Source organism: Onychostruthus taczanowskii, unplaced genomic scaffold (genome assembly GCF_017590055.1).
Source record: "Onychostruthus taczanowskii isolate IOZ18803 unplaced genomic scaffold, ASM1759005v1 scaffold14, whole genome shotgun sequence".
Lineage (NCBI taxonomy): Eukaryota > Metazoa > Chordata > Aves > Passeriformes > Passeridae > Onychostruthus > Onychostruthus taczanowskii.
The window spans coordinates 6,765,193-6,834,923 of NW_024498573.1; the positions used below are offsets into that span (position 1 = coordinate 6,765,193).

The 69,731-nt window shown below is 47.9% G+C and overlaps 3 protein-coding genes and 1 pseudogene across 6 annotated transcripts; 1 reads left to right on the forward strand and 3 right to left on the reverse strand.

Annotated features, from left to right (window-relative positions):
* The first annotated feature begins 747 nt into the window (after window positions 1–747).
* Window positions 748–20,678, forward strand: CSF1R (colony stimulating factor 1 receptor). Of its 2 annotated transcripts, none has more exons than XM_041397565.1 (21): window positions 748–918; window positions 5,430–5,675; window positions 6,436–6,720; window positions 7,458–7,594; window positions 8,279–8,438; window positions 9,296–9,485; window positions 10,466–10,581; window positions 10,919–11,039; window positions 11,739–11,929; window positions 12,521–12,633; window positions 14,163–14,289; window positions 14,772–14,876; window positions 15,204–15,314; window positions 15,480–15,642; window positions 16,297–16,403; window positions 16,546–16,661; window positions 17,420–17,542; window positions 17,662–17,773; window positions 18,064–18,163; window positions 18,718–18,823; window positions 19,296–20,678. In XM_041397565.1, exons 1-21 carry the CDS (start codon window positions 870–872, stop codon window positions 19,425–19,427), a joined length of 2,910 nt encoding a protein of 969 aa, XP_041253499.1. In that variant the 5' UTR covers window positions 748–869; the 3' UTR covers window positions 19,428–20,678. The 2 variants fall into 2 exon arrangements, with proteins under 2 accessions (XP_041253499.1, XP_041253502.1); XM_041397568.1 differs by having other exon boundaries at window positions 5,430–5,483.
* A 385-nt stretch (window positions 20,679–21,063) lies between these two features.
* On the reverse strand, window positions 21,064–40,412 carry HMGXB3 (HMG-box containing 3). 3 transcript variants are annotated; one of them, XM_041397564.1, is made up of 20 exons: window positions 40,293–40,412; window positions 39,410–39,557; window positions 38,808–38,982; window positions 37,799–38,362; window positions 37,042–37,140; window positions 35,409–35,540; window positions 33,213–33,628; window positions 32,690–32,859; window positions 32,294–32,391; window positions 31,978–32,076; window positions 31,308–31,457; window positions 29,382–29,683; window positions 27,900–28,027; window positions 27,227–27,358; window positions 26,774–26,958; window positions 25,970–26,189; window positions 24,744–24,877; window positions 24,241–24,357; window positions 23,697–23,906; window positions 21,064–22,996 (listed from the first exon to the last, which is right to left on the reverse strand). In XM_041397564.1, the coding sequence occupies exons 2-20, from the start codon at window positions 39,553–39,555 to the stop codon at window positions 22,526–22,528; spliced, it is 3,948 nt and encodes a 1,315-aa protein (XP_041253498.1). In that variant the 5' UTR covers window positions 39,556–39,557; window positions 40,293–40,412; the 3' UTR covers window positions 21,064–22,525. The 3 variants fall into 3 exon arrangements, with proteins under 3 accessions (XP_041253498.1, XP_041253497.1, XP_041253496.1); XM_041397563.1 differs by having other exon boundaries at window positions 29,382–29,680; window positions 32,684–32,859; XM_041397562.1 differs by having other exon boundaries at window positions 32,684–32,859.
* Window positions 40,413–49,370: 8,958 nt separating this feature from the next.
* On the reverse strand, window positions 49,371–51,603 carry LOC121332420 (annotated as a pseudogene).
* Window positions 51,604–58,324: 6,721 nt separating this feature from the next.
* LOC121332437 (neuropeptide Y receptor type 2-like) lies at window positions 58,325–59,500 on the reverse strand. The gene has a single exon (XM_041397890.1). The coding sequence runs from the start codon at window positions 59,486–59,488 to the stop codon at window positions 58,325–58,327; it is 1,164 nt and encodes a 387-aa protein (XP_041253824.1). The 5' UTR covers window positions 59,489–59,500.
* Window positions 59,501–69,731: the final 10,231 nt, after the last annotated feature.

A 69,731-nucleotide genomic window follows, 5' to 3' on the forward strand; every position in this document is an offset into this window, starting at 1 on the left:
GGGTTGGGCTCTGGGGGAGGAAGGGCCTGTGCTTGAGCCCTGTGGCTGCCTGCTGGTGACAGGGTCACTCTGGGCCCCAGGACTGGAGGTTACTGGGACAGGAGAGAGCAGGGGTCCCCTGTGCCCCCAGCCCAGCCAGGAGCCAGAAGGGGTCTGCATGCTGGACTCCAACACCCTCCCTGCCAGGGAGCTGGTGAAGCTGGCATGGGGCTTGGGGGTGATCCTCTGTGGCCTCAGGACCCCTCTACACTTTTGGTTACACAAAATAATTTGGCATCTTCACAGGCTTTTTCCCACCTGGGAGCTGCCCTAGGATGAATTGCCTTTGCGGGCCTGTTGTGAGGAGTCTGCCATGTCCTGTGAGGGTCCTCAGGTCCCAAAGCCAGCGTGAGCCACTGGGCCTGAGGTGAAACCTGTCCTGCTGAAATGGAATCCACTGCCTGCAAGTGTGGGGACATTGTGTGTCCCTACGCAGGGCAAAAGTCTATAAATGTCCCTGGGGACTGGAGTGGCAGAAGCCAGAGAACATCAGGATTATCCCAAACCCCAGCATGGTGCAGTGGGCCCTGCCAGTCTGGGGATGGACTCCTCTCTGAGACCTGAGGAGGACCCTGCAGCAGGGTGTGCACGCGGGGCTTGTCACTGGTGACGTGACAAAGCACGGCCTGGTTTTTTTCCCCCTGTTTCAAAAACAAACAAAATAGGGAATTTGTAACTTGTGGTCTGCTCAGAAAGGAGAAGCTCCTGAGAAGGGAGCGCTGGCTACGGTGCCCACGAGAAGAGGCACCCACAGCTTGAGAGGATCCTCCAGCAGCATTGGCTCCACGCTGGGGACACCACGGTGCTGGGGACACCACGGTGCTGGGGACATGGGCCCTGCTCTCCTCCTGCTGCTCACTGCAGCTGGCTTCTGGCATGGTGAGTACTCCCAAAGGCCCACGTCACTCCAGGGGAGCTGTGGGATGTGGTGAGGCTTTCCTGGGTGTCTGGTGTGAGTGCTCCATTCCTTCTCTGGCGATGGCCTTGGTGGGGACGGGGCTGTGCTGGAGCTGCACTGCCAGACTCGCAGCTCCTGGAGGTGGAGGGTGAAGCTGGGCTCCCAGCCATGTGTCCCAAAAGGCTGCTGTGGGCTGGGATTGGTCCCTGTTTGCTGCTGCATGCAGTGGACACTGCTGTGAGCAGGTTGAAGGATCCTTGGCGTGGGTAGGCAGAAGGTGAAGATGTAGGGAAGAGACACCAATGCTGGAATTCAGTGCAGACTTGGCTGTAGCAGCTTTCTGAAGGTCATCCAGGGCCGGCTGGAATTAGAGAGGGAGGGCAGTGGTGGAAAGAGGGAAAGGTGGGAAGAGGGTGTGTTGCTGCTCTGTTGGTTCTGGAGCCTGGCTTGCCCTTGGCTGCTTGCAGCCCTGCCAGGGTAAGGCCAAGGAGGATGGAGAGGTGCATGTAGCATAGGAGAGCCCTGGCTCTGGGGAGATAGGAAAGGGAGACTTCCCCCTCTTTGGATCTGGACAGGGTTTAAGATGAAGGAATGGTTCAGCAGCAACTGTGTCCTGAGGGAAGCTCTTTCCAAAGTAAAACTTTGCTCAAACGGGGAAGGAGCTGGAGGTGTTTGGTCTGCAGGTGAAGGAGTCAGGAAAATCATCTGCACTGGTACCTTCCAAAGCACCTCGTGCCCAGCTGGAATGTCTGAGGATTGCTGGTTTGTGATGGTGCTGGCACACACAGCAGGGCTTTAGAGCGAGGGTGTGATGGAAACAACTCAGCCAGCCAAGAAGGGAAAGGTGAACATGCCTGTTTTTTGAGGCTGCAGAGATGGCCAAGAAGTGATAACCCACCAAGCTCAAAAAAGAGTCACTAATCTTGTTTTGATGTTTACAAACCAAGAGTTGGAAACCAGCATTACTAATCTTGCATTTTGAAGTGCTGGGAACCTCTCAGGTCCTGTGTGGCACTCACCTTGATATTCGTTTTGAGCATGCTTGGGACACAGTGAGACTGTGGTGTGAAGTCCTCCTTGGAAGGGGACAGCCTGTGGGGAAAGCATTTAGCATGTGACAGGCAGTGAATCCTTCTTGGGCCACTGCAGTGCTCATCTTTACAGCCCAAGACATTTGCATCCCTCTCACTTGTTGTTTCACTTCAAATGACATTTGCAACATGTTGAGCATAATTGTCTAGATCTGCTGTGCTGCGAACTGGGTTGTGAAGGCCTCAGGATTTTTAATTTCTTGTGGTTTTTTACGATAATAAGGACTAGAAGGTCTAATGCAGATCTGTGAGAGATCATAACTATAGCTTTTAGGATCTCTCCAAAGGTTCCTTGAGCCCCTGGCCAGTGCCAAATCACCAGCTGTGACATCTTCACGAGGCACTGTCTGTCATGCCAGGCTGTAGGACACACATTTGTTTCGGTACCAGCACTGCTGGCCATCTGCAGCACAAAGCTGCACCATGCCAAGGGTTTACAAAGCAATATCCTCCAGCTGGAGTCAGAGCCTGGCTTCCTTCTCCTGCCTCTTGGATTGCAAGGGCACCTTCTGTGAGTGCCCAGGGCTGAGTAATGTGAATGTTGTGATCTGGGCTCTTGCTGGGGGAGGGTAAGGGGCTCAGATCAAGCAGAGGAAATGTTTTAAGCTTGATCATCTTGTATCTGTGTTCTTGGCCACCTTGAGATGTATTCCTGGGGGTTTTGTTTCCCTATTGTGGGTAACCTAAACCTCTGAGGCAGAAGCCCCAAGCAGAGCTGTGATGAGCACACTTTTCTCCATCCCTGGTTCCCCAGATACTGTAGGTGACTCTGGGGTCCTCAGAAATCAAACTTTTCCTTGCTATCTCTGAGGGTGGGACAAAGGGAGCTCAGGTCTGGTATGGGCCCCTCTCAGGGCTGGACCTTAGCCAGTTACTCCCCAGAACTGACTCAAAATCCTGGTGGCTGGCTTCTGTGATAAGGACCCTGGACACTTCTGTCATACCAGCCTTCACTTCTCCTTCCTCACCAAATGCTCAGCAGAGGAAAGCAATGTTTTGGCTGGCACAGGAGAGGCAGGGAGAGTCTGCAGCTGTAAGGAGAGGTCATGGTTACACAACCCAAGTGTGGTAAAACCTCTGGCCAGCAGTTACTGGCAGTGCTGCGGAAGCTGCTAGAGAGCAGAAGAGAGACATCCTCGGGCTTCGTGCAAGATTGCACAGTGGTCAGCAGGGAGAGAGCCTCCCCAGCAGCCCTGCTTCCCCATTCTGGAAAAGGACCCACTGCTCTGACTCATCCCCCAGCACACATGAAGGAGTGGGAGCTTAGTGACCTTCCCCTCGCCTTGTCCTGCACTTGGTGTCTCTGTCTGTCTGTCCTCGCTCCACTTGTCTGGTGCTTACAGAGTTGCTGTGAGTCTCTAGTGACAGCCTGAAGGCTTTTTCCCCACTGTTCTGGAGAGCACCTGCCCAGAGCCTTTTCTGGCCCCAGCACCTCAGTAGTACCTGTAAGCTGGTGACAGCAAAGATGCACAGTGAGATGACTCCTGTTCGTTTTGTTTTCTTTCCTTGTCCTCCTGCAAAAAGAGTCATTTTCCCCATGAAATGGTGCCAAAGCCCTGGATGTGGATGGATAGCCAAAGCAGAGAGTAGGTGAGGGAAAAGGATACAGTGGCAAAGAGTTAAAGCAACAGAAATATCAAGTCCCATTAGAAAGCACAGCTTAGCAAAAGGGGAGGAATGTTTTGCCTCAGATATGTGGAAAATGTAGCTTTGTAAATTATTCTGGGATGTGTTTTTCTCCACTCTGGGCTTCTCCTCTTTCCACAGAAAGATAAAAGTAATTAAAAAAAAAAAAAAAAAAAGGAACAGGGAGATAAAATGTCACATTTTCCATGCTCCAAAGATTCTTGTTCTCTGCTTCTCCCTACAGGGCTGGTGAGTTTAATCTGGGCCTTGTCTGGGCTTCCCCATGGCCACTGTGTCATTGACACACACCAGCAATGCTCTCCAGGGTCTTCTCAACCCTTGGTTCCATGCAGGGAGCCATCAGCCCATAATGGCTTAAATGCTGCTCTTTGGGCTCTGGTGTGTGGGCTCTGGATGGCACAGCCCTGAGCACAGCTGGTAGCCCAGGAGACACAGCTGTACCTTGGGCATTGCCTTCCTGCCCTAAAGATCTGTGATCAGGGGTGGATGAGGATGGGGCTGTGCTTCTGCTGGCTCTTACAGGGCCAGTGTCCGTGGCAGGAAGATCACTGCCTGCAGAGCAATGAACTGATAAATTGCACAGCTCCCTTTGTGGTTAGCATCATTTAAATGAGGGTGTGTGTCCCTTTAAGATGTAAGGCTGGGTTAGTGACTGGGAAGGAAAGCAGAAGTGGGAGAATAGCCCTGGACAGGGGCTGGAAGGGGGTGCAGAGCCCCCCAAGCACAGATAGCCATTTGCAATGTGTTTCCTGTCCTCCCTGAGGGCCTGGCGTGGGGTGGCTGCACCACTTCTTCCCCAGCCCTGTGGCACTGATTCATTCTGCACTTCCCCCCACCCTAAATATAGGAGGTGACTCAAAGAACTCGCTGACAGGGCAAAACAGGGAAAAAATATTTCCCTCTGACACTCAGGCTGGAGTAGGACCCTGGTTCCCCTTTATTCAGCCAGCAGAGCAGGCATCTTCAAAGCAGAGATGCATCAGAACTCTGGCTGGTTGTGATGCTGGTGTGTGCAGGACTGGTGTGTTGTATGAGTGACTACAGCTATGGGCTGTCATCAGCTCTTTAGCATTTCCATGCCTCAGTTTCCTCTCCCAAATAGGAATAATAATAATGCTGTGTCGTTTCATAATGTTTTGTTGGTGTCTGTGAGGAGAATGCAGTGTGTGATTCCATGATACCCATGAGGAAGTGTCCTTCAAAATCCAGTACTTGGCAACAAAAAGCCAGTTTCCCCAAATGATATGCACTGACCTCCTCCTCTGCAGGAGCCTTCCAGGTCTGTTCTAGCTCATCTCAGCACCAATGCAACAAAGAGCCCTTGCACCAAACTTGGCTTAAACACCACCAAATGATGCTATGTGCTAACCCAGTTCATAGAGCAGCTCCAGCTCTGCCACAAAAGGAAAACTGTTGTAAGAAGAGGCAAAAAATCAGCAGGAACAATTGCCAAACTGGCATTTGCCCTAATCAGCTCCAGATGATTGTTTTTCCTGTCCCAGTTGTCTAAATGTTCAAATGGCAGGGAATTGTGGAGGATGGTGTTTCTTCCCTGAAATTAATTCCTTGGAGTATCAGGCCATATGGGTCTGGTGGGACAGAGAATGGGTGGAGTGATGTGAGCCAAAAATCCAGACTGAATCCCAAGCTCAGCCTTTTCCTGATGCTGAGCTACTCCATTCTCAGCAGCGTGAACTCCAAAGGAGAATCTTTAAGGATCATTTTTGTATTCTCACTTTCTCTTTCCCTTGCAGGCTCAGCATCTCCAGTGATCAGCCCTGACCTCCCTGCTCTGGTTGTCAACACAGGTGATCCAGTCCTCTTGCACTGCTCAGGAGAGTCTGAAGTTGCATGGAATAGCAAAGAGGTTACATTCAGTAACCACACCACCAGCACCCTCAGTATTCCCAAGGCCACTTACAGGAACACAAGCACCTATAGCTGTGCTTATGCCAACAGCAGTGACAAGGGCATTGCAGCCATCCACCTGTTTGTGAGAGGTAACCCTGCTTCTCTCTTCCCACTGGCAGAGCAGCCTCCTTGCAGGGAGCACGGCACAGCTCCTTTCTGCTGTGCTGTGCTTGTGTGTGTGCCTGGGGAGCAGTGCAGGCTCCTGGTGGAGCCACAGCCATGTGAGCCCACACAAAATGGGGCCCGTGGTTAAAGTACAGAGCTACATCTCATATATATGTGGAACTCTTTCACATATATGTGAATTTCTCCCTCCTTCTGCTGTGGCTTCCCTTCTTGAAAAAACAGTCGGTTCAGTGTTGTAATGAGCAGTGAGATTTGCAAATCAGAGAACCCTATTGCCAGTACCTCAGATAAGGGAGAGAGTCACATGAATTACATCCTCACAACATGACCTGAACCCCAAATATTCTTTTATCCCAGAAGAAGCTCTGCTGTGGTAGCTCTACCACTTAACTTCACCCCTTCCCTTGTACCACAAGTGCTGCCCTGAGCAGGGAGGTCTCATAAGTAAATCTTACAAGTTTAATTAGAGGTATGCATATTTTCAGCCTCCCTTATCCATGGACATTTGTGAGCTGGTTGCTGTGATCCCCTCAAAGGCATTAGCTGGAGCTGGGTTTGTCATGTGAGTGTTTGGAGGCTGAGTCAGGCAGGCGCTGAGCAGGGCTGCCCCAGCCCCGAACTCCCACTGGGCAGCAGGGCTGGAGGCTTGCCCTTGCTGGAATGTGTCTCAGCTTCAGTGCATTTTCTGACCCCTCTCACAAGCCTGTCCTGTCTCCTCTGCAGATCCTGATAATGTGTGGTACATCCCCTCTTTCCGGGTCCGGGGAATTAAAGGCAGGAATGTTGATTTCCCCTGTCTCATCACGGCCCCCGAGTACGGATCCAGTGTGACTCTGATCATGGATAATGCCTCTACTCTCCCACCTGGGACCAACTACTCCTTCAGTGCTGAGAGAGGAGTAACACTGTACAATGTGCAAAACAAGCATAAAGGTTATTACCGATGCCAAGCACAGATAAATGGAAAAATAAAGAATTCATCAAGAATAAGACTGGTTGTGGAAGAAGGTAAAGAGCAGAGATTGTTGCTGTCCTAAGGGCCACAAATAGCTAAGCTGGCCGCAGTAGATAGTTAAGGAAAAGCTCCTTGCCAGAGGCAGGAAAGAGCTTCTGAACCTGCAGTTTCAAAAGGTTATTTAATGGAGGACAATTCCATCGGCCTCTGGCAAATTGTTTCCTTTGGGTGGGTTTGCATGGGTTCAGCAGTCTTTAAATCTTTGCAGCCACTGTCACAGACCAGAGAAAGTTGTTCACCAATCTGTCCAGTGTTCTGCAAGTCCTTGGGCCCCAATGCTCCATCTGTAACCATGGCAAAATCTTCTCCTTCCTTTTCTACCCACAGTCCTGACTGCTGTGCTCTCCCCCCCTGTACTGCTTCCCACAGACATGTGCTCAAAAGGGAGTGGGGTTCTCTAGGGAAGGGGAAGGCAGGAGGTAAAGAGGCTAAAGAGGATGGAAAGGAGGATGTAGAATCATAGAATAGAGTCATAAAATAGTTTGGGTGGGAAGAAACATTGAAAATCTCATTCCAAGCTCACTGCCACAGGTAGGGATGCTACCTGCTAGATCAGGTTGTTCAGGTCCCACCTAACCTGGCCCTGAACGCTTCAGGATGGGGCATCCACAACTTCTCTGGGCAACCTGTGCCACACCACCCAAGGCAGGCAGGTCCTGGGGAGTCTCCAGAGCACGTGGGATCACTGGAAAGGCTGACACTGGGTCTTTCCCTGCTTGCCTTTGAGCAGCACTGGAGAAGCCTGTGTCAGTGATGATGGACCCTGCAGAGCATGTGCGAATCGTGGGAGAGCCTTTCCAAGTCACCTGCAGAGTGATTGCTCCTTCCCACAAGTATGACATCAGATGGGAGACAGCAGCAAAGACAGTAAGCTGGAGTGTGGGGCTTTCCTGGAAAATGGGGAACACAGGGTGGTAAGAACTGCCCTGAGCCACAGCAAAACCTTGAACCACCCAACCAAAGCAGCTGGTCAAGCTGTAGAAATTTGAATATCCTTTTTTTGGGATGACACAGGATTAAGAAACACCTGCCTGTTGTCAGAACAGTTCTGCAATGGATGAGAATGTGTTGTTTCAGCTGAGTTTATTGGACAGGAGCCACAGTACCTATTAAAGCAACATTTCTCCACCCAGCCCTGCCAGGGCTTATAAAGCAGCAAACATTTTCAGGAGAGAGTTCTCCAGAGAAAAGAATGTCTGAAGAAAAGGAATACATTTCAAAATCTCTATGATGCCGACTTCTAACTGCTAGATGGTTAGATGGGGTTTGGTAGAAGTCCTTATTATAACTGATACCTTTATTAAGGAGATGAAACAACACACAAGGCATGTTTGGATCACACAGTGTAAGGCCAAGCAGCAGTCACAAGGCTGACAATAGCTACAACCTAACTGCTGTGGAATATCTACCCTGGATCCTTGGGGTTCAGTGCCTCTGGGTCTCCACACAGGTTGCTCTCAGGGATGATAGAGAGTTCTCTAGCCCAGGGCAGGCAAGATGTGTTTGTTCTGCTCTCCCAACATGTGCTATTCCCTGCTCTCTGCCTGACAGGTCATGAGAACTAAAAGGACTGACTTTGAAAATGGCAACTACTTCATCAATGACACCCTGTCCGTTGCAACTGTGACCATGGAAGACAGTGGGAAGTACATCTGTATAGCCAACAATTCAGTAGGATTCAGGAATGCCTCAACCATGCTTCAGGTAGTAGGTGAGTACTTCCCCAAAAGCCTAGTAGGGCTGAATCATGTGTAGCCTTGGGTATTTGCTGCTTCTGCCTCCATTCTCTTCCTAGATTTTTTGTTGGAAACATAATTCTCACTTGTGCTTGAGGGCTTACATGAGAACTATGGAGCTGCTAGGAAAGGAACTGGTATTCCCTTTGTATCTTGAGGGGCCACAGGACACGTTTTGGGCTCTGAATGAAAAATTGGAGTGCTCCTCTCAGTCTCTGTGCCTTTAAACAGTAAAAAGGGAGGGGGCAAGGTTGTGCTGGAAGATGAGGAAAGGCTGGTTAGAAGCAAGGGCAAGCCACATGAGCAGAGTACGGATCTGGTCTCTTCCAGCCACAGATCCACACAGGGGATTCTGGTCTATTACACACTTGTTTGTATCTCAAGATGGAAAATTCACCCTTACAGCCCACAGGCTGGACTTTGCTGATGATCCAAAGCTGCTGCATACCACAGCTCAGAAGGAAGGCTCAGTCTGAGTTATCTCCTAGTGAGAAGCCAGGATTTTAGCTAAAGGGCCTGTCTTTCCTAAACAATTAGGAGATACTATTTAGCCTCGTCACTTCTTAGGATACAGCATGTACAACTTCTTTCCTCAGAGACTTTACAAAGATTTTCTAGCTCTCCTCAGGCAGTGTAATCCATGGTGCCATGACAAAGAAATAATTTAAGAGTACTCCTTTGGGAACATAACCTGTGTGATGTTTCATTCCCTCCTGCAGTCTCCCAGCTGAGGCTGCTCTTTCCAATAATGATCCATTTATGGAGCTGGTGTAAGGTTATTCCAGGTCTCTGGACATGCCCGCTGACAGTCATGCTCTCCTCTACCCTGCAGAGAGAGGCTACGTGCACCTGACCCCAGGGCAAGCCACCAGCCTGGAGGTTGCTCTGGGAGAGAGTGTGGAGCTGCAGGTCCACATTAAGGCTTACCCAAAACTTCTCCACTGGGCCTGGGAACACAGGAATCCCTTGAAGCACTCTAAAACCACCATATTCAAGGGCGAAATGATCTCTGGAAACAACTGGTACGTGCTCTTTGTCTTCTACACTACTATGGCATGTTTCCAAGAGAGCTTTCCTTGAGACAGGCAGGCCCCATTCTGCAGAAAACCCTCTGGTTTTAAAGAGGGAAACTGTTCTGCATTTCTGTTTTCTCTTTCCAGTATTATTAGGAAACCACAGTATGATCAGATCAAGGAGGACACCACCCTTCTCTGAACTGGTGGCCTTCTCTTTAGAAAGCCTTGTGGAAGTCAGTATCACGTTTGTGATCTGATTGTTCAATTCTGCACTCTCCTTGCCAGAAGAAATTGCAGGAGTGGATAAATAATAAAAAAAAGCTTAATTCCCTCACTGGTCCTTGGACCCATCCCCTGCTCTGAGGCTGAGAGAGTGTGCACTGAGAGGCACTGAGAGCCCCATGTCACAAACATTGTTGTGTGAATATGATCTAACAGAGGGTACAGGTCTGCTCTTTCAAAGCCTACAGCCGACTGAGACCAAGGGGAGCTGGAAAGAAAACCATTTCATTTGTTGGGGGTTTGGGCAATTCCCCTTTCATTTCCTTAGAAACAGAAAACAATCCACAAGAGGAACTGTGCCACTTGGCAAAAATTATGGCTTTAGGGTAAACTCTTTCTTGCACTGGGAGCTGAGAAATGGGCTGGGGACAGAGGGGAGCAGGGCTTCATGGAGAAACTCATCCTGCCAGAGGCAGGAGGATCCATCCCCTGAGCCTTGAAAGGCAATGATTTAGATGTCAAATTATTTCTGAGTGTTCACCCACCTGTAGCCTTTCAGAAGTGCTGAAGTGCACTTGGTGGCAAAAGCTATTTCCCCTAGAGATGATCAGTCCCTCCCTACTTCCCCCAGGGAAGCAACTGGCAGGCTCCCTGGTGGGCTGGGATGAGTGCTGGAAGTGTTCACTGCTCCAGAGCACAGGAAGCAGCAGCACCGCACTGAGCAAGGCCTGTGTGCTCTTCACAGTGTTTCTCTCTGTGAGCAGGTACAGCAACACACTCTCCCTGAACCGCCTGAAGGAGGGAGAGGGAGGGCTCTACACGTTTTATGCCTTCCACAGTGTGACCAACGAATCAGTTACCTTCAGTATCTCTCTGAAATGTAAGTGCTTGTCCATCCTTTCACCCTGCTTGCCCCTGGGACTGCTTCCCAGCTGGAAAAAAATAGTTGGTTGGGGTACCAGCCTGCTTCCAGCCCAGCAGCCACGAGACGCCCAAACCTGCCTGTATGTAGCACAGGGATTCCTTCTGGTTTATTGTTGCATGCATGGAAAGGAATCAGCAGCCACGAGACGCACAGACCCAGCCCAAACCTGCCTGTGTGTAGCACAGGGATTCCTTCTGGTTTATTGTTGCATGCATGGAAAGGAAACCAGAGCATGGGAGATGTGCTTTTCCTCTGGTCACAGCATTCACTGTTTTTGTCACTTCCCCAACAGCTTCTCCAAGGGTCTGCAAAATCAAGGTGCCAGCCAATGACTCCAGCCTCCTGCAGTGCGTGGCCATCGGGTACCCTGCCCCACGCATCGAGTGGTACCAGTGCCCCGTCCACTCCGACAGGTGAGAGCTGCCCAGGGCACTGAGCACCTCCAAGCTGTGCCCTGCCCTTGCCTGGCATTCACTGAGCAGCACCACCTGGGCTCCTGGGCAGGCAATAAAGCACAGCCTGCCCAGTGACAAAAACAGGGATGTTGCTCTGCTGGAAAAAGAGGTTCTTGGGGTCTGCCTGAGAAGGGGGGCACTTTCTGTTCCTGAAGTCCTGAGCTTGAAGAGATTGTCCACCTGTGATTCATGTTCTCCCCATGCTTTTGCAAGGAACATATGGATCCTTTGGAGAGGTGCCCTGGTGTAGGTTGCTGGAGTGGTACATCCTGACTGGCCCTGTCATCTTTTTGGGACCTGCACAGGTCGGTGGCTCTGCAGAGCATGGGTTTACTGAGCCACAGAGCCACAGGAAGCAACTGCAGCTGCCTGGACAGGGCTGTTGTGTCTCAGGACCAGCCCCAGTGAAGGGACTGATGACAGAACACATGAAGTGTTAATTATGAGTGCTGAGCCTCATAAAGGCACTCGTGGCTCTGTCTATACAGGGCTGTGGTGTTCAGGGAGAGATCTTTAATTGGGCATAGAGTAACACATCTCACAGAGCTGCAAGCCTAATTCCCTGTGTCTCCTCTCTAGTCTGGCACAGGCCCCTCTCAGCTGTGAGCTGCTGTGCTGCAGAGCAGCACTCACTGTCCCCTCTTGCCATCCCTGCAGGTACAGCGAGGACTACAGACTGATGCACAATGACTCCAGACCCCAGGTGGTGAATGTGTTGCCCTTCCAAGAGGTGGAGGTGGAGAGCATCATCCCCTTCAAGGAGCTGGGTGACAATTTCACCTTCTGCTGCGTGGCCATTAACGGGGAAGGGAACACCTCTGACATGTTTCACTCATTCACCATCACCAGTAAGATCCCAACCATCAGCTTGGCAGAGTGGGGGAGGATGTGGGAGCTTTGAGATTACATCCCTTATGTATATCCCCATTGTCTTGCAAGACAGCTGAAGCAGGTTCCACAAGCCCTTTACCCTCACAGGTGTGAGGCTTTGGCATTTGCCAGTCCTGAGAGCTGTGTGGGAATTTCTGGCTGGGTTATAGCCTGGAGCCAAAGGCTGAGCCACACCATGAGCATCTTATAACTGCAGGACTCAGCTCCAGGGCATGGTGCATCCAGCAGCTTCTCAGCCCACAAAAAAACAAGGGCTGCATCTTTTGGTAGGGCTGTTCTTGCTGCACAGATCTTGGTCCCCAGTCAGTCTGACCTGCACCTGGTGCTGTTTGTGTGGAAAGAGGGGGCTATGAGGAGAACCATTGCAGCCTAAGAGTTTGGCATGAAGACCTTCCCCCAGCTCCCAGCAGTTCCCAGAAGGGTGTGCTGAGGGCAGTGATGGGTGTGTGGCATACAGAGAAATCCAAAGAGAATAGCTGGGCAAAATGCTCCCAGAGTTAGGATTAAAATAAGAGTGTTTACAAATTCTCCTTTTTTTCCTCTTCCAGGGAGTGTTGTGGCCCTTCCAAACAAGCTCTTCAGCCCTGTTCTCTCCACCTGCATAGGTGCATTGGTGCTGCTGCTCCTCCTGCTCCTCTTCCTGCTCTACAAGTACAACCAGGTCAGCTTCCCTGTCCAGGGCAAGGGCTGTGAGGGCTGCCCAGCCTCAGGGGCCACACAGCCTCTGCTGGCAGCCAGGCCAGGGACCCAGGGACCATTCAGCTTGGAGGTACCAGGCAAGCTGCCTCCTTCACCTCCCCTGCCTCCCACATTCCATCTGGAGTTTCCTGCTGCAGGGCAAAGCTCATGCACCCAACCCAGTGTATTAATACCTCCTCTGCCCTGGTCCTTCAGCCTTGTAGCCCACAGGTCAGTGTGGTTATTGTTTGGTGCCAGACACAGGTGCTCACTCTGTGCTGGCAGTTGCAGCTGGTTTTGCTCTGGTCCCCACAAATCCACAGGCTGAATTAAGGGAGAAAAAAAAAAAAAGGTGGTTTGCAGTTTGCATCTACTTTTTATTCTGCTCACTGCTTTATAAAAAAACTGTTTTTATGGGGAAACAGGATGGTGTTAGAAGAAGTTTGTTTCCAGGAAGACTTGGTCACTATTTTTATATAAGAACTTGCCCCATTTTCTCTGCAAGGCTCATTTCCAGCCTTTGGATTCCTTCTCTGTTTTTCCACAAACTGAACCAATCAGTAGCCACCTCTGCTTCATCAGTGGGTGAACATCTCCTGTTTTTCATCTCTCCCTTTTGGCACCCTTCCTTTGACAGCCTATCAAGGCTGAAGATTTTGCAGCAAAGTTCTGGTGCTGGTTGTCAGAAGATCCATCAGAGCCCTCTCTCAGACAAGCACCTACAGCTTAGCAGGCAGAGCTGCCCTTGGACAGTGGTCCAGAGACAGAGAAAAATGGATCAATGTGTAATCAATTTCACAGATCTGAAATAAATAGCTTTTTGGAAGGGCTTGCAAGCCCAAGAGAAGCAGGACATGTCTATAAATAATATGGTTACCTATCTCAGACAAGTACCAGCTTCTCTGCTCAAGGACTCCAGCTCTGCTTCTCTGCCTTGCCTGGTTACTTCTGCCATGACATTCTTGGAAAAGAGAAATTCTTACTTCTCTTTCTCCTTTTTTGTTTTACCCCTGTAAGGGAAGTGGGGGTGAGCCAGCTCCACTGTTCTGCTGTGCTCAGCAGCCAGGGGTCCAAGGAAGGAGACACAGTGGGGACATCTCCCTCCAGCACCAGCTGTCAGCCGCTGCTCTGGTGGGACACGCTGGATCTCCCAGCTCTGCCATCACAAATGATGGCAACAGGCTGCTTCCAGTGGCAATAGAGCCTCCCTCAGTCATAGCTGATGACTTGGGAGGACTTCATAACTGCAAAGAGTCCAGGCTTTCTCACTCAGTCCAGATTCAAAAGATATTTGATGGGCTGAAATCTGTATCTTCCCTCTGCACCTGCAGATCAAAGAGTCCAGGCTGTCCAGAAAAAGCCTCTCTCATTCAGTCCAGATTCAAAAGATATTTGATGGGCTGAAATCTGTATCTTCCCTCTGCACCTGCAGAGTGAGCCTGAGTGGATGTTGGGACTGGGGAACCCTCCCAGCTTGGGAAACACTGAGTAACTGGAGTCTCTTCCTTGCAGAAACCCAAGTATCAGGTGAGGTGGAAGATCATTGAGGCCTGTGAGGGCAATAATTACATCTTTATCGATCCCACTCAGCTGCCATACAATGAAAAATGGGAGTTTCCAAGGAACAACCTCCAGTTTGGTAAGAAACCTTCCCTGCTGCTTGCCTGGTGGCATGAAGCTCATCAGAGAGCTGAAATGCTTCAGGAGTCAGAGCCAAAGCTCTGGGTGATATCCAAAGCTGCAGCCAGACATTCCAGCAGCATCCTTAACCAGGCCTTGCTGCTCTCTCCCCCACAGGATGGGAAGCAAGTGGCAGGGTGTGGCCTCCCTCCTCCTTTGCTCCAAGGAAGGCTGCAGGGGTCATGTCCCTCCTCTTGCAGGTGGGGTCATTCCTAAGGCACAGCCTTGGTGAGGCAGAGTTTGGAGCTGGCCTCTTTCACACCACCTTTGCTCACAGTAGAGTTCCCCACAGATGTTTGCCAGCTCCTGACTAAGGGATGTGTCATCTTGTGTGAGCCCAGCAGGCATCCCCATCCAGCAGACATCCTCCTCAAGGCTGTGTGCAGGACAGCTCTCAATCTTTATCAAATGTCTTAAAAGTACACTTTTTTCTCTCTGCAGGAAAAACTCTTGGAGCAGGAGCCTTTGGAAAAGTGGTAGAAGCCACAGCTTTTGGGCTGGGCAAAGAAGATTCGGTGCTCAAAGTGGCTGTGAAGATGCTAAAGTGTGAGCACAGAGCAACTTGCAAGGGCTGAAGTCCTCCACGCTCCTCTGGGCAGGATGTAGTGTGTGTTCACCACATGTTGGTGATCACAGGCTGCAACAGCTACTTTTTAAAGTTGTTTCTGTGCCAAGTACCAGATGCTGGAATCACATTACTGCCTTTTTTGTGGACAGGGGAGGCCAGTGGCACAGTTAGAGGACATAGTTTTCACTCTAAGTGTGTTTCCTCCTTTTGTTCCATAACTCTGTCTACACCTTTTTTGGTCCTCTCCCTTAATCTCCCCTTGTCCCTCCCTCACTCCTTCACACAATCCTTCTCTCACCCCACAGCATCAGCAGACAGGGATGAGCAGGAGGCTCTCATGTCTGAGCTGAAGATCATGAGTCACTTGGGACACCACGAGAACATTGTGAACCTGCTGGGGGCGTGCACCTGTGGAGGTAGGATCCCCCAGCCCTGCTGCCCCCACAGACCCCTGGCAGAGCCCCTCCTCTAGGCACAATGTGAGCTGATGAGCTGGGTGGATTCTGCTGCTCTCCCAGGGAAAGCAATCCTCAGGGCAGGTCACAGCATTCCTTAATGAACCCTCTCTGCTGCTCTCCCAGGCCCAATCCTTGTCATCACCGAGTACTGTCGCTATGGAGATCTGCTGAACTTCCTGAGGAAGAAGACTGAATCCATAATTATCCAGGATTCTGCCCTGGACACCTCTTTAGACAGTGCTGCTGATTACAAAAACATTGAGCTAGAGAAAAAATACATCCGCAGGTAGGAGCAGAGCTGGGGTGGCTGCAGGGCTGAGCAATGCAGGGCTGAGCAATGCAGGGGTGGGCAATGCAGGGCTGAGCTATGCAGGGCTGAGAAATGCAGGACTGAGCCATGCAGGGCTAAGAAATGCAGGACTGAGCCATGCAGGGCCTGGGTGCTCACTGGGAGAAGTGTGAAGAGCACTGTACTGGGGAGAGATCAAGGTCAAAGGCCTGGGGACAGGCAGGATACCAGGATGTAAAAGCCACTGTGGTTGCATGTGTTCAGACCTGGTTATAATTCCAAGTTTTTGAAGGACTTTGACAGCAGCCATTGAATATCCCACAATAAATGTAGTTTTCAGCCCTCTCTGTCCTTCCACAATTCAGGAACAAAACTTTGGCTTCCTGCACTATTGGGCACATGCATTTGGTGGGATGGAGCTGACTGCTCCCCATTACCCTTAAAAAGAAGGAACAGTACAGCCCCATAACACAGAGGGCCCAGGTCCCCTTTCTGAATCAGCTTCTAGTTTGCCTTTGCCCTCAAGCCCCTGTCTAAGTCACCTTCTGCAGGCAGGCCTGTGGTTTCTCCTCTTGGTGGATATGGAGCAGGGCAGAAGGTACTGCTGGAGGGTTCTAACAGCCTGCCCCCTCTCTGTTGGTTCTTACCCAGTGACAGTGGCTTTTCAAGCCAGGGTTTGGAAACTTATGTTGAAATGAGGCCTGTGTCATCATCATCATCATCATCTTCAGCAGCATCAGATTCTGCGCAAGTCAGGGGTGAGTCAAAGGCTCATTTCTGTGATTTGTGATTTCTTCTTTTGGCCATCCTGTCTGGTTTAGCTCTGGGAACCACAACGTGCCAAAGTTTGTGTTTCTCACCGGCTTTGCAGCAAATCAAAATTTCTGCTTTGAATTTCAGGAAGAAGCTTGGAGGAAGATGAAGCCAGGGAGGATCTCCGTCCCCTCAATCTCTCTGACCTGCTGCAGTTCTCCAGCCAGGTGGCCCAGGGCATGGCATTCCTGGCATCAAAGAACGTGAGTGCCAAGAGGAACACTGCCCCCAGCACACCAGGTGGGCAACACCAGTCCAGCCAAGCAGGAGCCACCACCCTGGCTGCAGAAGGCCTGGGATGTCTTTGGATGGGGTCTCAAAGCTCAAGCAAGCTGCTGCTGGACATGGGCCTGTCTGCTCTGTCTGTTGGGTTCAGACAGGCTGGGCCCTGGTGTCTGGTGTTCCCTGCAGAGCCCTGCTCTCCCACGGCCATCATGGGAGGGCAGTGTTACAGGGGGAACCCAGGGCTGTGCATCATGCTGGTCTCAACATTTTCTCCCCTGTTTTTACACGAGGTCAGGAGCTTTGTTGTGAAGTATTTCTCGCTTTGGCAGTGTCCCTGCTACCCCAGGGACAAGGAACTGAAAGTGGCTGTTGAGCTGACTGCCAGAGCTGGCTCAGAGTGTGACAGTCACCCTGTGACTCTTTCAGGGATGAGGACAGTGTCAACAGCCCCTGGTTCTGACCCTCCCCTTGTGGGGAAGATGACAGCCCCATGAGTTATTAAAGAACAGAGCACAACATGTCACAGTGTCTTAACACTGCAAATGGAGTGCTTGAAAGAGAGCTACAAACACGGAGTTTGTACATGACATGGTGCCTCAGACAGGGGCTCTTCAAGCAGTACATGTTTCCCTTGCCCCTACAAGCATTGTTTTGGTGGCAGGCCTAGGCTGTAGGGAATTTTTTGGGACTGCTGGGGGCCAATGACTGGGTCTCAGTTGTGGTCTCTTCTCCCCAGTGCATCCACCGTGACCTAGCAGCCAGGAATGTGCTCATATCAGATGGACGGGTAGCCAAGATCTGTGACTTTGGCCTGGCCCGGGACATCATGAATGACTCCAACTATGTTGTAAAAGGCAATGTAAGTAATTAAAATGGGCACAAGAGAAGGCACAAGGGTAGGAGGGGCTGGAAGGGACAGACAGGGTGCAGCATAAGCTGCCAGCTTGTCCCAGTCTGCAGGACTCTCTGCTCTTCCAGGCCCGCCTGCCCGTGAAGTGGATGGCCCCAGAGAGCATCTTTGACTGCATTTACACAGTGCAGAGTGATGTGTGGTCTTACGGCATCCTGCTCTGGGAGATCTTCTCCCTTGGTAAGAAAGAAACGAGCTTGCAAACTTTTGTTTTCCGTGGCTCACTACTGCCCTAATGTAGCTGCAGAAAAATTTCCAAGAAAGGAGGAAGGCTGACAAAAATCTAGGTTTATCAGGGCTGTAAAACACTGTTATGTTTCCAGAGGGACCATTCAAAACAAAGAATCCCACATCATTTCTCTAACTCAGGCCTCCCTGCTGATGCTCCAGGCTGCCTGTTCCCACCCCTCAGGGCTGGAGTGTTGAACACTGTGGTCTGACAGCCACCTCTGCTCCTTTTACTGTCACAGGGAAGAGCCCTTACCCTGGCATGGTGGTGAACAGCAAGTTCTACAGCATGGTGAAGCAGGGATACCAGATGGCCAGGCCTGACTTCGCTCCCTTGGAAATGTGAGTGATGCACTGAGATTCACACAGCAGCAACAGGGGAGCTGGAGCTGCCTCATGGCACCAGGCAGGGACATGGCACAGGGACCTTGTCCACAGCTCTGCTTGCTGCTCCCAGGCTAAGGATGGATCCTACCAGGCTGCTCCTTGCTCCTGTAGGAAAACAAGGCCTGGGGCAGTCTATCCAGCATCTCCTGTTTAGGGACAGGAGGGTGAAAACACTCACGTTACATGTCTACATTCCTGAACTTGGTGGGGTTTTCTTCTTTTTTTAGTTAGCATCTTTTGACTCTAGGATTATGAGAAGACAAGCCTGAGTAGGCGACAGGAGGTAATGAGTGTAAGCCTGAAGTCTTGATGGCATGAAGCTTCTTGTTGATTAGTTTGCTCCATCCTCTCCAGTGCTCAGCATTCCCTGGAGCACTGCACTCACCATGGGTTTTTTGGAAGAAGGGACTGCTCAGCCCAGTGTCCCTGACACAGAGTGCTGCAGGGAGGAGCCTGGGCTTGCAGACCCCTGCAGCAGCACCATGCAACCTCCCTGTCTGCCCCTGCAGGTACAGCATCATGCAGGCGTGCTGGAGCCTGGAGCCCACACGCAGACCCACCTTCGACCAGATCAGCTGCTTCATCCAGAAAGAGCTGGAGGTGCATAAGGAGCAGGTGAGGACCTCTGGAGAGCAGAAGGGGGAGGATGTCTTTCCCCCTGTATGAACACAGCTTCTGGACACATGTTCTGTGATACCCCTTACCATGAGCTGATGGGAGCAGTGTAGTGTTGGTGGGAAGTGCAGAGAGGCATCCAGCTGTAGGGTTAAGTCACTCCCCACCACAGCCAAAGAGGGCTGGACAGGGAAACACAGAAACCTCAATGTGACAGGCAGTCATACACTACTACAAGCACTGCACCCTGCCCCATTCCCCTGGACTTGCTGTGCATTCTCTCAGGACTAGCTGTCCACAAAAGCTCAGGCACATGCCTGCCCTGCCTGTTAGCCATGCCCTGTGGGCACAGCAAAGGGTGGTACTGTGGAGTGAGCACAGCCCCAGCTGGTCACCCACACAGGAACAGGTGTCATACATCCAAGGGACCAAAACACACTCAGAGTGTTGTGTCTCTTCCTTTTCTTTCAAGGACTACACCAACCTCCCCTCCAGTGCTGAAGAAGACAGTGGCTGTGACACCTCTGGCTGCTGTGAGGAGTCCTGCGAGCAAGAGGAGAGTGGGCAGCCACTTCTCAAGGGCAACAACTACCAGTTCTGTTAGGTGGGACCTTCACCCTGGGGCTGATCCTGTGAGCTCCAGAGCTCACCCTAGGACACAGACACCTTCTGCTTGGCCTTCTCTGTGCTTTCTGAAGTGTGAGTGTTATGGACTCTCTCACCAAAAGGAGAGCAAAGAAGACACCTTGGGGTCCCAAAGTCTTATCTCACACATAGCATAGAGCTGTTAGGATGGTAACAGGCTCCATCTCTACAAGGTACACAGAGGTCCCCAGCAGCTGCCTTCCCACACCCCAGAGAAGGCTGTGGGAGTTTGGATTTTGTAGTTTTTTAAAAAATACTAGTCACAGCCAAGTAAGACATTTCCAAGTGTCACTCACATTACTGAACCCTTGAGTTTTATAAGCACATCTTGAAATATGTCTGGGCACTGGACCTACTCCACACACTCCCTTTTGTGATGGTTCTGCTCTCTTCCATTTGTCAGTCTGACCCTGGAAATTGCAGTGTGTTTAGAAATAGGTAAAGCTTCTACAGAGCATTAAATATGCATTAACCCCTACACTTCCTCATGCAATCCACCTCTGCAGCTGATGCTTCTGCAGGGGCTGTTTGGGTGAAGTGAGCCACAGAGCCAGCCCCAGGGTTATGTGAACTCGTGCCTCACTAACAGGACAGAAGGACAGTTCTTTCTCAGGTAAAATACAGCAGAAAAGAGTGCTCTTCCATGAGAGCACTGAACACAACCCCCATCCAGGAAAGAATGGCAGCTTAAAGAGGTCTAGAAATGATCATCATTACACATATCCTACAGAACTTCTGAGTTACTGAGCATGTAGCAATCACTGCCTTTGTCACTATTACAGACTTGTACTAAATTTCCTTAATGTACTTTTAATAGTACAGCTGAGGTGATTTTTTTTTTCATAAGCTAGGGCCTAATGCACTTCAACCTATTTCTCAGCTAGCTCTTGCTCAGGGTTACTACTGCCCTGGCCACCCAGTCCTCTGTACCTACCAGAAGTAGCTAAAGAACCTTCTCAGCTTCACCTGACTCAGTGGATAAAGGATCTCTATTCCAGGTACAGGCAAACTGCAACTGACAGGGCTCAGGGAAACTACAACTGCACTGCAGGTGGCCTTTGTCACACTCTGAACAATTTCACTGTGGGCCATTTCTGATTCTATTAAACCTGGGTTTATGCTAACACCAAGTGATTCATTCTTCCTTACTAAATGAAAAGCTAATGTAACTCTGTCAGCATTACAAAAAAATAAAGTATGTTTAACAAAATGAGTCTCTCCTAGAGCTCAAAGGACTGTTCTCAGAGGGGAACAGCTCAGAGCATGGGTGATGCACTGGCCTACCCACTCACCCTGCAACTCTGTTCCTCAGTACCAGTTCTCAAAACCACTCATTCTTGTGTAACACAAAAATGTATTAAAAGCAAAGTTTCAAAGCTCTGAAGTAGTCCCTGTGCATGGATATAATGGAATGTAATTTCAGTTCTGTTGATGGGACATGTGACAATTCACCATGTGGCACATGGCAGCAGTCTCTGGGGCAAGTGCAATTCCTAAAGCAGGGCAAATGCAGAAGAGATCCAGCAGTTTGTGCCTTTTCTCCTGGAGCCATCCAGGTCTTGTACACAAAAAAAAGCCAACCCAAGTCACTTGACCACAGTTTCACCCCCAAAACTGGAGATAATTTATTAAACTTTATCACTGACTGAAAAAAGTCACTAATATCTCTTATAATAAGTTAATGTTCTTAACAGAAAAACCCCAAGCCATGATTACTGCATTTGCTCAGACTTAATACATTTACTTTAACAGTACGGTACTCAATAGGTTCCCCTTCACAGAAGGGAGTTTTCAACCACACCGCAAGCCTCAGAATCTTCCCCACTGCTCACTCAGACAAAATAAACTCCCAAGATGGCAACTTAGCAGTCTGGCATCCTGCTTGTCTCCTCTGCGGGTCACAGCAAACACCAAACACCTTCACCACCAGCCATGGCCAAAGGGAGCTGCAGCAATGACAGCACAGCTTCGCACCCACAGCCCCAGGTGTTCCTCAGGTGTGCTGCAGAGGCAGAGGTCTCATCCTGACTCCTCTCACGGGGCTGACAAAGCAACCTGGGCAACAGGAGACTCCTCTAACCCCCAGAGTGCTGTGAGAACAGGGGCAGGGCAGGTGTGACACCTGACAAAGTGATGGGTGCAGCTCTCCCAGCACATCCATGAGGGTGGAATACAGAATGCTGCTTGCTCTGGTAACACTGCACTCATCATTCCTCCTTTTTCCCCACAGTCAGTGTCCCTCCCCTCTCCACAGCCACCCCTTGCATAGCACTTAAACCATCCTGCAACCCCTCAGCTGCCCTGGGGCTCAGCTCTTACCTTACCATACAGAACACTACTCTCACTGTACCTTTTGGCTTCTAAGTTATTAGTGCTCATGTGAAGGGACAAACAATTCCAGAAACTCCCTGCAGCCAAAGCCCCCACCATCCTGGGCCAGGAGTGCAGCCTCCAGGGAGGCTCCCCAGATACAGCATGTTAAAGCAGCACACCTCCTCCTCCTCAAGACTCCTTGCAGCCAATGCCTATGAGAGCTCTGCAAGTTTACCAAGCAGGAGTGAGTATCCTAAATTCACCTATTCAGAATGTTTTGGGGGAAATCGTTGCAGCCATCTACCGTTTATGCCTGGTCCCACACCCCCAGCCCTGCCACCAATAAGCACAAAGAAGTCAGCAAGCAAGGTTCAGAATTAAAAAAACCTGTGTGTGCTTGACCACGCACACTCCCTGCTACCAGCAACTCCTCTCCCCTCTCCAGCTGCAGGGAGGGCAACATCCCACAGCCCTGAACAGCAGATCCATCACATGCCTTGGAGGCAGTGCAGCCTTCTGCAAGGGGGTGACAGACCCATGCTCACAGCAGCTATCACGATGCTATGGAAGCACAGAGCTCTTTGGTCAGTAACAGCAGTCAAAGCCACCAGCATCACATCTCCAACCTGTGGAGGTTGATAACATAAAATAAAAAATAAACTCTCAAGCCAGACAGCTGCAAAAGCTGACTCAGCCCACCCATCCAGAGAGAGAAACCAGAGACGACCAGAGAGAGAAACCAACTCAGCAACCTCTATCCTCCTCCTGCTTCCCCTCTTCCTCCTCGTCCGTTTCTGTTTTGATCTGGGCCACGCCGAGCCGGTAGAGCGCGTCACGGATCACCACCTCCCCGGGCTGGCAGCTCTGCACGATCTCCTGGATCTGCCTGTTGACGATTTCCCTGCTGGTGAGGAAGTCCATGAGGCGGTTGTAGAGGTAATAGTGCGTGGGGTTCTCGAAGGTGATGGGCCGCTGGCGCGCGTTGCTGGTTTTGCTGTCGCTGATGGCGGCGGCGATGGCGCCGTAGGGCTCCAGCTCGCGGCACAGCGCGATGCAGCGGTGCCGAGCCGTGGGGTCCCAGGGGCCGCTCTGCTCCGAGCCCGTGTGCACGATGCGGCGCGCCGAGGACTTGGTGATGGGGTGCTGAAGGGAGTGCTCGGCCACCGTCACGTCTACGCTGTAGTGCTGGTCCAGCAGTTCAGGGCAGGACACGTACTGGGGGAGAGACACGCACACACACCAGGTGGAACAACAGGTAACTTCCCCACGGCTGAGAAGACAAAATGCTGGCTGGCCAAACTCCAACCAACACTATGACCCAGGACAGATGGAGGGCTAAATGATCCAGGCTTCCCCTACATGGTATGTATACTCCCTCCTCACTTGTATGCCCTCAGATAACCCCAAGGCACCAGGAACAATATTTCTCTCCCACTTCTCAAGGAATAGCAGTAGTCTGAAAGAAGTGAGCTGCTGTGTCAAAATAAGTGACATGCTCCAAAGTTCATGATCTGAACTGTTAGAATGCACTCCCAGCACAGCTCTTCCTGTTAAGGAGAATTAATCAAACACAATCCCCAGGCAACACCTAATACATTCTGCTATGCTTAGGAGTGATGCACAGGCAAAGCTTAAATCAGGAGATACGTTATCAGGTCAAATTCACCCTTGGCAGTGTTCAAGACCAGGTTGGATGGGGCTGTGAGCAACCTAGTGGCAGGTGAGCCTGCCTGTGGCAGGAGGGTGAACTGGATGAGCTTTAAGGGCCATTCCAACCCAAACCATTCTGTGATTCTATTAAATTATCTCGAGCCACAATGCAGGTTACATATGGTGGGGGGGATAATTTTCATCTCCCTTGCAGCTTTGCCATGCTGGACTGGCACACTTTGCAGAGAGCAAAGACATAACTCACCGTTGGAGGTTCCATGGGGTCAGAGAAGCAGCCCTGGTTCTTCCCCCACATCTGGGAAGTCAGGCCAGGCCAGCAGAGGTCTGCACACAGCGCCACTGAAGAGGCTGAATCAACAACATACACAGGAGGCCAGTGGCGTGAGGATACCAACAAGTCCACGTGATCCCGAGCATTTTCTCCTCTTACAATGTACTTAGATCCACACACAACCTAGAAAAATAAAAATGGATTAACGCCAGCAGTACAATAAAACAGAAAACTTACAGAAAAAAAATCTAGTCTTAAAAACATTCAGCTTCCTTCCAGGTATTCCAGACTATACAGTAACCAGACAGCTACTTTCTCTAAAGACACTCTACTTCCTCCTCAAACATATTCACCTTGTCTTGGGGAATTTTCCAAGCCCTGAGGAACATGTTTCATTCCCAAGGCTCAGAGAAGCCCATTCCATTGCTTCTATTCAATAAGGAAGTTCCATGGTGTTAAGTCAAATAATGAATAGACAAGGAAGAAAAAAAGAACTTGTGGCTTCAGTCTTCCCTACCTGATGTGGACACACTTTGTAGATTTTCCCTCCTGTGTGATGAGCAGAAGATGGTGTAATGCTTGTCCCATTCTGTACAAACTCATAGAGAGCCAGGAGGGAGTAGCAGAGCTCATCCTAGAAAAGACAGGCCCCAGAGAAAGTGACTAAAATTAACAGACCCCTGCAGAGAGGGAAAAGGCAGCACGCAAGGTCTCCCAAATCCTAATTTGCACTTCATCCAATAACTTCCTAATCCCACACTCAGCACTGTGAGGATGACAAGCAATTACACAATGCTGAGCCAGTGACAAGGTAATTACAGGCTTCCTTTCTTCTAGCCCACAAAGGTTCAATTTATTTCACCATGTGTAAATTATCCTATAACCTGCTGGCACCCATCCCTGCCCTTAGTGCAGTCAGATGAGAAATTAATTGTCTAGGATGGCAAGAGTGGATGAGGGAAAGACAGTGAAGAACAGCTCCACTCCTGCAGGCTTGCATGTGTGCAAACAAGCCATTACCTTTGTATGTGATGCCTCCCAGGGAATGCCACACTGTGTCAGGAAGCTCTGCAGCTCTTCCTCACTGTAAGAGTCTATCAGCTCAGGCCTGAAGATTTCTTCCTGAAGGAGCCTCACCAAGGCACTCCCATTACCTGCAAAGGCAGGAAACAGGTCTGAGCACTCATTCTCAGGAAGGGAACTTACCAAAATAATTTCCTAAGAAGACTACAGAAGCAGAGATTGCACAATCCACAGCCAGCAAGAGAGCTGTGAACAGTCCTACTTGCAAAGCACATCACAGACCACTTGTCTTGAGCCCTTCACTGCTGAGGTCACCAGACTGAGCCCAGCATGGCTGCAGACTCCATAAGCACTTATCTATCCTGTCATTTGTAACCTTCAAATGACTGATGTGAGGAACCTTTAAATCACTGATGTGAGGACAACCAAGTGAAGAAGAGCAGAGATAAATGTTACAGCAGCCTTCGGACTGAACAGCTCCAGGCTCAGCCTTCACTTCTCCCTGGTTATTTCTCTGGAACTCCACTTCCACAAAAGCCCACACAGCTCTTCTGCAGCCCAACTCTGAAGCAGCTGCAGCTCTGTCTGCAAAGCCAACTCACACACTTGCTAAGCTTGCAAAGCCAGTTTTCCTTCCTCTACACAACACCTAAATTCTTAAGGGAACCAGGTGCTAACTGATCTTAGCTCTCGGATCTGAGATTATTCCTCTCACTGTTTCTTGTTCCATGCACTCAATATGCACTGGATGTACTGAATGTTGACAACTCTGATTAGGACTAGCACACCACTTTCCTAGTTTTTTCTCAAGCTCTGCAAAAACTTATTCACCCTTTATTGAGATCGTACCACTGAGATACCAAGCACTATCAGTAACTTCCACACTCCAAGCATCAGTCTAACATGAAACAAACACTGACTGGCATTCAAGATGTGCATGCATCCCTCTGCAAAAATCAGACCTGGGGTGCAACGCTGCCATGTCCCCCATGTCTCACATGCATCAGAGCCCACCAGTGCAACCAAACTTCACAGGAAAAGCCAAGCCTCAAGCAGCAAAGAGCCTGAGAACAGCTGAAATCACCTCAATGTTCCTGTCTTTTCTCAGCACACATAACTTCTCAAGTGTCATGAAATCAGCTATTCTTAATATTAAACATCACCAAGACTGAAGTCACCAACACATCAAGCACTCCCTTAATAAGCACAACCTGAGCCATTACCTGGCACTGGCTGTGCATGTAGGTTCTTGTCCTTCTCTGTATTGATCACCACTGCTCCTCTCATCAGTGGAGGGAAGAAAGGAGCAACAATAGAGGCATCAAACTTTGTGATGGGGATGCTAGAAGGAAAAGCCACCTGCTCAATCACCTCTGTCTCCATCGTGGACCAAAAGTCTTCCACATTCACTTCACTTGACGGCAAGTATTCTGGCCAAGTAAACTATAGAGAGAAAGAAAGAGTGGTCAAATACAAAAACCACAGTCCATTTGACAGTTCTGTGTCACTCATGGCATGAGGACTATCCAGGATAGTGCTTAGCTCAAATATAACAAGATGATTTCAGTCTCCTAAAGCTTCCCACAAACACTTTGCATCATGTAAGACTCAAAATTTACATATTTGACATAAAAGCCAGACATGCTACATTCTCCTACTAGGGCTTTTCTCCCTGTTAGAGAAGACAGCATCTCAGGGAAACTTGAGGGAAAAAAGGAATGTGTTCATGTAAAAGGAAGAAGACCAAATTCAACAACTTCCATCCAAGGTTCCTGCTGTCCAAGGCTGCTAGACGAAAGCTGTGGTCCAGGGACAAAGGATCTTGTTTTCCCTGAACTACACATCAACACCTCTAAGAGGAAGCACAGGCATTGCTGCTCCAGCCACATCCTCTTGTCAGGCATCAGCAGAAAACCACTCACAAAGGTCTCATGTATTTATTGTGCATCATGAAGACCAGAGTCAGCAAAAAATCATTATGATCTGCTTTGAACACAAACAGGATGTGAGCTGTGGGAAAAACCTACCTCTATATTTTTCAGTGCTAGGACATTTTCCGTATTCCTCTGGGCTATTTCCACCTTGGGGGTTATGCCACAGATTCCACAGATCATATCATTGTAATCCCGGACTGTCAGGCATTCAAAAGCCCAATAGCCATTGCACAGCAGTTCCTGGAGCTGAGCCTGCTCATCAGGGCTCAGGCTTTTATCTGAAAAGAGAACATGCCACTGTTAAAAGTTTTCACATCCTGAAGCCACTGGAGAGGTAGTAAGGCTCTCCTACACAGGATAAAACCAAACCTGCCCTCCAGAGAATTGTTACAAAGAACTGGTCATAGAGGTACTATTTGGTTTAGGAAGTGATTTAACAGAAACATACACACTAAAAATAGGTGAGGTTTGCCTTTTTATAACCTAACAATCATCATCAGGTCACAGTTTAGTATGCTGTGGTAAAAAACAAGAAGGAAAACCCACCGGTTTGCTCCTGAACAGAGTCAAGGATATTGCCAACAGCCACTCTGGGATCCTCTCCAAGTTTAATATGGTTTCGGATTGCAAACAGAAGATCCAAGCTCACTAACAATTTGTTACCCACATTGAAAAGGCCTGCAGTTAAAACAAGACAGTTATTGTCTGTAAGGCTCCAGATCTTCCTCACAAAGAAATTTATTCCTTACTGATACACAACACACTCACAAGTACAGTTTAGAGGATAATGGAAACACAGAGTGCTTCTGCACCTCTGAAATGCAGAGTTCTCTGCTGAAAGATCAGCTCCTTTCACAGACTTGTCTGTTGATTTAAAAAGCTACAAGGAACAGCTATCAATCCATCTCACTAGCCAATGCCATGAAACAGCACTCTCCAGAGATGTCTCTGACTGTGATCTCAGGGGCTGCCTTGCAGAACTCAACATTCACACAGAGACCTACACCAGTGAATCAAGGCAAGGCCTTCCTCACCAGAACATTCATGTGTTTTCACTCACAAATGTAGATTTATTTGCAGACTAAGCAGAAGCAATTAAAAAATAATTCAAATTTAGTACAGCGGGGAAGGGAACAAGCTTTTCTCTGCCTGGACAATGCTCTGATACAATCCCAAGGCTTCAGACTACAGTCATGCTGTATGCTCACATTTCTCCTACCTGTGTAAATGTCAGTGAAGCTATGGAGGGCCAGACACTGCAGGTTCAAGCACACTTTGACCTGAGCTGTAACCACCTGTAATCTATTGGCTGTCAGCAGCCAGCACTCCTGAGGACCAGCAAGGGAACTGCAACACACAACAAAAAAAAAAAACCCAAAAAAGAAAAAACACTCTGAGTGAAGCCAATGGGTTACTGCAAACCCTGCAGTAACTTCAGACATTCTAGATGACATGAGTTCATTACTACATAAATCTAAGTCAGCTCACCACACTATATCACAGCAGAAAAGGTTACATTTTAAAAAGGTTTCCCAGGCAGAGTCAGGTCAGTACTCACATTCTTTTAAACAGCACTAGAGCATCCCTTCAGCTCCATACACTGGGCACCTACTATTGCAGAGGTGGAGGAACCCTATGGCCCAGCTGCCCTGGGAGAAGTGTCTGTAGCATTGCTGTGGTGATCAGTAACACATTCCACCCAACAGCCTGTCCTGCACACAGAGATTCAGAAAGTTCTGCTCCTCTACAATGCAACTGACAAGGGGGAAGTTCAGACAGGAGAGTGCCAGTGGCTGAAATACTGCTGTCCACCTGAGAAAACACTAATCAAAGCCAAAGTCACCTCCTTCCCACTGGCAGGGCTTCAATTAGAGCCTGTGCAGGCACATGGGAGAGTCCCACATGCAGAGCACAGCAAAGCAGCCAGGCACGGACAAGGATTTACAATGCACAGGTTGGTAAATCCTGTGGTGAGAGACAGGGTGGGAGATTGCTCTGTTCTGAAAAGAACACAGAGCATAAAAAGTAACTTCTGGAAAGAGCTCAATTAGTTCTAGCCTGACCAAAGCAATTATCCATCCTTCGTATCAAGTATTTTTTTGTGGAAGAAAGAAACACAACATTAAACTCCCTGACATTTTGCTGTAGGAAAAATCTTAGATCATATTTTCAGAAACAGGAGGATGTCTGGCAGACTCAGGGAAGAGATATCCTACAGGCTTCCAAGCAAATCTACTTAAGGCAATCTAGCTTATTTACTAAAAGTTCTGGACAATTTGGATATTTGTTCCAAAAAAGCATTCACTCAAGCACACACTGAGAAATGAAAGGAATGAAAATATCATAAGCAAAAAGACCCACACAGGAAATATTCAGACGAGGGAGAGAGAGAAAAAGGAAATCACACCATGTGCATCTGTAAACACAGAAGTTTTCCTCTCTCAGCCTCAAAGCATCAGAATGGAAAACCAAGAGGGGATGACTAATGAAAATACTCTGTTTCAATAAGAAAAAAGTTACATCTAGACTTTGCAGTCACTCTTTGATCCTGCTAAACCCTTTCCATACACATCTAGCTTACTCAGTGTCACTTTCACCAGCTTCACTACCAGGGGCCAAAGCAAATATTATTTCAGGCAGACTCAGAACAAAGAAAATCAGCATGAGTTTGAAAGAGTCAAAATCCAAAGCAGAATCTTACTTGTGTCCCCCTTTGAACAAGGGGCTGTTACAGAGGAGGCACTGCACACACGGAGACTCGTAGTAGTTGGACCAGGAGGTCTGCTCGATGGTCACTGTCTCCTCACTCACGTTGGACAGGATGAGCCTGGAGCTGTTGAGCTCGTGGATGAGGGTGAAGATCTCTGCCAGCTCCGACTCGTTCTCGGGGATCTGCATCACCTTGCGCAGCAGCTGCAGCGTGGACTGACGCTGGATTTCCCTCTGTGACGGCGTCAGGGGCTCGCTGGTGTTCAGCACGTCCGGCTGACCCGGACTGACCTCCTGGAAAGCAACATATCCAACTAGGCAAGCATGGGGATGAAATGTTAAGCCCAAAGAAGTCATAAAAGGCAGCAGAAATACAGCAGCCTTTGCACTCAGTAAACCTGACTTCAGCTCTACTGCTGAATCATTGACTCCACTTCAAGCTCAAATTACTTTAACAAAAATAGTTTATTACAGCCCAGCCCTTCAGGAACTCCTGCACTGCCAAACCACCACAGACTGGCCATTAAACTGTTAAGTTCAGGGACTGGGGACCCAGAAGGTGAGGATAACCACCAACAGGTATATAAACACTTCAATAACCCTCATCACTTGAACTCCCAATTATCACTATCTTTCTCCACAGGTTATCAGGCACAGGCTCAGGGCAGCCTGCACAGCTCTTCAGAAGGTGGAGGAACCAAGTACTAACAGAGAACTGGGGGCTGTGATACACAGAACACACTAATCAATAACAATTGATCAGCTACACTCTACCCTTCTCCAACACATATCATCACAACAAATGCACAAACACAGGAGAACCAAACTCCAGGCTGTGCCAGGAGAACAAAGAGAACCCAAACAGGCTGATCCGTTTAATCCCTGAAACTCTTCTGTCAACATTTCAACCTGGTTTTCTGACTAGTCCAGCAAAGAGATAAATGATCAGTCAAAAGCCCAGAGACAACGATGAACTGTGTGACAGAATGTTAAATAGATCAACAACCAGAAAAAAAGAAAAAACCTAAATGAGGAAGAGACAAGCCACATGCCTCTCAGAATGGAAGCTGAGCTAAGCACACTGCTGTTCCTTACACAGCTGTTTGTGTGAGTTTCACACAGGCCATCTCTGTTTGTTTGCGTTTTTAAAGAAAAAACAAAACAACTAAACAAAGTTATGTTCTTCAAAATAAAAAATAGGCAAGTGGATGAGTCATTACTATACAGACTAAAATTCTATCTATTTGCTGAGTAGGCATTCCAGCTAAGGGCAGGAAAGCTCCTTTTTTCTTATTGGTTTAAAAACATGACAATTCAGTATGAGAAAAGCTAACCTCTGAGACTGCAAAGGCAAATAAAATAACCCCAGAATTAATTAAATCCACACAGAACAGCAGACAACTGAAAATATATTTATATATCAGAAAAAAAACCCCTACATCCAGAAATAAATTCATGTTGGAAGTAAAATCGCTCCACAAACACTCAAAAACAGGAAGCTCTAATACAAGATGTACTAACTTGACTGACACTAGCCCCAAACTGCTCACAAAGCAGAGCATACTTGGGAGTTTCTTGATGAAGTCTGAAGTTCAACAAAGCTGACACAGCAATGTGGTGACTTCAGGTCGATTTTCCCAGCATGGACTGACACAACAGAAGCATTTTTAAGTCAAGGAGACACCCAGTGGTAGCACTGGGTGTGCTCAGACATTCTCAGCCTGAAGCACCACTGCTACAGGAATTTGACAAACATCATCACAGATATTTTAAATAGGAATAATTCTGTCAGAAAAGTTTAGCATGATGAAGAAAAAAAAAAAAAAAGCCCAAACCATGTTTCCATAGGGACTTGCAAACTAAACTTCTCTGCCCAGCTCATAACAGACATGATAAAACAAGCCAGCTTGAACCTTACCAGGGATTTTGCTGTTTTCTCAGTCCTGTCTTTGGCAAGGTTGTACCCACAGCTTGGACAGATGCGTGGCTTGTGCCTGTTTGTATACACATAACTGCAGGAGGGGTTCTTGCATTTCCCTCTGCCACGTGATGTTGCTAATCCCAAATCCTGAATGACACAAAAGAGATGTTTGCTGACCTTGACTTTTAATAGTTGGACTCCATGATCTTAAAGGTCTTTTCCAGCCTGAATGACTCTATAATTCTAAGCCAACAAGATTCTAAAAAACATTATTATATGTTTTATCTCCACTTTGTAACATCTTGTTTAAACATCAATAGCAAGCCCTGTCACTTTGCACAGAATCCTTTAAGTGGCACTTAAACATTCTGGGGCCAGTTCTCCAGACCAGAAGCACATTAAATTCATTCAGAAACCCCTGATCTTCCCTGCTGACTCAAGGAGGGGATGGGGATTATGCATGGGGACATGAGTTAAAATCCATCTCTTTACAAGGCCCTGCAATGGCCATCCTGGACTAGGTCTAGAGATGACACAAAGTACAGATTATTTCACGTTAAAAATGAAATGTGTTTGTGCAAGTCAGTAAAACAGAAGTCCCATATCCTTCCCATCCCACAGAGGACACTCCCAGTGCCAGAAGTCACCTATTTGAAAAAATTCTTACCAAAGTTACAGTGCAACTGTACTTGTAGGAAGGGAATGTGTCTGGTTTGACCTCCACAACCTTAACCTGAGATGTCCTGCTAGTCACAGAACTGTGGAACTAGAGATTGAAAGCAGGAAAAACAACACCCATTAGACACCTACTACTAAATACATAGATCTCATCACCATAAGGCTGCTACATTTTTTGTTCTATTTCTCATTCAGGTCATATAACTCACCTGAGAGAAAAAAGAAAGAAAAAAAAACAAACCAAAACCACAAACAAATCCTCCCCCCAGAAAACCCAGGAAAATAGTTTGCATTTAGAGAACAACCTTTTGTTCCTCAGCAGGTGGTGGCTGCAGAACTGACTGGCCCAACTGTTTCAGTGTACTGGGCTTCAAGCCTGACGTTCTCACAGGGGAATGCTTGTCTAGAAGGAGGAAAGAGATGCATCAGGTTAAGTGTGAGAAAACAGGTTCTGTTTCTTTCTGACATCTTTGTTAAATGCCACTCTAGTCATGTGAGATCTTTCCTCTGAGCTTGAAATAACCCAAGCAGGTGTTTCATGGCCCATTTACTCCACTCAGGCAGAGACAAACTGGTTTTTTTCCTAGCACTGGTAGCCACCTCCCTTGAAACCTATCCTGTTATTGGCAGACACCACTTCAGCAAGGTGAGGAAAGACAACAGTACCCAAAGCACACAGAGAATGCTGCTTTTACCAGTACTTGCAAAGGCCTGCCTGCTGCTCAGCTGCTCTGTGCTGGCTTCTCTGCCCACACTGACTGGAGCAGGCAGAATGGCTCGCATGGGTCTGGCTGCAGCCAGCAAGGAGGGCTTGGGTCTTGGTTTACTCTTTGCTTCTTGTCCCTTATGTGTAGCAGCTGTTGCATCAGTTCTGAAAAACAAAAGCTACAAGTGGAAAAATATTCCGTCTATTTCCCCCCAGCTTCAGTTTTCCTCTTTCCTCTGAATTGTGCTTTGTTAGCACACTAATCACAGCTATTGCAATAGAAAGAGAGACAGTGCTAAGGCTGCATCTGCAATGTGACTACAATCTGTCACTTAAAAAAATATATTAGTTCTGACGGACAAAGACTCAAAGGAACAATCCTGAACTGGCACAAAACAGACAGCAAATACAGTAAGTCTTACAGGAAGCACTGCCAACAGCCTTCAACTTCTTGGCCTAGTCCCATGAACACACAATAGACATCATATGCTCCCATAACACATGGAAAACTGACTCACCCCACCAGTGGCTTTTTCACTGAGGCATTTGGACTTAACACCTCAGAAGATGTCGACACCCCCAGCCCTACACTTCCTTTCTCTGCCTGCTCTGAAGAGCTGTCTGCTTGCCGCTGGCTCTCCTGGCCCAGCACCGCTCCAACAGCACTCTTCCTGTCTTCAGCAAGCACATTATTTGGGAGGAAGTGGCCCTCAGAGATGATCACCTCCTCCCACTCCATCTCAGGCATCTGCCCTCCGACAGGCACGGCGTTCAGCAGCTGGCTGACAGCTTCGGAGCTCTCCAAGGCGGACTTGGAGGAACTGTCGCTAGCGGCCCTGGGTTCTGCGAGGGCTGACTGCTGACCTCTTTTAGCTGCTGGAGTTTTAAGAGAGGTGCCTGAATTTGGCTCAGATTTGCTTTTTGGTTGCTTTTCCTGGAAACAAGGAGAGAGTCACATTTCAGAGCTTTTGGCTTTCACAGATAAGCGAGTCCCCTGCACATATGCCGCGTTTCCCGTGGCCTATTTAATGTCGGATCAAAACAGCAAAATTCTAAGTGTTTAAGCAGTGAATTGTAAGAGAGTAGACAGACAGCATCTCCTACAACAGCAAAGGCCCTGCTAACATTGTATCTGGCCTATTGGCCCTTCATGTATTATTTTTAGACATTGTTTACTTTGAAGAATCAATCTATCTTTCTTAAATTCCCTTAAATGTCACCATTAGCATCAACACCACAAAGTCACCCACCACCCTCTGTAGCAAGGGCCCACTTCCTACGCTCCTCTTTCATGGTTTCAGCTCTCTGATGCTGTCTGCTCTTCCACATTACTGAGCAATCAAAGGGAGTTAAGACAGAGAATTTGCATCTTTTGGATATATGCTTTCAGAAAAGCAAGCATGTGAGCCAACCAGAAAACAGGATTACTTAGGAGGGTTTTCTGGTTCCAAGACTAAGGCTACAGAAATCATTGTACTGGAGTCAACAAAGGCATCATGAACACTGAACTGGAATATGGGAAAATATATCAGAAATGGAACCCAGCAGACCAGAGTAAGTCCGAAAGACAAAAAAGAAAACTCCCTCTAAAACCTTTCAGTTCTAACCAGAGTAGGCTTGAACAGCAGCAGACATGCCATGCTCAGGCAGAATCCAGAAATACTTTTTGCATTCAGCCATCTCTCTACCTCAGCACGTTTACTAAACAAAAGCAAAGATGTCACCATCACTATTTGTACCCTACCACACAGGAAGCTCAGCCTTCAGCTCAGACACCACAGAGTTTGCAGGCTGCCCAAAAGAGTTCTCATCCCTGAATGTTTAATGGATCCAGACACAAAACAAAGCAGGTTCAGAACAAATCCACACAAACCCACTGAATGTCAATGCCAATTTTCACACTAACATCCTTTAAATTGTGCCTGAGGAGTCTTACTTCAGACAAAAATGCACATCTGTTCAGAGCTGACTAATTACCAGGATAGTGCCAAGGTTTAAGGATCAAGTATGTTTTTCTGTACACACTAGTAGAGATGCCAATAATTTAAGCAGAGTAGGCATCATGTGGAGAAAGACTTTTCCATTCAGACAAGCTTTACAACTATACCAACACCTGGAAACTTCCTTCCAGTCAGAGGTTAGAACATCATGATCAGACACATGGCCATGAGACAACAATACCCAACAGCACTTCAGCTTCCACTAGATCAACTTTATTAACAAGCACCTAAGGGATTGTTAACTGAGAGTTGTTCCTCCTCTCTGTTAAAAAAACAATGTTGAAAGACCACAGAAAACTAAATTTGTGGGAAAAACTTCAAATGCTGATATTAATTACCACAAAACAACTTCCCAAGCTTAGCTGGGGCTATAGCAGGAGGGACAGGCAATGCCTCCCAGTCACAGGAACTGTGCAGGCAGAGGGCCAGAAGAATGTGTATCCTCTCAAGGAGAGAGTCAGCAAATGCAGCCCCATCTATTCTAACAGATATGAGCAGCATCTTTACCCAAGGTGTGGTGATTTCAGGTCTCACCTGGGCCAAGTGTCCTCTGCAACAGTGACTTGTTCCAACACATGCACTGGAACACAAGTGCCGGGATCATTTCTGGTGTATATGACCTCCTATGCTAGATCTACAGGTCTGGAAGTATCACAGGCATTCACAAAACCAGCACTTTTTGTCTCAAAGTCAGGAAAGGAAAGACGAATTTACCTTTGGGATCCATTTCCCTCCCAGGAAGTTCCCACACGTTGGGCATTTTGGTGGTTTATGCCTGGTGACATAAGTGAAGGAACAGCCAGGATTGGTGCAATTTCCATGTCCCCTGCGAGTATAGGTGGTTGTCTGAAACAAGAATTGTCAAGAATTTGTCTACAGACCTGAAAACCACAAAGCTGTGGTGATCATTTCTTTTTTCTCATAAGCACCTTAAAATGTTATTTGGCAAATCACCAGTCTTGCATTATTATTCATTTTACTGAACAAACACCACACAGCTGGGTCAGGGCAAGTCAGCACCATAACTAATGCGAGTCTAAATGCTCAGTCTACACAGCAGCCTCTGGTATTACCAGAATTTAGATCAACCTGCAGAACAGAGATGAACAATGCACATAACCTCCTGAGAAACTAATCTTGCATTTACAGTGATGTGAAAGGTTTTTTTGAACGTGACAAAGTCATAGTAAGATGGCATTAAAATGTTTCTAATAGCAATCCACAATAAGACAAGATGTTACTAACACTCTTTTTGTTGTTACACAGCAAAAAGACTTGAAGACAAGCTCTCATGATGCAAAGGCAGTTTTGTCAGTAATTTGTTGCTGCATGGGATGGTCAAGTGTTCCCTGGTCCTTCACTGTAACTTGCTATGAACTACTGAAACATGAGCAGCATCACCAGGCACTATTTACACAAACAACTAAAGTAGAACGTGTCATCTGTGCCAGGACAACTGAATCAACACTTCCCAATATCCTGCTCTCAACACTCCCAAGGGAGCTGTTGTACTGTAACTCCCTAACTAGGTACAGATTTTTTCTAGAAATGCAAGTGCTGCTGTCAAAGAAATGAGTCAGTTTTAACCAGATCCTTCTCAGGAACAAAAACCTGAGGTATTTCCGTTCTCCCCGAGACAACTGGAAGAGCATCACACTATGCACCACTATAAATATCTGCAGTGTTCCACCAGCTGGAAGCATAGAGAACCTGGAAAACAGGATTTGATGCTAGCTTATATAACAGAAGGAGCTGCAGTACTGACTGTACAGTGAACTCCCAAAATGGCTACAAAAACTCCAGGTGGCTGGAGTGGTTAGATTAGTGAAATAATACTATTCTTCCTCACGCAACAGGCCACACAGCCTTTAATATGGCTTCTCAAAACCTCAGGTCATTGCTCCCCTCCTGCCAAAGCAAGAGCTCTGGAGTTCATGTTTTCCTGCAGAGCAGGCAAAAGCAGATCCCTGCCCTTAATGGGATAAACACTGCTTTTTATGAAGAGAAATATGCATCCAAGTAGTGGATGTAGATGGCTACACAGACACTGCTGTTGGCCAGATGTGTTGTGATAGCTTTATCTACTCCACCTGTTTCCAAGAATTCCCTGAGGAAGAAGGCAGAAGAAATGGGCCCTGTAAGACACTGCAGGAAGTCAGAGACCCTCTTAGCCTATGCAAGACATAACACAAGGGACAAGAAATACATCAAGTGATACGGTGACTCCAAACTGGATTATCTTTAAAAACTGAACCATGAGCAAATCCCTCCCTCTAACATCTTTAAGACAAATCTATGACAACACATCCAAACCTTAACATACCATACAAGACTCTGAATTTCTTACCAATTTAATTGATGCTGGGTTCTCCACAACAGAGTGAGCTGGCAAAGGTAACATGATAAACTGTGTTGCAGGTGTGGAGGAGCTACTCTCTTCAGTATCCTAAAATGAAATCAAAGGCAAAATACATGCAGAAAACAAGACATGGTGACCCACATCCCTCCCTCTCAAGAACATTAATGTGTCTCAAGGACTGATGAGACCAGAATATAGGACAGAGCAGCAACCATTTCAAAAGCAAAGGTTTTATCAGATGTACTCTGGAAATTACCAAACTCCTCAAACAAAATGGAGAATCCAACTCTTCACAGACTAAGGTTTTCTATGCAAGATCCCTAAAACTTCAGCTTAAAAGTACTCCCTTCTACCTCTCTGCAACCAGGAAAACAGCTATCAGAAGCACAGCAGTATCATTTTTTCTCACCAAAATCTTACAGTGCAACTGCAGAACCCAATTACTGGCACTGCAATACCACAAATATTGTTATAACAAACAATTAAAAGAACTCTGTCATGTTAAGACACAATTGGTACCAGCACAAGGCTGAGTCAACCCGCAAGCAGAGACAACTCAGTCAGGGAGTTACTTTTGTATCATCGATTACAAAAGTTTCTGTTTCTCTCAGCACCCAGCACCAGCAGTTGGGCAAGCAGATGATCTCCTGCACCCGCGGAGGATCTCAAGTAAAATGTGGGAAACAGCACTCAGATGTTTCAGGTGAGATCTGGCAGGAGCCTGAGTGTCACTGAAAAAACTTACCCTCCCAGTCACCACGGTCACCACAGACACCCCATCGGGCACCTGGGGACGGGCCACAGCGATGCCCCCGTTGGAGACGTCTGAGGGGCCGCTCACCAGGGTCTCCTCAATAACCACTCGGGCTGCCTGGTACGGCTGTCCTTCTATTTCCAAAGAAGCCTCATCCAAGAGGATCTCTCCAGCCACTTTCTCTGTCACAGGCCCAACATAGTGAGAGAGAACCTCTGAGGTAACAGCTTCTTCTGCAGCCTCGTGCTGGGCGAAGGCTGCCGTGTCCTCTGCCAGCCCCTCGATGGCAATGCACTGCTCCGAGACGCCGGCCTGGCCCGAGTCCACGGAAAGGACGCTCTGCACGGTGTCACGGGACACGCCGCTGACATTCCTGGGAGCTGCCAAGCCTTCGGATGATGCTGGGCTCTGTGTCACACACAGCTCCAGAGACTGCCTGCTCCTGTCCTCTTGAAGAGTGGCTTTGGGGATAATTATGTAATCAGAGCGAGGAAGAATCTTACGGAAGCCTGGAATGTCAGGGACTACTGCAGTTCGAGTGGATGCCTTGGAGTTCTGTAGGCAAAACCAGAGGATGGAATAAACGAAGATGAGAAAAGGAAGAGATTCAGTTCTCAGTCCTGCTATTTTAGTGCCTAAGGTTCAAATGGTATCCTGAAGTAGTTTGCTGGGAATTTCTCCACACAACAGAGCCTGCAGAATCCCTCTGATTCCTGGTTTTATCACTCACTTTACCAACACTCACTCTGATGAAAGGACACAAAAAAACCTGCCATGAGCAGCTACCAGACACACCCATCCTGGATTACAAACCATGCTCCCTGGACTGAACAGAAGGCAAAGGCAAAAGGCAGTGGCCCCACACTGCTTCTCCAAAGGCTGCCCTGAGCAAGGACACAAACTGGAATCTGCAGCTAAATGACTCTCCCACACAGTGCTATGTAAGCAGGTAACTGCCTCTCTCCCCAGCAGCCAAAGAACTTCCAGAAACACAACTCACCGGGTCCAGTCCCTCTTTCTCTAGCTTGGCCTTTTCCAAGTAGTAGCTCTTTTCAGCCACACTGAGCAACCTCCAGCTCTCACTGATCTTTTTGTTGATTTCAGATTGAGGGAGGTGTGGAAGCTCTTGTTGTACTTTCAAGTAAATATCATAATAGTAGAGAAGGTAAGCAGATCTGAAACACAACCAGAAATTGAAATATTAATGTTGTTCTATATAAATTCCTTGGGGAAAAGTAAATCCACAAGGTTTAGGTTTGTCTCAAGGTCATGTGACAAGCAAGTTACATTTAATTTTATTTGCAAATGCATTTTTTAACCAAATGAAAACTCTCTCTCTCTCTGAGGAGAACCTCAGAAGAAAAGAGAACCTCTGAGGAACAGCCTAAGGCAAATTATGTGGGGTAAACAAACTCTAAAGTGAGCAACAGTGGCACCTGTAAAGAATGTCCGAGCAGGCCCAAAGCATTGAGCTGATATTTCATATAAATGCTTTACACTATGAAGTGTTCCAAGTGCACTGCAAAGTCCACTCATGTCAGAAACAAGGAAAACTGCTCCCACACCCTACCAAGGAACAAAATGAAGGGAGAAAGAACCTACCGAGGCTTCTTGGCTTTTTCTCCATGATCAGCAGTACTTTTATGTTTCTTCTTCTTCTTGGATGGCACTGGAGACGTGTAAGTGTAAGTGCTCTCTATCTCCTCCATCACCACAGTTACCTCAGCGCCATCGTAGGGAGCCTCCATGGCTGAAACACACATTCTGTTAGGCTCCTGCCAAGTCATACAATGTTTCTCCCAACAAACAGCACTTTTAACCACTTCCATAAACTGACAGCACTGTCGGCATCTCAGTTTGACTCTAATTAAATGAAGACACGTGTTCTCCATTTATCTACTTTTAGAAGGCAACCTGTATTTCTATAACCTCAATACCAGCAGTTCAGCGCAGACACACTGCACCTGCATTCCCCAGCTGCACGGGGAGCTCTCCGGTGAGCCTGCTGACCCAGAGCGAGCCGCACGCTCAGCCAAGAGCTGCCCGGCTTCCAGGTGTCACAGCACGGCCACGCTGCAAGGGCCAGGCCGGGGGCTGAAGGAGCAGCCCCGCAACCCCCTCGGCTCCGCGCTTGACAGCGATGACGGACGGCTCGGGGAAGACACGGGAGATAAAGGCAGCAGCCCCCCGGCAGTGCAGCCCCCCAAGGCAGTGCAGCCCACCCCCCGGCAGTGCAGCCCCCCGAGGCAGTGCAGCCCCCCGAGGCAGTGCAGCCCCCCAAGGCAGTGCAGCCCACCCCCCCCCCAAGGCAGTGCAGCCCCCCGGCAGTGCAGCCCCGGCCCCGCGCCGCCGGTGATGCCGGGGTGCCTCAGGCCGTTACCCGAGCCCCGGCTCCTCCGCACCGCCCGAGGCCAAGCGGAGCGGCGCGGCTCCCTCCGGCCCTGCTAAATGTTTCCGCGGCCCCCTCCCAGCTGTCCCGACTCACCGGACAGCTCCGCGGCCGCGCGGGCGGACAGGCGGCGAGCTGTGGTCACGTTCCCGCCGGGGCGCGGCGGCGTGGAGGAGGCAGCGCCGGGGCCAGGGGCCGGCCGCGCAGCGGGGAGCGTGCGTGCGGGCGGTAGGGCACAGGCAGCGCGGTGCAATTAATGATTAATTAGCGCTTAGCTAGCAAAGGGCTCGGGCCGCGGCAGTGCGAGTGCGTCCTGCAGGAACGGCATCGAGCTCTTCAGTTCATCAATGTGTGCAATTGTCATACATGGGATAGAAACTGGTGTAAAATAGTTGGTAACTGTTAAGCATTGTTAGTTTGGTTGTTATATTGTAAAAAGGGTTCAAAGGGCAGTTATAAGAAATACTGTACTCAATGTACCATATTACACCTAAGTAAAGCGCTCTGCCCCCCAAGCGAAACGAGCCAGCCTGGACAGAGCTGTAATGGCCAATCGAGCGCCTTAAACCTTCACGCAAATGAAGGATCCAAACAGAAACGAAAGGGACAAAGAACAGGATAAAAAGGGGCATTTGAGCCAGTGAACCTGTGCCGCTCCTCCTGGAACATCGGGGAACGTGGCTGCTCAAAAAAACTCAGCGCCGGCGCTACAGCATCCTTGATGGGAACGTTCCTGCTCGGCCTGCAAGACCCCATCAAAGGCCTTTTTAAAATTATAATAAATGCTGAAATCACTTCAGTGCTGTGAGTGTGTCCCCGTTTTTGCGCTGTCTTCACGCGTTTCTCCCTCCTGCGCTCCTTGGAGCGGCGCTCCAGGCCTGGCCCTTCCCTGGTGGAGGCAGCACAGGGCAAAGTGGTGCATCCCAGCAATCCCAGCAATGGCATCCCAGCAATCCCAGAATCATTTAGGTTGGAGCAGACCTCTGAGATCATCGAGTCCAGCCTATAACCCAGCACCACCATGTCAAATAGACCGTGTGTGCCATGTCCAGTCTTTCCTTAAACACCTCTGAGGACAGAGACTCCACCTCCTTGAGCAGCCCATTCCAGTGTCTAATCACCTTTTTTGTGAAAAAAATTTGTTCAACATGGATTACTAGGGGAATGTGAGTCAGAATATAATACTCCTGCCGGTAAAGAAGCCCTATACTAATGAATACAAGCTCTCAGAGCTATTAATAAAATAGTTTTCTAGGGAGGTCAAAAGCAGAAGAACCAGTAAGGATACAGCTGAAACCTGACTGGTAAGGCAGAAACAATATACTTAAAAATAAGAAGCTAGAATAGGGTTAGAAGAATTAATAGCTAAATTTGTGAAGAAATCCCTCTTGTTGTTCAGCTTAAACCTCCCCTGGGACAGCTTAAGACTAAGTCCTCTCATCGTGTTGCTGGTTATGTCACTGTAATACATATAGATATAACTATAAGAATCAATTAGAAAAGTTAATCAAAATAATTAATTAGGAATGTTACATAATTTCCAAGGGTTACCTGGGAACAGAGCCTGACCCCCACCTGGCTATCACCCTCCTGTCAAGGACGTGCAGAGATAAGGTCACCCCCAATCCTCCTTTTCTCTGGAAAGTTTCCATACACGACAAGGTAATTGTTTTCTTAGTTTTCATGAATGTTAAAACTCAGTGCTTTTCTCCTCAGGAAACAAACAGCCCCATTAGGCTCTCTACCCATAACCCTCTTCCTCTGAACCTTTTGGGAAGCAGGATATCGTGCAGCTATTGCCTGAACACGTTTTTCAAATTACACATTTTTGGTTTTGTTTTTTTTTCTGTATTCATGTCTATTTCTGCAATTTACATCATGACTTCTAACTTTAGATGAATGTAAACCACATCTATGTCGTGCCTCCTCTGATTGTGGAGGAGCAGAAAAAGGGCTCCTCTCACCGAGCCAGTCATTAATGAACCCCACAAAGCAGTGATACGACAGCCAGTATTCAATCTGCAAATGGTTATTTATTCTCCTGAAGCCCTGCAGTCGTTCCTGTGCCCTGTTAGTGTTTATTTCTGATAATTTGAGGCAAGCTGTCTGTTCTGCATCAAACACTCCATCCAACCCCTCTACTTTTCCAAAGCTTCATACTTTTATTCAGATCAATACACAACCATTACAATTTTCTTGGAATTATTAGCTAGCCAAATATTTGGAACAAAATGGCTGGTTGACCTCACAGAACAACTGAAAGTAATAATTTAAGAGAAAAACACTTGAAGGAAAGCAGCCATGTTTCTCTCATTGTTCATAGAGGAGTTCTGACAATGCATGCTGAGGATGGTATTAGAAACTCAAATTATTTCCTAAATTTTGACTCTTCCATGGACATTTGCATGGCTTTATCTCAGAAAAAAAAAATTACATGAACAGTATGTAAATTATTTTAACTAGGTTGTGACAGCACTTTGAGGAGCAGGGGGAGCAGCTGTGTCGGGGTGTCTGTTGTGAGCCCGAGGAGGGTTACAAATGAGCCCCTGCTGTGTCAGGAGGGAAGGGCGCTCTCTCCCCAGGACACTTCGTGCATCAATACCTCGGGAAATGAAAGGTATTGGTGGAGATTACACAGGGATCTCCCTCTTCATTTTCCTGACAAAGTACAATGATGTCTTTGAAGGAGTTCAAAAGACAGGCAGGCACACAGGACTGCAGCAGGTACCAGCCTTTACTTCTGAAGAGTTGACTTCAGAGCCTGCTTAAATAGAGGAGAAGTTGTAACAGATTGTTCAGCTATTCAGTAGCAGTTCATCCAGCTCCAGCTCCCTCACCTGCAAGCCTCCCAGGGCTCCATCCCTGCTCCAGCTCAGCCACCACGTTGTCCTGTGAGTGCTGTGGGGCAGAGGTGTCGTCTCAGAGTGTGACTTGGCATCATCTCTGTGTGCCACCTCGAGCAGCACCAGTTTCCAGGAGGCTTTCGTGACCCCATCCCCTGAAACAAAAGCCAAATGAGATTGAGACAGCGTGGCAGCATGGAGAAAAACATGCCCAGGGCTGGGGGGATCATCTTCCCTGGGAAGCGGAGAGCTTAAACTGCCATGGGACCTGCTGTGGTAAAGGGGGAGTGGAAGGGGATCAAGGAGCAGCCAGGAGGATCTGCTGTCACCTGTAGTCACCAGGGACAGTTTCCATCAGTCCTTCCAAGCTGCTTTAAACCTCCCTGAGATTTGCTCTGACAGCGCACTGGTGACTGTGGGCACTTTCTTTCCTCTGAGAGTAAAGCCGCACTGAACCTGTCCCTCTTTCTGTGCACGCGTCTGCCACAGCTCCCACGCCACCGTGCCATCCATGGCTTTGTGCTGGCAGTAACTGCACGGTGCGAGAGCAGCAGCCAAAGGATGGAGACACACAAAGAGCATCTGTCTGACTGCTGAAGGGTAAAGGAGCCCCTTTTCCCTCAGAAGTGCTGCAATAAAGACGTTACTATTTTTAAAATGGCACCAGTGGAAAAGCAACAAAGGGTTTTGTTGAATTTCTGGTCTGTTTTGGAGCTCTTTGCAAGAATAAACATTAAGGAACTCAAAAATGTTAACATTTTCAGTGTTTCTGGTTATATACACAGGTTTTGGGGGGTGGGAGTAACAAAACAAAACTTGGGCTGTTACTGAACTCACAGCACAAAATCAACAAGGAAAGGGACCAAAAGTGCAGCATTTGATTTAGGCAGCGAAAGATCTCTCTAGTGTTATCCAAAACAAAGCATACATTAAACCAATAGATTTATTGCACCAATCTCTCATTTAATCTTCTAGGATCATAAAAATTTCAATTTCTCTGTGAGACAGTTCTAGCCACACACAGCACTTGTGATTTTTGTGTTTATAAAACAGAACCCACCTCTCCTTTGAAATTGCTTTGGCTCCTGAGTCACCATCCAACCAATCTTGTCCTCAGCAGGCAAACAAGCACATATTTTACAGTCAGTGAAATATTGTTCTTTCAAAAAGGTGACAGAAAACATTTTCTAAACATTTATTCTTTTTTTCCTAAGTAATAGAAGAGAAGCAATGATTCATATGACTTCTCTATTTTAGTTGTTTCAAAAAAGCTGTTAACAAGGCTTCATATTTTAAACGGAAATTTGATCTTTGCAGTTTTCCACTAAATGAGACATAAAAGTATTATATGTTAGGTGTTGAAAATAATGAAAGCTATCAGAAGAAGCACAGTTTAAAAGCCTGTCTGTAGAGACTTTATGAAGAAGAGAAACCTAGTGATACATTTGTGTAAAATAATGATCAGTGCAGAACAGGCCAGGCAAGCGTTCCCATTTCTTCTTTATTGCTGATAAAGGAAAGGGGGGAGCTTTTGAAATTGGAAATTCTAATTTCGTTCAGATTTGGAAAGTGAAATGGAAGCATAACCATTCAAAGCTCAGAGGAAGAAATACCTCTAGCTTTACTGCCAGTTGATCACAGAGCAGCATAGGATATCTGCAAGTATCCAAAACCCACTAAAACTTCCCATGGATAATGCACCCATCTGTGTCAAGATAAAAAAACACAGGAGCTGAACAAATTCCCATCTAAGGAATAAATTCATCACTGTCTAAAAGACCAGGACAAGTTCCCCAAGGCTTTGTGTCACCCTAAGAGTGTATTAGAGAGGATTGAATACAGAGCTGGTGGCTATTGAAGGCAAAGTCTTGATGAAGTCTGACTCCTCATAGGATTCAGAATATATTTTCTTTAAGTAAACATTTCAGTCCTACTAATTTCTTTCCTCAGGAACATCAGGAATAACAGTCATTATCCCTGATTAAGCTGGAGCACTCCCCAGTGAACCAGAAAAATGGTCTTGCCTCAAGAAACAGATTCTGAGTTTTCTCCCACAGTTTCTAAGTTGTATTCTCTATTTACTTCCTCAACCCCCTGTGGAGCCCTGAGCATGGTCTGTCTGTGGCACACTCATGACATCTTCCTGAAATGAATCAGGATAAATCCCTCCTCCCTTTTATGAGCACGTTGATGCTTTTGATCCATGTTGGGTGTTTTTCACTGTTCCCAATGCAGTGTGTTTGCTCAGATCCCCTTTACAACTTGTGAAGTACAGAAATGTGTTTCACTGAGTGGGAAATCTATTCATTAATAAGGAGCTGTCCCTTATGAAGGCATCACAAGGTGGAATTAGAGTGTTCTTTGTGCTGAGCCTGTTCACTTTGACAAGCCTGACTTGATCTATGTGGTTTGTGAAGGAGAAGCTATCCAAAGCTCTGGCACTCGAGGGTGCAGCTCTGATCTGGCACTTTCCCAGCAGCAGCAGTGGAGCCCCCTCAACAACAGTGAATGTGATGGAAGGCAGGTAAATGCTGCTTCCTGAATGATTAAAAAACCGAGGTATAAAGAGAATACCTGAAGATGGATATCTCCCAAATGCAGTAGAGTCACTCACTGTTCAGTGTCCCTGAAAATTCATAAAGTCAGGCATGATTTTTGGGGTGCCCTAAAATATTCTAACCCAGGAGCAATGAACTGGACTGAGATAAATGTCTATTCCTGTCCCTGTGAAACTCCATCTTCCAGCATAGCTGCCCCACAGCTGTCCCCAAAACAGCAGGACCACGGGGTGACCCCACACCATAACTTAATTTTTTTTAAGGAATGTAACAACAAGGGAATCTTCAAGTCATCTGGCTGACACTGCCTGAAGTCTCTGCCCTGCAGTGCAGACAGGAGGCTCACACATCACACACAAAGGATGTGTGTACATTACCTGGCACATGCAGGGATTTGGTCACTGTGTAGCTGCAGCAGCAAGGATGTCTGGGAGAACAGGATAAGATTCCCGAGGAAGGCTGAGCCTCACCATCCCCCAGCAGTGCTGATCCTCACCTCGGCCCAATAAAAGCTTCCTCAAAAGGCTGACAGAAGTTGTGGACACACTTTTCACTGTGGCAGCAAAGGGCAGAAGTGCCAGGGGTGAAAGCAAGAGCCAACAGCTTCTCTCCTGGCACAGCACAGCTGGTGGTCACAATAATGGAAGAGCTTGCCTGGGTAAGAGACAGCAGAGTCTTCTCAAAGTTGATCTCAGAATGCAAAATGAACAGGATCCCAGGACCTGGAATCCATGATAAATTCCACTCATTTCTGGTCCCAGAGCAGTGAGACTGTTTTTTCAATCTTGCCTCCTACAAGATAATTAAATACATAATTTTTAGAGAGAGCCACCAGAACAAGCCACTCCTGGCACTCACATCTTCCCCTGGAGATGCAATGAGTAACAGGAGAGATGTGAATCACTTAGTGCTACATTGGAAAGAGCTCATATACCACTGAAGCTTCTCTGGAATGTACAGAGCACATCTGAATCCCTCCAGAGTCTTGCTCATTCTCCTGCTCTGCCGTGCTTGTGAAAACAAGGAGGCTCAGGTGTGCTGTCCAGTGTTGTGTCTGAGGTATGTCTGTGATGCTGACAGTGTTGCACCAGGGCTGTACAGTCAGAGCACAGCTAGGACAGGAATGCTCCTTCAGTGGAAGCTGCTGGCTTACACCACACTCCTGCTCTGGGACAAGAAATGGAGTGCCACTCCAGCAAGGAGGCATTTTGCTTGAAAACAATAACCAGCTCCAACTGTGAAGTATAAAAGGTGCAATCCAGGTCTCAGATATTCATCTGGTTTCAAACAGAGCAAAGTGAGTGGACCATCAAGTACTCTCACACAGTGACATTCACAACAATTGCATCTCCTGGTGTTCTGAGCAGGATAATGCCATTACTCAGCACAATGCTGCTAATCTCGGATCCACTCTTTCCACTGAAGGAGAGAACATCAAAGCTTTAAATCTGCACCTCCTACCTGGTATCTGTCTACTGTCTCTCTCCCCTCCCTGTTAGTCCATTATGACCTTAAGTCCTTGCCTTATCGCATTCAGCAGTTGTCTGATCAGTTCAGGAGCTAAAAGAACTTGGAGCTGTATCTTGGCTTGCGTGACAGCATTTTTAAATGTCTGCAAGCCTCTGGCAAGCAGAACTTGGTGCCAGGGTTTCTTTTCATGTAATACCTTGGAGTGACTTGGCATATTCATGACTCTGGAGGGTCCTTGAACAGAATACTGTAGAACAGTTTGCACAGAGACACAGGCAAGCTGCCTCAGCCTTCAGAGATCCACTGCCTTAGGTTTTGTGGACTCTGAAGGAGGATGACAGCCAGGAATGAAGTCCCATACCCATGCTTCCTTCCAACAAGCACTGACTTGTTTATACAAACCCCTCTGATAATATACTGTTGGAAAGTCCCAGTCAAAATAATTTTCTTGTCACACTTTAGGGCTGCACCTGTTTATTAATGCCCAAAGGCATCTATCTCATGTTAATTAGCACAACGACCTGTGAATAGAAGGAATGAGCTCTATATAGCTTTGTGGTAACCATGAAACTCAAGAAGTCCCAGATGTTATAAAAGGCCTATAGATATCCAAGAGAGTTTATTAACCAGCAAATTGAGCTACCCCAATTCCTACAGTACAACAGAGATAGGGATTTTATAATCAAATAGACTGATAAGAGTGCATGCCCTTGTAACTCTGGATTGAAAACATCAAATCTGCACTGTGTTACAGTCACTGCAACAACAATGTTATATTAAATTCTGTTTAGGAACTTCATTTGTAACTTGCTTTCATAGAGCATCAGTTATCTGAATGCAGAACTGAAGATTTTTTACCACAGGACTGGTTTTTAAGTGGACACAGTGTGCATGCAAGGGAGTTTATGAATTTATTTCTCCTAAGATGGTACAGGGTGCCAGAAATATCAGAATATGAGGGAGTGTGACCAGACCTGGTGAGAACACTGTAACAAAGGGGAAATATCTGCTGAGAATCAGAAAGCAGCTGTTCATTCATCTGTGGAATGGCTCCGTAAGGATACAAGGGCAATCCATGGCTTGAAACAGAATAGAAGAGACAAAACAGTAATGAGTGCACTGGAGGGCACAAAGAGTTTCTGCCCCAGCTCTTCCATTTGTCAGGACACCCATGGAGCTGCTGCCATGACCATTAGTGATTGTTAGTGAGAAGCCTCAACGAGAGAAAAAAAAGCTGCTGAAAAATTCCAGGCACTGTCACCACTAAAAACCCTCCCACACCTTGATTCACAAATCACAACTTTTTTGAGAGTCTGGAATAATATTTACCCTTGAGAATTCAAAATTTGCTTTTCTCTGCGTATTTAGCAGCACTTTCCAATAAGATCTGCCTCCTAGATCCCCAGCTGATGGCAACACAATCATTGTAAGATGTGTTCAATGACAATGCCTTTTGCTGCAGCAGCACAGATGACAGGATTTACAAGCATCTGGGTGCTGCACTTGTCCTGTCTCATAGAAGAGGAAAGCAAGGCTCAGCAGTTTAAGATCAACTCATCAGGGATTTAACAAAACTGGAAGAGAAAACTAGCTGAAAAGAATTATACTTTCCATCCAGAAGGAAATAAAATGTAAGTGCTGCTCTTCAAGGGAATGTGGAAGAAGCAATTAAAGGTTGTGTGAACAGGAGCTACACAGGACAGCGAGAAGGAAGTGACTGCTGCACTCACAACAGGCATGGGGAGTGCAGAAAGGTGAAGGCAGCACAATAAATAGTTCTGAGGTTAACTCAGAAACAATTTGTGAGGCACCAGGCTCCTGAGGAAAGGCAGGTTTGGACATGATCACTGTGGCCTCCTGTCACTTGCGTCCCTCTGTCCTAGAGTACCATAGTCATGCCGTGAACATACTCAGAGCTGCACACATGAGGCAACACCCACAAAGGGAAAAGTGAAAAACTCAGTATGACTGGTGCAACTTGCAGGGAAACTTTTGCCTGATAATTGTGTTCACCTGTGAGGGCTTGAACAATGCTGCAAATGCTGCTGCTTTTACTGTGTAGAAACAGCAGTGGATGAGTCAGAACATGGAAATAGCTCAGCTGACAGTGAAACAAAGAGCCTGGTCTCCTGCCATAGTGTAGAGGCAGTCAATGTGTTTGGAGAAGAGTAGTTCCCAATTGTGCATTCCAGCATACAGAGCAATTGCTCAGAGAACCTAACATTTCTGCAGGACCTTGTTACCTCCTTCAGCCCTTTTGTTCCCTGCAAAACTTCCTTCCAAAGACACTTTCATCCAAACTATCACATTCTTTTCCCTTTTTCCAAGTACTTGCAGGGCTTTTTCCCCACTCTGCTTAAATTCTTTAATCAGCTCATTTTTCTTCTGCTTCTCTACCCGGTACACACTGGGAATGACAAACTTGAATATAACTTGGCACTCTGGACAGGAGTTGATGGTGGATTTATTGAACTACTTGGCACATCTCCACTGCCAGATGCAGGACAAGAAGTACGTGTGGTTGCAGTTGGAAGGGATCCCAAACCTCCTCTGGTGCTGGTGGTTTCTCACACAGCACTTCCACACAGATGCTGCACACCTTGACGTGACTGGCCTGGAAAGCAAAGGCCTTCTCCATATCAAGCTCAAATGTTGCCATGCACATAATCTCGTGAGCCTTCCTCTGTTCTTGGTGGAAAGGGTGAAGCATTTGCTGCCACCTTTCTCACCCACAACCTCATGGAGGTACAAGCAGCACTCTCCCAAGTGCCACATTCCCTCCACCATGTGTGGACACAGCTGCTCCCCATCACCACAGGAGCTCCCAGTCCACTGCAAATTGTTTCCAAGTGGTAATGGGCCTTCACTTCCAGACTGTTATTTTGGTCACTGCACTGCTCTGAGGGCACTGGACTTCTGCTGCTCCTCACTCAAGCCACACAGATTTCTGTCCCCGAGCCTCCTTTTGCTCTGTGCTCCGTGCGGTGGTGGGACCACACTCGGGCTGTGGGGGACTGCCAGGGACACCCCAGGGCTGTGGCTCACCCCAGGGCTGTGAGCCTCATCTGATCACATCTCTGCCAAGCACTGTAGGCACACTGTCCCTTCTGGTAGTGCTTGGAGATGGTGGAGGATTTGCTTGATGGCAAATCATGTGAGAACAGACACTTGTTTGCCTCCTAACACACTCTCTGCATGTAGTACCTGCTCTGTGCTCATCATGGCAGCACACTGCCTGGCCCCCAGCCCCTGACTTCTGGCTGTTGAGCTCAGAGTCCAGAGGACAGTGGCAAGAACAACCAAGGGTACAGCAAACGAGCCCTGCAAACAGGCACAGAAAAAAGAAGAGTTGATTTAGTCTGGGGGAAGTGGAAGAGATGCATGATAATACCCTTCAAATGGGTAAAAGTGCAGTACAGAAGGTAATAAACTATCATCTGTGTCTGCCAGGGGACAAGAAGTGATAGGTTGCAGTAAGGGAGATATATTGGTTACAATTAGGAAGGGCTCACATTAGACTGTGTGGGGAGAAGATGAAAGCACCATCACAGGAGCCTTGGAAGAGGTGAGACACCCTGTGATCAGGAATGGTTTAGCCAAAGAAGTTCTATCTCCCTCACATTTATTTCCTATGATCTTTTGTTATACTATGCACATGATGAAAATACCCCAGAACCTGTCCCCACTCTGGGAGACCTGTGAGCAGTGCTTTAATATCTGAGTCTCAGAGACAGGCTCTTGCAAGGCTGTTCCAGCTCCTTGGGCTGCAGTGAGATTAGCTCATGTCCTTTTAATGATGTAATTAGAAAAAAACAGGATTCCAAATGAACTACTGGGTATTAACAACCCAACTGTCATTGATTTTACGTGAAGCTGACTGGAATTTCACAGAACAGACTGCATTGCCAGCCAGACCTTACAAGGACTGCAATAAGACATCTTTGCCACTATAGCAATCTCATTCCTTGAATCAACAGACCGTTTCAATCAGTTCTTGCCATGGTAGTTTTGTTATCTTACTTTTACTTAATTGGTTACTGCAGGGTTGTCTTGGAGACTTAAGATCTGCTCTTTGAAACCACTGGATTTCTTATATGCAACCTAGGAAAGAGAAATGGGATTTCACACAGCAAAGCTGTCAGTAACAAAACTGGACAAAATGCTGAACCACTGCATAAATGCATTATCTGGGGTCCAGCTACACAGCCATCTGCTGAGCTCAACCTTGGAGACTGGCTCCCAGCAACTGAAACCCTAAATTATTATTTTAATAATCATGTCTGAATTCTTGTCTGAAGTCAGCTGCCACTGCAGAGGGCAAGTCAAACTTTACTCTGGCCTTGTTGCCTGGGTTTGCTATCGCTCTGTGTACACTCACCAGACCTCAGGTTTGGTTGCCCCCTTGCCAGTTTTCACATCCAGATCTCTTGCTGATTCCTCTTTTGAAGGTTTTTGTTTCTGGCGCTCAAATCTTGGCTGACAGGAGTGCAGCCATGCTGTGTGCTGATTGCAGCTGGCAGGTGGATTAGAGCCCATTCAGATGGCTGTGAAATGCCTCTGCGAGACAGAAATGGCAGAACAATGGATTATTTCACCATGAAGAGCCCAGAAAATGATGCAGACAGTCACGTGGAGGAGAGAAGCTGAGGAGCATGAAGACATAAAGCAATTTTTGCTTCCAGAAGCCCCACAAGATCTTTCTAGCTCAAAGTTTTGGAGATCTGCTGCCAGCTCCCTTCCTCCTCACCTAAGCTGGTTGATTTCTCTGAGGTACAGGATGTTCTCAATTTTTTTCCAAAATGTGTGGGAGCTACAGTTGCCAAGTAACAAAACTTCATCATTCTTTTCCTGAAATGCATAATTCCTCATTTCTCAGTTTCATGGGATGGACAGATGAAGCTGTGATCCATGACACTTGTTCACTAGCAGGATCATTTAGACTCCAGTCTTGCCCCTGGATAAATCTATTGGATAGAGTTCAGGGTGAGGAAGGGGTCTGACTGCCCTTTTGTCTCTCATCTTCAAAACCAAAACTGGGGATGCATTTCACGATTCACTGAACTGACTCAGTGACCAGTGTAATGAGATTTCATAAAGAATACAGCAACACTGCAGCCAAGGAGAGACAGCCTGGCATCTTTTTCAAGAGGTGTCCTTCCTCCTCACCTACTGAAAAGCACTCATATGATCAATCCCAAGCAAGGTCAGAACAAATCTGATAGATCCCACTCCTTCACAGGAGCCGGGAGCAAAATTCAGCTCATTGTAGTATTTGTAGAACTAAAGGAAGTCCACAGAAGGACAAACAAGATGATGAGGGATGAAGAAACTGTCTTAGGAGATGTGAATTGAACCAGGAACGAAGAATGCTGAAAAATGAGGACAGCACAAGATTTGCAAAAGGAAGGCCCTAGGTAAGCTCTGGTTCAGCTGCTGTTCAGGAAGTCCTGGAACCAGCAGGCATTTGCTGAATCTAATAGGGGGTTGGTTTAACAGATAAAAGGAAGTGCTTTTTCACACTGTGCAAGTGAATTTCTGGAACTGGCTGCCCTGGGAAGCAGACAGAATTGTCAGAGTCAGGCAGCAATTAGACAAAATCACAAGCAAAAAGCCTAGACATGGACACTAAATGCCCTAGGCAGGGATGTCCACTTTAACACAGCTGATACAACAATTGTGGCTGTTGTTAGAGGAATGAGGGGAATGGACCACTAAAGTGGCCAAGCAAGTGTGCTTTCCCTAAATAGCATCTTTTATTGCCTCAATCTGCAACAGAGCACTGGACATGATGGATCCAGGTTTGCTGTTATTTCTTACTTGTCTCTAATTTGATAGAGGCTCTTTTCTTCCTGCATCATGGCAGAGTTCATTCCCCTCTGATCCTACTCCCAGTAGAGCCAACAATCTACCCCAGGTTACATAAAGAACCATATAACCTCCAGACTTCACCCAAGGGTTCGTCTTCTCCTGAATATCTTGAAATCTTTTTCTGTCCCCTAATTTTCTTCTTCCTTCCACACACCAGCAAGAAGCACCATGTGGCTGAGCTGCTTGTGAATCTTGAAGATGAGCAGTGTCTGAAAGTTTGTGACACATTAGCAGAGCGACACAGTGACAACTCCATGTCTGTGCACTTCAATAAGCTAGTTATAAACAAGAGGGTTTCTCCTCTAATGTTCCCAGTCCTTGCTACCACACTGGAAAGGACTGGACTAATGAAGATTTCCTCCTGTGAGCTCCATGAGGCATCTGCACTATTCCTTCTGAACTCATTACAGTGAACAGAACATAGAGCAGAAAAAGCATTTTTTGCTGGCTATAAATCATGAGTGACACTAAAGTATTGCTATTAGAAGCAGAAAAATGCTTTCCTCCCCCAGCCTCATCCAGCTCTGTGTATGTACAACACTATGGCAAAGGGTGATGGGGTGTCTGGATGGAAAATTAAATAGAGGTTGTGTTGTCTGAAGATAAATTGGTACCTCCCTTGACGTGAGTGACTTTGTCTTTTTCTGATTTGTCTTTTAACTTAAAAAACACTGAGACTAGAGATAAGGATGAGCTTTAAAACCCTAGCCTTTGTCCCCTCCCAGGCTCTCCTGAACAAGTCCTGTCTCTGAAATGAGCTCGAAATGAAGATAAATGTTCTGGCAGTAATATGCAATATTATTTTTGGCATTTGAAGAATCCCAAGTCGATAAGGAAAAACTGAAAGGAAAACAAACCTCTGTTTTTTTCAAATGCAAGCGACCAAATTCTGCTTATCCATATGAACCCAGAATCCTTTCCTTTTTTTCCCAGATTATTGCAGTAATTCCTGATTTTCACCAGAGTAGCTGATTATGGGGCCTTATTTAAAACCCAGCACATTCAGAGACCCTGGTGGAATCACACAATAACACAACTGAAAGAAAAAGGCATGAGAAGACAGTGCCAACTTCCCAGCTCCTGCCCAAAGGCTAATTTGATTTTGGACCATGTTAGCTGTAACAATGATAAGATTAACACCTGATATCAAGGGAAAAGCTGAACTGTCTGAGAGCTCCTTCAGCAGAACAGAACTCACTGCAGCGCCTCTGGCACATTAGCATATGTTAGAGGAATGGCCCCTTTCTTGGGCTAGTGTGCATTTCCCTATAGAGCCTTTGTGCAAAGCTCAGAGCAGTGTTTCTGCTGATACATTTGTGGGTATGTTGAATAAAACATGTGCCATTTGACATTGTTTGCTTGGGCTTCCACGGAGAATGGGAGAGGGCACCTGTTGCCGTAAGGCAGAGAGCCATGAGAGGCTGAATCTGGCACTTCTAGGAGCAGGATGAAGCCCAGGCTAATGCAGGAGCACGTCACATTTCTGATTCTGAGAGAGCCCTGACCAAAGGACACAGCTCACCCTGCATTGACTGAAGTGCCAGCTGAATATGTTGCCTTAAGACAAGGAAAAGTAAAAAGCCCAAACCTTTGCTCTCTGTACGTGCATTCCCTTGTTACAGACGCGTATGCTTTGGAAAATAAATGGGAAGGGATTTTCAGAACAAGCAAAGTGTTTTAGAGGCAAAATTTCTAGTGCTCAGAAAGGCTCCTGTGTCCAAAGCACAGCCTGTGCTCTGCAAATTTCCATGTGCTTTGTCAAGGCTGGAAGTTTGATAAAAGACTGGTTCTCAAGAGCTCTTAGGGCATCCTGTTCTAGGGAACAACAGTTATTGATGCTGCTGGTTTTAAACTAAGGATTTGTCACATCTCAGCTGTTCTTGGATTTGACTGGCATGTGAGGAATGGTTGCATGGAATAGCTAGAGGCATTGCCACCTGTTGTGTCTATTCAAAGTTAATAATTTTCTAGGCAATTAAGAACTGTGCAGTGGTACATTTTATAATTCAAGATTTGTATGATGTGACCAGAAGGAGCGTCCTAGCATAAGAAATAGGATGCTTCTAAAGTAATTCAGAATCTCCCTCCTAAAAGCTGTGAAATATTCTCAGGTCAGTTCAGAGAAGCAGCATGTTGAGAAGGATCTCAGCAAGAATCAGGAAGAGCCCTAGAGGAAATTCGTTTGGCCACCAGGTACAACACTGTCTTCCAGATAAGCTTTGATGGAACACTTGTTCATTTCATTTCTGTCACGGTGTTTCCAGCTCTGTAATGAAATGCCTCATCCCTGGCAGCTGTTGTGCCAGTGACAGGAGTTGTTCTGTCCCACGGCAGTGACACCAGGGCCAGCTCTGCAGAGAGGAGAGTCGCTGGCCAGGCAGTCACAGATGTGCCTTTGGCAAGGAACGGTGGGAAGATGACTCCAAGACTATCTGTAACTACTAAAGGGTATGCCCTTGACACCCACAGAGCAGGGTCATACCTCTCCTGAGCTCTAAATAGTTCAAAAGCTAAAAAAGCTGCCAGTCTTTGGTTTCATGGAGCTGATCGTGGCAGTAAGGCCATCTTTAACAGGGTGTTAATATTTGGGGAACCTTCATTTCCAAGAGATTTCTGTTTCATGGAAACAAATTAATTCTTGTCTTCTATGCAGTCACAATAATCAGAACATACTCTTTATCTACTCTGACCACCCTTTGTTAAGCAGCTTTGCTTCCTTGCTCCCTACCTTCTCTTGTTCTGTTTGGTACTGGACACTAAGGCCCCTTTTCCTCAACAGATGCATCATAGTTTTCCACAGGAATACACATAGTATGCACCACTAAGAGCTGGTTTCCTTGCCAGCAGTGGGTGTGGAAGGTTGTAACTTTTTCCAATGGCAAGGAAAAAACAGAGAGCTCACTGGGCACAAATCTACCAGTGAAGCTGCACAAGTGAATTAAACAGAGCAAACAAGAACTTTGCTGTTACCTTTCAAGTAAATAGTTTCTCCTTCTCAGTTTGCTCCAGCATAAAAATCCCTCTGCCCTGTACATGCCACTGACAGTATTTATTTTTTAAGAACTTGGATCTGTTTATTTATTTATCCATATTTAGTTTAAAAGTCTGGGCTCAAAATTAAACAGTCATTCATAATGTCATTATCTGCCTTGCTCTGCAGTTAGATACTGTGTGTGGTGTCACAGGACAAAACCTTTGGCAAGGCCTCTAGAAGAGCAATTTAGCTCCTCATCCATCTTGCCTGGCAGCATGATTGGCTTCCAAGCTTGCGCTGCTAAATTTGTTATTTTACTCTGACTTATATTATTGAGTGTTAAATCACTTTCTGAAGTGTTTATTGGTAATAGTTGAATTCTTTCCACCCATTTGAGCTACTTTTAAAACATAAACATTTCCTTGTATCGTGGAGCTTGATGGAAAGGTGGGGAGAGTTCCTCAGGAGGATGGGATGTAGAACTGACCAGCTCATTAAGTAGGAACAGAATTTACCAGTGCTGTGGAGGAGAATATCCTCCCCCTTCCATCAGGATGAAACAGTAAACTCCCACTGCCACTCCACAGCACTCACATGAAGAAGGTGAACCTGTGTCTTGGTTCTCCCATCATGTCTTGGTCTGCCAGGAAGCAGATGACCTGTTTACTGGAACACCAATGACTTCCTGACAGGATCTTTGTAGCTCCTGACTCTCCCTGGATAGAAGGCCAGGCTGTGACCTGCAGGGTCAGGTGCTGAGGAGGTTATTAGGCACCAACATGCCCATGCTTCTAAGTGTGAAGTGTGGTCTGCAGCCCCTCTCTGGCACTGATGTCTCCTGGGAAGGAACCAGAAACATTTTTCTTATTCCTATTTAGGAAAATGGAGCAGAGGATCAGAGAGCAGAAATAAACAGAGCTTAAAATCTACTGTGGCAGTTAGAAGCTGAGCTGGAGAACAAAGGCCAGAGGCAGGTCAAGCTAGAGAGAAGGCAGAATTTCAAAGAAGCCCTTTGGCAACTGATCTCTTGAGGACCCAGATGTGAGAGCCCAGCAGCCTGATCCAGGCCAGTGTACTCAGCACTGCAGGTCCTCTTACCTCTTGCCCTTGCTTCAGTGAAGACTTACAAATCAAAATTTTTCTTTTAATTTTATTTTTAATGAGGAGGTCTGTTGAGTCTCTTTCCTGCATCTGGGAGTTACTTTCCAATCTGATGAACACTGACTTTTAGAGATGACACCAAGATCACAGTAGCAATCAAGACTCCTTTGATGGCAGAGCTAAAAATACACTCCCCAGCTGACACAAGCCTTCAGGAGGAGAACACAGAGTTTGGTTTGAAAGAATGCATCTTCCTTAGTCTCCATGTCTTCTTCCAGAGGACACCAAATCTGTGAAAACCATGCAAGCAGGTTACATCTGTCTTCTGAAATGAAGCACCCATATACAGACCCATACTACCTTCAGCCTCAGCAAGGGCAAAGCTTTAAACTCTCTGAGTGCCTTGGAGAGTGGTTTCATTGGCAGTTTTTTGCCTCTCTGGCCATGATGGCATTTGTCAAGTTACTGCATGGCAGGAGCCACATTTTTAGCTGCGTGTCCTTGACAAACCCTTAGGAAAGGAAAGATCTGGGGCAGCTGATGGACAGGACTGAAACTGAGCCTATCTGCTTCCCTTCCTGCTCTCCTCCCTGCTAATTACAGGGCGCTGGCACACAAGCCCTGGCTAATGAGGCATTCCCAAAGCCCTGCTTCTGCACTTGCAAAGGAGACTGTGGTGAGTAGTGCCACTGCCACCTCCTGGGCTTTCGGAGGACTTGAGCACATCCCGTGGGCTGCAAATGCAGATTTATGCAAATGTTGGGCAAGAGAGCATGGATTGTCCAGCTTCAATCTGTGCCAGCCCGCTCTCTCCCCGGGTCAGAGGAGTGATGGCACTAACAAGCAGGTGTTTTCAGAACAGAGTGCAGGTCTCCCTCCCCTTGGAGGCATTAGGTAAAGGTGGATCATTAAGGCTTTTGGGTAGGAGACGTACAGATGAACAATCACACACAATATCAGCTCCACATTTGTAATGTGTAATGTGTCAGGGGGTAAAATGTTGAGCAACCCATTTTGGCAAATGGAAATAGCAAGAAGGGTGTATTTTTCTGGTTAAATGAAAGCCTTCTGTGTGTGTTATTTTTTCTTGTGTCTCCATGCGTAACTTGAACACAGCGAAAGGAAAAATTAATTTATTTGGTCAGACAAAAATACACCAGATTTATTGTTTTGAGAGATACAGGGGGTATTTCGTATTTCTACATGGCTGCTGTAGCTATAATTGGCAGCACAATGCTCTGTCAAAAAAAGGCATTCACCCAAGAATGTCTCTGGGCCCAGCCAGGCTCAGTCCTGGAGGTGGATGTCCCATCCCTAAACCTCTGTGGGCAGTGCTCCATTGCAAGGAGTCTGTTTGATGCTGCCATTTAGGGTGTTGGCCCTGAAGATGTAAGACCTGCCTCTGACTGAGCCTTCAGTGTGGATGCTCTCGGGCTTGTTCTGGCAACGGAAGAACATAAGGAAGCCATTCCTGTAGTTCTTGTTCATCCATCCATAGAGCAGGGGGTTGACAAACGTAGAGCACATGGCCCCAACATGGAAGACAGTGTACAGGAGTTTGTACTCATGGAAGATAAGAACCAGATCAAGATCAATGGCAAGCTGGAATATGTGGAAGGGGAGCCAGCAGACTGCAAATACCACAACTACAATCACGAGCATTTTGGTTGTCTTCCTCCTCCTGCACTGGTTTTCATTCCTAGAAGTGGGACTAACGTGGTTTTTCAGCTTGAACCAGATCCTGGTGTAGGCATAACAAATAATTGCAAGAGGAAGAACGTACTGCAGGAGGAGCATGGACAGACTGTAGATGGTGGCATCTCTGTTGTTAGCAGAGGGCCATTTTTCTGAGCAAACAGCCATTTTGAGGTTAATGGATGGGATTTCCTCGTATCGGTACTCCCTGAAGATGGCCAGAGGCCCTGCTAGGATGGCTGCTGCCAGCCACATGACAGCTATGATGGTGAAGCTGAGCCTCTTGGAAATCCTGCTGTCCAGGTGGAAGACAATACAGCGGTACCTATCCAGGGCAATCACAGTCAGGGTGAGAGTGGACACATGGACACTCAGAGCCTGAGCATAAGGAACCAGGTGACAAAGGACAGCTCCAAACTTCCACTCGTCCAGCAGGGTGTACACTAGGGTGAAAGGCAGACAGAGTGTGTCCACCATCAGGTCTGCCAGGGCCAGGTTAGCTATGAAGAAGTTGGTGACAGTCCTCATGGTCTTGTACTTCACTATGATGTAGATGACCAGGGAGTTTCCGATGAACCCCAGCAGAATGATGAGGGAGTAGGCAGCAATCAGGATGACCTGGACCCCCAGGATCTTGGTGCTGTCCATCATGACACTGCGGGACCCAGAGAGATCCTGAGTAGGAGTGACAAAGTCCTTGGCATGCCAGCTGTGTGGCAGCTTCTCATCTAATGCTGTCTTCTCCATGGGGAATGTGCTGTTGGCTCTCTCCAATGGTCCCATGCCTGGCCTGAGACTTTCTGTAAGGAGGAGAAGGGGGTCTGGAACACAGATATAAAAGAAGTGAGAGCACAGGTTGCACTCACCTTTGATGAGATTAATTGTCTACAAAAATTCCCTAAGGCCTTAAGAACTAGGAAAGCAGAGAGACAAAGCACTCTCAAAGTCAAGGTGTTCTTCTCCACCTCCCTGTAATTTATTTATTTCCAGATTGTGCACCAGGGTTTTTTCTGTTTCTTATTTCTCACCTCTCCAGGCAAAAATATCTGTTTGCCACTGCTCCTGCTCGTGATGCTGCCACCCCATCCACCCAGTACTGTCTGCTCTCCCTCCCAGTAATGTGGGTAGCACAACTAATGACATTTCATGAGCCAGTCTCTGTGATCAAATATCTCATAGCCATTCCCTGGCCCTCATCATCAGGCCCTCAAGCTCCTGTGAAGCAACTTGACAAACCAGTTTTCTTCTTCCTTCCCCTGCCAGTCTCAGGGTTCCCAGGCATCAGGCAATTGTTGCCTGCCTTGGTGGCTTTGAAGGTCACAGGCACCCAGCCAGGCAGGGCTTGTGTCCCCACCACAGAAGAGGGAAGTGTGACAGCACACAGAGCAGTTACAAGTCCTAAGTAAGGAGCTGCTGGACAGTGAGACCTATGAACCCTATGGCCAGGAGACACCTCCACCATCCTCTGCTTTCTCCAAGGATTCAGCAAATGGCTCATATTCCTTTATAGGATTTTTGAGTCTAGATTATGATTGCTACAATGATGCAACAAACTGTGTGTTAGGATTTGGCCCATTCTGAAGAGGGTCCAGGTGATTATAAATTATAAGTTGAATTATAAATTCTGTATTACTTAGGTGATTAGAAATCATAAATAATTTATAAATTCTGTATTTTGCTATTTGTAGATTGTACTATGTTGATTCTGCTTGTAGAAATCCTGTGCTGTTTCAATCATAAATTCAGTTCTACACTAATCATAATACCCTGATAAAGAAACAAAGCTCTGTCACCATGATTTGGTGCCATCTTCATTCTGCCCAGGACCCCTAAAAGAACCTCTCTGTCCTCTCAGTGTTGGTGACACCCAGGCATCCTCTGGCTAAGCAGAGGAGAGAGCTCCTTCAGGGACATGCATGTGCAGGGCATAAACCACTGAAGCTGTGAAGAAGCCTCCCACAGAGCTGCTGCTGAGCATCCAGGCACAGAGAGGCCGAGAGCCAGAGCCCCAGCATCCATCAGCCTCCTGCCACGTGGGGCTCAAGTGCCTGCGTGGGATGGCTGTGGGAGCAGGGAGCCCAGAGCTGAGGCAGCCTGGAAGCCCTGGCTGGCATTAGGTGCCACTGGAACAGCAGTGTTGGCACAGCAGGATGTTCATTGAATCCAAACACGGCAGGAGAAAAGCCAGCTCTGTTACTGGCTCCTCCTCAGCCTCCGTGGCTCAGGATTGATGTGGGCTATGTGGAGAGGGGTGAACATGGCCTCTCACTTATCGCCTCTCCCCAGCCCCATTCCCACTGCAAACTTAAACAAAAGTGAGCAAAAGTCACCACCCTGCCCAAGCAGGGAGGTCAGCAAAGCATTGTGTTTTCTCTGACCTGAAGAGAAGGGGGAAGATGCCCTTTCACTAAGGGAAGGGAGGCAAAGAGCTTAAATGAAGTGGGAATTAGAGGCAGACTTCTGGCTATCTCCTGAGGCTCCTCAAGGAGGAAACTGGGTTTGTCCCAGAAAAGATGTGAGCACTGCTGACTGGGTGCTGGTGGGCTTCCTGCAAGTCCCATGCAAGCCAAAGGTTTAAGGGCAGCCTGTCCTTGGGAAGGGAGGATGCTTTGCAATTGCATCTCAACCTAAGCTAAAACATCTGCTTGTCCTGTCATCCCTCCTCAGAGCAAGGCTGTGATTCCCCCTCAGGAGCTGCTCCCAGGAGTCTGCCTGGCCAGCTGCAAAGCCAGGACCCTGCTGAGGCTCAGCAGAAGAGCTGCCTGCACTAAAACCACCCCTGCTGGCTCCCTTTCTCTTTCCCTCTCCCTGTCCAGTTGATTGCCTAACATCTCACTCTGCAGACTGATTTATGCCAGTGGTAAATGAGGTTGTCGGGCTCAGACACTCTGAGATAGGGGACACCATGTAGCTGCTGCTAGGAGGGTAGGAAGCAGAGGAAAAAATGGGTGGATCTGCTAGGGTCGGGGTTTATTTAAGGGTGATCTAAGACATCCACAACACCCCTGCCTCAGCCTTGGAAAGACCAAGGGGAAGCTCCAGCTTCTAAGACAGGAGAGAGGAGCTCAGAGCCATGCCACACAGTGGGTGCAGGGGAGAGCAGAGCAGGGGAACAGGGCCCTGGGAAGGTGGCACAGCCCAGCCCCTTTGGCAGCCAGCTGTGCTGCAGCTGGCCCTGAGCAAACCCCATGCCAGGAGAGCAAGGTCAGTCAAGGAAACAGAGCTAGAGACACTTTCAGTGACTGCATTTTCCCTGCTTGACACCCATGTGGGATTTAAACCTTCTGGATTGTCCAGCGTTACCTTACCACTTGTTATCGCCTTTTCTGTGGCTTGCCTGTTCCATTTATCTTCAGTACCAACTCCTGGCAGCAGGCCAGTGGACACTCCCTTCTCTTTTTCTCCCTCTCATCCACCAACTGGCTGCCAGTTCCCATGCTCACATCTCAGCCTATTCTCCTTTGCTGGAGACTGGCAGCTGCCCACCATCTGAGAGGAGCCAGGAACACCATGGCTACTGGAGCAGCTTCACTTCCTAACAAAATGGCCTTAATGGAGTCACTATTTCATTTTGTTTGTTTTGTTTTTCCTACAAATCAATTAAGGCATTTTAATTAAGAGACAAAATGATTATAATAGATGTTCCCACTCCAGGAGCTGTCTGTAGGTCACTGGGATGCTGCTAGGAGTGGACTGAGGTTCCAGCAAGTAATGGAAGTACTGGCATATGTGTAGGCTGCTGTCAGGCCCCATGCCTAACAGGCCTGTCAGACTAGATGAAAAAATCCTTGGAGCTGAGAGCCAACTGTTTTTGGGACAAGAAAGCAGCTGGAGAGACCAGGGGGAAGCAGAAGTACTATCCAGGTCCTTTCCTCTGTGCTGAGTTGTCATGAAGGGTTGCAGAAACAGTACCAAGACAACCCAAACCCTCACCCCTGCTCCAGCTGAGGCTCAGCCTGAGGCAGGGCTGGGACCAGGGATGGCTCCCAGTGAGACAGAGCTGTTCCCTGCACCAGCAGGCTTCAGCCTTCAGGAAGAGGAGAAGCACAGAGCAGCCCTTCACTCAGCACACTGCTGTCAGTGACTGGGACAGCGACCAAAGTGACAGCTCCATCCCTACAGAGGGCCCAGACCAGGTGCCCTGGGGCTCATCCACCTCTGCTTCCTGGGGCATCCCAGCTCCCTCCATGTCCCTGCTGCAGTCCCAGGCATTCAGCCAGGCTGGAAGAGGCACATCCAGACCTGGAAGAGCCATCTGTAAAACCTGGCAGGGTTCAGAAAGCAAGGCTGGATGGGTGGTCAGAGGGCTGGAGAAAACAGAGATGGTTAATTAGAATTACTCTTTTTGTCCAAGCAGTGAGACTGGAGTCCATGGCACCAAAAGGAGGGAGTGAAGGGCCTTGGGCCAGTCTCTGCTCTTTGGTTAATGACAAACTCTTCCTACAGCAGGGCTGGAGTGTGAGGGCTGAGGCTGATAGACACTTCCATGGCTTGGCTCACTGATTTATTCCATGCTTGTCCTTCCTCCAAAGCAGCTCAACTCCACCAAATCCCTTAATCTCCAGCAGCCCAATCAGGAGCACTGATTCATCTCACTCTCAGACCCATACCCAGACAGACATTCATGATAAGGAGGTCTGAGACCATCTCTCACCAAGAGAAGCTGGTGGTCACCCTGGGACGAGCCACCTTCAACCACCTTCACATTCCCTTCAAGAGGCAGCAGTGTTTTCAGTGTCCCTGCACCCCACAGCACAGCACTTAAAGGAGGACAACACAAAAAATGGGAATATGGAGGTTAACCAGCCTGCCAGAGACCACACAGCACATCCACAGCAGGGCTTGGGCAGAGCCCAAGTTTTCTAAGTCCAGCCTCCTGTATTCACCACCAGAGAGGTGCTGCCTCTCAGCATAAAACCTGAACATAGATCTCAGGAACTGCATGAAAATATGTGTGACTGATGGAGGGGAACAAATTTTATCTTCTCTCTGCAATGGGCAGGTTTCAGGACAAACAGCAGCTCTGGATGATTTCCTGAAGCCAAAGAACAGACAGAAATTATCCCAGCTCCTTCTATCTCCAGTGAAGGGGTAATTGCCTTGCTATGATACTCCAGCAAAAGGGAAGACCCTCTGACCAGCCCACCATCTGCTGCAGCTCTCTAAGTTATCTATCCAACTGAGGGCCACTGCTGCAGAAACCTCATGGCATCAGACACTCATTGCTACCCAGAACTGCTCCTGGGGGACCCCAGCGTAGAACTGGCACTGGGAGACAAAGTGCAAGGATGAGGAGATACACCAGGCAGTTCTTGTGGTTCCTTACACTAAATATTTTCATGTCCCAGCCTAGCTGGAGCCATGGAAGACTATGAAGGGGACAAGGCAATGAGGATGCTGTAATCACCCAGCTCTGGACAGGATGAAAAAGGAGGTGGTGAGAAGAGATCTGTTTGGCAGGCATACATGCTTTATCATGGGAATTTATCCTACAGAAAGCAGGGGGAGCAGTGCAGGGCAGTAGTGGGATGTGCCATGGGAGCAGAGCAAGGCTGGCTGGGACATAGGGATCAATGGGTGACACTGAGATACAGACACACCAGTTGCTGGGGCTGTAGAAAGGAAGAGACAGCGTGGTGGAGGGATCCTGGTTAACCTGGGGAATCTGTCACCTCCTGAAAATTATGGAGTCTGGGATAGATGGGACAGTGGAACGGAGGGAAATAACAATTCACTGACAGAACAAATAGAGAAAATGCAGTATCCTTCTTTGGGACAGACCAGAAACTCTGTAGGTGAAATGCATCTGCAGCAGGACTATAAGAGGATTTCTCTGTTCAAGCACTAACATGCAATGGGTGCTGAGAGAAAGCAAGCACTGCTTTTCCTCCTGTATCCCATATCCCCCTTTGCATGTCCCTCTCTGATCTGTGGCAGAGAGCTGAGTGCAGCAGCGTGTGCAGTCCCAGCACAGAGGAGCTGACGAGGTTTGTACCAAGCCACAAGGAGGCAGCCTGCAGGAGACATCAGGATTTCTCAGGCAGCCACGCACCTCAGCCCCTCACCTGCACCTCTGGAGCTGGATGTGCCCGGGTTCTGCAGAACCCTGGAGCAGCCTGCTCTCCTGACTGCTCTCACTCAGCTTCCTGCTTCCCACACTCCCTGCTTCTGCTCAGGGATCTTTCAAAACTCTCCTGTCCGTATTTCATTTGCTTTTTCTATTCCAGCTCTCAGGGCTGTCAGCCCCCAAATCCAGATCCATCTTCCCACAGATGCTTGGACCTTTTTTGCCTGAACCATGTGACATGGACAAGACCTGGCCCCCTCTCATCCCTGCTGCTCAGGTGAGCCCCCCTTGACCCACCTGCAAAGGCCAGAGCTTCCTCCTCCTGCAGGAACCGAGCTCTCACCTCCAGTCACTGTCTCATCGCTGGCCAGGACGGAGCGCTTGGTCCTCTCCACTCTCTGGAAGTCAACCTGTGGCAAAGGAGTGAAAAGCACTTTTCTGCAACTGTCCTCGGAAGAGAGAGGACGTCAGGTGAGGATCTGGGCTGCTGGAGAGTGTTTCATGGCCAGGAGTAGCTTTGGAAGCCGTCCCTGAGCAGCAGAGAGCCCCTCTGGCAGGGTGACTGACAGCCCCGTCTCACGAAGCTGGATGCTGTCTTCGCTCCTGAGTGAGAGAAAGGCAGAGAGCGTGTGTTTAACAAACAGCAATGGAAAGGGGGAGGGAGCCTGCTGCTGCTGTTTATACAGTGTTCAGCCACTGAGGGGCTTCTTGCATCGAGCAGAGAGAAGCCTTTCCACCACATCCAGTTTCCTCTCCCGGGAGAAGCGCTGGGAGCTGGAGCTCTGCAGGCTCCCCGTCCATACCACGGACCTGGGCAAGTGTTATCTGCCCTCACTCCACTGTCCCATCTCCTCAAGCTTTGAACTCATTGGGACTGGCACAGTCATGTCCAGAGGGGATCTCCCATGCAGCAAGAGGTCTGCAGGTCCTGCAGCTCAGCAGAGCTTTCACAGGCCTCCCTCCACCCTCCTCTGCCTCAGTGCTTGCACAGTGCTCAGAGCAATCTGCAGCTTTGGGTCGAGACTTCAGGGACTCCTGAGACACAAACAGAAATAATGATGAAAAGTTTGAACCACTTTGCAGTGGCTTGGTCGGCTCCAGAGCCAGATTCATTGTGGATGTGGAAACCACATGAGTGACTTTCAATTTTAAGATGCTCAGCATTGTCCACACACCTGAAGTAAAAAAAGAGAGAGAGACAGAAAAACAGCATCCTCATGTCCAAATGTGCAAAATCCAAGCTTGCTGGAGGCCAGGAATGCACTCTAAACACAGGGAAGCAGATAAGTGCAGATAAGCCCCACCTGTTTAAAGATTTTGCCCTCAAGGAGAAGTCGTGTATTCCCAGCATAGGATTTCCAACTCAGGCAATGTGTGAATTTGCAGCTCACCTGGGCTAGGAGATGCTCCCACAAGCTGAGGGGAAGGACACTTCTCCTTGGCTTTGAGTACCTGCAGCTGGAATTTTATCAGAGAAGCCTTGCTCTTTACCCCCACAGTGAACCTCTCCTTGGCTTTGAGTACCTGCAGCCTTGCTCTTTACCCCCACAGTGAACTTTGTTCTCCTTTTCTTTGTGAGAACGGAAACAGGGAGGCTTTTTAAGCACCCCTTTGTGCCAAAAATTCACAATACACCAGGAAAAATAAAACACTCTTATGGCTCAGCAGAAAAAGAGGAATGAGAACATTCCTGAAATCACACAGAAAGTGACACTTGAACCGAAGACTTGGACAAGAGTCCTCATAAGTCCCATCTTCCCCCTTCTCTCTCTGTCTCCCCTTCAGAAGGAAAGGACTAGGCATGAAATCCACCAGCTGTGCTAACTGGATTTTTGTGGGAGTTTCATGTCTTCTCCCCTTCCATTTTCCCTAAGGCTGTTGATTTAGCTGCTCAGGAAAGCTGGGAGTGGAGGGAAGTAGGACAAGACAAAACTGCTTGGAGAGAGCCATTGCTGTCTCCAGTGGCTGCAGAGAGGCGAAGAGCAGCAGTGAGTGGAGCATTCTACTCCCCCTGTTCCAGTGGATGGATACTCCTCCTCTCCAGGGTCCTCAGCAGTGGATGGTTGATTGCAGCTCAAGATTGTTTTTTTTCCTCCTTTCTCTTCTGTGTGAGATTTTTCTTGCTTGTTCCCCAGATTCCTTTGCTACCACTCCCCACTCTTCTCTTCCCAGGGCTGAAATGAGATGCCTGGGGAGAAGGCAGTGATTGACAAGAGAGAAATTTGTGCAGCCTGAAGCTGTGAACCTTCATCAGGACCATGGGGTGAATTCCAGTCATTTTTGGCACGTGGTCTTTGCTGGATGATAGTAAATGCAAGCTCTTAAATCATGCATTAGTCAGTGCAAGTCCCCAGGATGTCCTTTCCCACATCTAAGGGGTCCAGTGGAGCACCAAAACCTGCTGTGCTCCAAACATCACCTCAGCTCTTCAACCAGACAGAGCAGTGCAAAAAGGTGCAGTTGAGCTCTCAGCACACCTGGAATGCCATCCCAAATGGCACCCACCAGTCTGGAGTTTGGTCCCGAGTCCCTGGGTGCTCCAGGCTCTCCTCACAGTGCCACAGACACAGGCTGCCTGCCAGTCTGCCTAATCTCCCCCAGCCACAGCCAGGAGCAGGTGCAGCAGAGCCTTGGCTCTCCCACAGGAAGGGACACCTGGGGGCTGCAGTGCCAGACCCTCTCACTCCTGGTGGGTTCAGAGGAGCAGTCGTGGCACAAACTGCAGCAGCCTGAACACCAAGGTGGAAAACAACCTCCCCACACAGCTTACAGATCCCAAAGCAGCTGAGGGTCTTCCCAGCCCCAACCAGCAACACTCTGAAGGAGGAAGAGGATGGGGGGATACAAAGATGGTGCCTTGCATTGTCCTGGGGTGTGGAAGGCTGGGCAGCCCTGAGCAGAGGTGCCAGGGCCCACTGCATGCACTGTTGTAACCTCAAGCCTGGGGTGTTCTCACACACAGGCTGGATACCCACAAACACCTGCACAGGTGTCCCAGGAGCCTCGGGTCCTTCCAGACATGATGGGATCATCCAAAGGATCTTTGCAGCTCAGAAGCCTTTCCCAGTGGTTGGGCTTTTATTAGGCAAAAGCCAGACTGCTCACCCATGCTTCTGAGAAATACAACAAGGAATTTTGTACTCCAGGGAGCAAAAATGATGTCAAAAGGCTGAGAAATGGGGCAGAGAAGAGAGCTGTCTTTTGGTCTGTAATCTGCTCTGCCTCTGTGAGCGGCAGGTTCTCAGTCTGAGCACCTTGCAGCTGTAAACCATCTGCTGTAGCTTAACTTCTGTCACACAAGGAAGGTGGATTATCTGTTCACTCCCTGGGAGGAATCTCTAAGAAAACTGTTACCAAGGCTTCCAGATGCTCTGGTTCATCCTGCTTCATCTGGAACAGCAACAGTGACATACTTTAAAAAGCAGCTTTTCATTTTTTAAACATCTGTTTAATTCCACCTGCATGTAACCAAAATATTTCCACTGCTCCTTCCTGAGGTGTCATGCTTGTGTTTTCCTGAGCAGGCTCCAAAGTATCAGCAAGTTTTGGTAACACAAAAGCCCCTTTTCCATTCGAGCCCCAGAGTTCACGGATGCAGTGGATTTGGGAGTCATGCATTTGGGAACTAAATTAGCCACAAAGAGACTCAGGGGTGGGAGGGCGGATGGCAAGCTGTCTGTACCTTCTCTGAATTTAAAAACAGATTCTCGTTTTGTAACAGCTTTTCGTCCCCATGTGAACATTTCTGGAATTAGTGAAGGAGCAGAGACACCATGAGGGACAAAGTTTGGCTAAAATATCTGAGCTGTCTGACACTGATAGTGTCTGTGAGAGGCACTGGAGAAGCAGGAGGAGAGATGAACCACGGGTTGGCCTGGGACTGGCCTGGGTCTGCCACAGCTCTGCTCACCTTCAGGGCAGGCAGAAGTCAGGGATGCTGGGTGTGTCCGTAGGGTGAGGGTCAGTGAGTCAGGAAAGAGATGATCATATGGAAAAAGATTAATGGGATTTGTCCTGCTAAACACATCACCCCACTTCAGCTCCTGCCCTACTAGGGGCAAACCCACAGGGCTCCTTTGATTAAGACAATTAATGCCTAGGAGGGTTTACCCCTTTCATCCCCTTCCCACCCCTGGATCTCACTCTGAAACACAAAATCCCCTTGATCATCCTCACATCAGGACAGAAGGACTCCAGGCAGACATCAGCACTGCTGAGCCCAGAACTGGCCCCTGCATTTAGCTGCCATTTCTGCAAGTCACTGCACTCAAAGCTTTGTTAATTTATTAGAGGGTTGCTTGTTGTTTGTGTACTGAGCCAGGTAGAAAACAGCTTCTGCAGAAGAGGATAATTGCAGTCAGATAAGCTCTTCAGAGCCGGGATTGCAAAAATATGATATGAAGTAGACCAGCAGTTGTCTGGGTAAAACAGAAACATGGATGAGATTTTGGGTTGGAACGTGTTTCCCCCATCTCTCACAGACTCCCTGTCTGCCTTTGGGCAAATCATTTGATGTATCTCAGTTCTCTGTACATAAAAAAGGTTATAAAAATGCCTCACTCTGGCAAACTCACCCCTGGAGCAGAGGACCTGGTGCTTGGATGTGTAGCAGGGGCAGATGCTTTCCCACTTTGCCCTATGGGATTTCTTTCTAAGTTGCCCATCTCATTTAGGCAGTGTGTTCTGTCATCAGGGTCTTGCTCTCCCAGACTGAATACTCCTCCTGCACAGTTCTACAAAGAAATTTTTGCCCAGGCTGTCACTCCTGAGATGACAAACAGTGCTATAAATGCTGGATTGTGTGATAAGAACAGGCAGAGCTGGATGGGCTGATGGCAGCCCCAGCCTAAACTCTTCCAAAGTGTCAAGAATGAAAGTGATGCAAATGGCTGGAAAATTCAGAGCATGACTTGTCTTCTATGGGCTTGGTGTTGCCAAAAGGCACCAGGTATCCAGGAG

Excerpts from the sequence above, each read along its gene's own strand:
- CSF1R (XM_041397565.1), top strand. The coding sequence starts at position 870 with ATGGGCCCTGCTCTCCTCCTGCTGCTCACTGCAGCTGGCTTCTGGCAT. Across the intron at positions 8,439-9,295 it reads AACCATGCTTCAGGTAGTAG|AGAGAGGCTACGTGCACCTG; the intron begins GTGAGTACTTCC and ends TCTACCCTGCAG. Across the intron at positions 12,634-14,162 it reads TGCTCTACAAGTACAACCAG|AAACCCAAGTATCAGGTGAG; the intron begins GTCAGCTTCCCT and ends TCTTCCTTGCAG.
- HMGXB3 (XM_041397562.1), bottom strand. The coding sequence starts at position 39,555 with ATGGAGGCTCCCTACGATGGCGCTGAGGTAACTGTGGTGATGGAGGAG. Across the intron at positions 24,358-24,743 it reads GGGAGGCATCACATACAAAG|GATGAGCTCTGCTACTCCCT; the intron begins GTAATGGCTTGT and ends TGTCTTTTCTAG. Across the intron at positions 22,997-23,696 it reads ACCCCATGGAACCTCCAACG|TACGTGTCCTGCCCTGAACT; the intron begins GTGAGTTATGTC and ends TCTCTCCCCCAG.
- LOC121332437 (XM_041397890.1), bottom strand. The coding sequence starts at position 59,488 with ATGGGACCATTGGAGAGAGCCAACAGCACATTCCCCATGGAGAAGACA.